Consider the following 54,757-nt stretch of genomic DNA (forward strand, 5'->3'; position numbering starts at 1 on the left):
GGGGGGAAGGGAGAGAGCGGGTCCCCGTTACCAGGAGGGCGGGAGAGAGCGCCCCCCCCACTGAGGCTCCGCCCCTGGGGAGTTTTCCTGATCCCCCTCTCCGAAGATCCTGGTCTGTTGAGGACCTGGAACCCCTCGGAGAGGAAGACCCCCGGGCTGCAGGCATAGTTCTCCCCCTCCCCCCGCCCGTTCAGGAGGCCTAGAGATGGGGGGGCGGGGGTCATGACCACTTGGTGCCTCCTAGTCCGGACACTACGTAGACCCCTAGAGCAGGAAGACCCGAGGGATTATCCAGGCTCTGAGACTGTGAAGGGGGAGGTTGGAACCTCAAGCCAGCCCCTTATTTTTCTGAAGACTCGGAGGGGAAGAGACTGGGCTAGATGGGAAGGGGGAGGGGAGGCAAGGCTCTCCCTGTTGCTTGTATGTGGCGGTAAAGGAGGGTGACAGACCCTTCCTCTTCTCCCCACTGCAGCTTTGGGCAGTTGGTATTCTTGGAGAGCCACCTGGGGTGAGGGTGGGGGGATGGGGGCTGGAATGGGGAAGATGGGTGGATTCCGAAAAAGGTGGAACCTTTTTGTTTGGGAAGACTGGAGCAGCCCACGAAAAGGCCCCGAGAGATCATTCCCTTATCTGGTGACCTAATTCACCTCCCCAAGGCCACTGCCTCTGAGTAGGCCTGCCTTCCTACCCCCTTCTGGGAAACTCCCAGACTCACAAAAACACCCATGCTTTTGATTTCTAGAACTTAGGTGTTCCTGAAAAGAGGAGTCTGAACCCCCTTAGATTTGAGAGGCAAGAAGTGCCTTGGAGATCATGGAATCCAGTCCCTTAATTTTATAGAGAGGGAAATTGAGGCTCAGGAACCCAGCCCAAGGTCATTCAGGTTACTAGGAGGAATCCCAGATTCCAGCCTAACTCCCAATCAGAGTATTGGGATTCCCAGTGAATTTAGTTCAATTCCTCTTTCTTATTTGAAGAGGTGTTATTAGGCATTGTCTCCCAAGACTACTTTTTAAAAACCCTTAAGAATATGCCTCTTTAAAGAAAAAAGGACATATTTAACGGGAAAAAATTTTCTTAGAATAGTTACATTTAGCTGTCGATCATAAAACATCCAGAAAGCTGTTGCCTCGGAACTTTATCCATGGGAGAAGAAGGTATGTCCTTGGGATTGGCTGTTTGGGCTTAGAATCTGTAGCTTTTATTTAAAATCTTCCGGGTGGTTAGTGTGTTAAGGGATCCCTGAATTCTTGTATGGTTCTGCGTGTGGTTTCCCCTTGGATTTGCTTGAGAACGTCTCCTGCTGTGAAGCACGCAGGGACACACACACCGATGGGCAGGTGCAGTGGGATGGCTGCATTAATACATGCAGCCAGCGGAGACATCAGTGGTTTGTGGAGTCCATCGAGGCCTCTTCAGTTGTCAGTGGGGTGATGCTGGGGTGGGGGGGTGACACCCGTGCAGAATGCCCAGGCCCAAATTTAGTCAGTTTCAATTTCTGTGCTTTCTAGCAGAAGGCCAAGAATGTAGCACATGTAACCAATCTGACCTTCACTTCCTCTTTATTCCCCCAGAAGCTTAGGCCCTGCATGATCCCCTGACAAGTATTGGTTAGTCCTGAGTTTCATTGCCACCAGATGGACTTTCTTACTTGTGCTGTTAGTAAACCTCCCTAGGCAGGTATCTCACAGAACATGCAGAAGTGTCCAGGGATGACACGGGAACAGAAAAACCAGGAGGCCATCTGAGCAATGTGCAAATGATATTCCCCACCAGCATCCAGCTGCCATTCACAGAGATGGGCTTTTCCACAGAAGGCTTTTACTGAGTTTTTAATTAGGAGAAGAGACGCGAATAGCGTGACGCTGGTGGTAGGGGCCACCCGTGGCAATCATCGGTGTTACTCCCAACATGACCCTCCTCAGGATTTGGGGGGATGATTTCAGTCATTTTCAGATGCCTGTGAATGTGTCCTTCCCTCCTATTGGAGGCCTTGGGGCTACCTGTAATGTTCTGAGTGTGCTCCCTTGTACCTTTACGTATCAGAGAGAATGGATGTGGGTGCACCATCTGTGCATCATTGTGGAGTGAGTCATTAATTGTTATGTGCTGGGCGCTGTGCTGAGTGGTGAGGATACAAAACGAAGCAAAAGACAGGCCCTATCGGCAAGGAGCTCGCAATCCAATGGGAGATGACAAACATATATACAACTTGAGCTATATACAATATAAATAGGAAGTCCTTAACTGGGTAGGTTTTGTGGAGGAGGTGGGACTCTAGTGGGGACTTAAAGGAAGCCAGGAGGTGGAGTTGAGGAGGGAGAATTCTTGGGGCATAGGAGGCAGAATACACAAGAGCTGAGAGGTGGGGGGGGCGGGTCTTATTCATGGAACAGTCTGGAGCTGGGGTAACTGGAAAAGGACATGTCAGGGAGTGAGGTAAGGGAAGCCTGCAAAGCAGGAAGGGCCCAGATTGTCAAACAGCATTTTGTATTTGATTCTGGAGGCCATGGGGGCAGTTGGAGTTTCTTGAACGGGGAGGGTTGTGACGTGGTTGGGCCTGAATTTTAGGAAAATCACTTTGGTGGCCGAATGGAGGATAGACTGGGGTGGGGCGGTAGACCTCCAGAGCTGTTGCTGTAGTCCAGGCCTGGGGTGATGGGGGTCTTCACCAGGATGGCAGTGTCAGGACATAGAGGAGGAGTATGTTGGAGAGATGCTGCAGAGGTGACATCGTGAGCTTGACAACAGATAGGAGCTGAGGGGTGGGAGGTAGTGGGGGGCCACAATGCATGTGTGGGTCAAGGAGGGGAAAATAATGAGGTAATGAGTTCAGTTTTGGACATGCTGAATTTAAGATGTGTACTGGCATCCAGTACAAGATGTCTGAAAGCCAGTTAGAGATGGGAGACTAGAGGTCAGTAGAGAGATTAGAGAAAGAATGGTAGATTTGAGAATCATGAGGATAGAAGTGGTCATTAAATCCATGGGAGTTGATCAGATCACCAGGTGAAAAGTATAGAGGGAGAAGAGAAGAGGGCCCAGGCCAGAGCCATGAGGGACCCCTATGATTAGAGGGCAGGATCTGGAGGAGCATCCACCCAAGGAGACAGAGAAGGAGCCGTCAGAGAGGGGGGAGGAGCGGGAGAGAGATTGGTCCTCAAAACCTAGAGAAAAGAGAGGGTGACCAGCAGTGTCAGAGGCTGCAGAGAGGGCAAGGAGAAGGAGGGGACCAAGATCATTAGTAACTTTGGAAAGAGCCGTTTTGATGGGATGATGAAATCAGAAGCTGGATGGTGAGAGTAAAAAGAGAGTGAGAGGACACACAGACTTGACTCCTGCCAGCCAGAGGAGGGCAGTTCCATGATAGCTACTGAAGTGACGTTTCAAACATGCTTCACGGTAAGGAACAAATCTGCAGTCTAATCCCATTCAGAAAATAGGGAGCTCCCATTACCTGCAGAGTCCTGGGGATATAAAGACCAACCTCATCCTTGTCATCCAGGATTTTATAGTCTAATGGGGGGGGGTGTGGATGTGATTTATCTCATATCATACCCTGTACTTGTGATGAGATAATAAAGGAGAGATAGAGACAAAACAGGAGGAAGAATGAGGTTTCCCCTGTGCCCTCAGGCCTGGAAAGGCATTCATCAGGGATGAATGAGATGATTTTTTTTTTGGAGGGGGGGAGTTCAGCTGGGCTGTGGCCATTGTGTTGTGGTAGTTAGTATTCTCTAACACTTAAAATGACTTCATTTTATCTGTGTTTTGTATTTCACCTCCTTGAAGATAAGGGACTGTTTTTGTCATATCTCACCAGTGCCTGGTTCATAGTCAGTGCTTAACAGACTTGTATTCAGTTAGACATGGCGGGTCTGTATGCATAGGTAGGACTTTCCCCTTGGTAGAGAGATCATTACCAGGATTATTGAAGTGATCCCTCTGAATCGATTCCTTTGTGTGATAAGGGTGGATCTTTGTAGAAGTCCTTTTTGATCACTTGACGTAGTTCATGCTTCCTAATTGGATCGCCTGTCATGGTGCCCATGTTCCTACCACGTCGGAGTGCCAGCTGGGCTGGATACTGATACGGTGGTAATCTGAGCTCAGTGAGAGCTGTGGATGCTCCTGTTTAGATCCCAAGTGTGTGTCTTTGTCTTGTCTGTTAGTAGGAAGGGGGTATTTAAGATCTAATGCTATTCACTGAGTTACCCCCCTTGGTTTTCTGATCCTGTGTGGTTGACCTTCGTGTCTATGTTTAAGTTTTTCATAGTCATCTTGTCCAGTATTGATTGTCGTGGTGAGAGACTCTACTTAGAGAATCTTAATTTCTTCTCATGAGTATTGGTCATGATAGGTGTTCATTTTTGTTGGGTGTTTGGAGATGTTTCAGTCCTGTCCGACTCTCTGTGACCCCGTTTGGGGTTTTCTTGGCAAAGATACTGGAGTGGTTGGCCATCTTCTTCTCCAGCTCATTTTACTTGCCCAGGGTCACACAGCTCAGGTCTTCCTGACTCCAGGTCCAGTGCTCTGTCCACTGGGCCACCTAGCTGTTAATAATATTTGCCTGATACTTCTGTTTTAGAATGAGATATAATGGGTATTTGTCACCGTAGCAAATTTGGGGCCTTGTGGAATGTTAAGTGGCTGTCTGCTGTTCTAAGGACATTAGGAAAAGAATGTGTAGGAGGGACAGGCAGAAGAAGAGCAAGTCTTACAACTTAGACCTCTTAGGTTGTGGAAGAAATGGCAGGCCTCCAGAGGAAGCCAGAGGGTCTAGGATTGGGTCAGATCAGCTTAGAGCCCTACCAGTGCTCTGCTTCTGAACTGTTGTTTGGCCAGGGAGGAGGAATGACGTATGGGGCCTAACAAGTACTTGCTGGACACCTCCTTGCTGGAACCACTTTCCCTCGGCCTGTTGGCAGAGAGCTGAGAAGGATGGCAGGAGGGCAGGAGGGTGCTCAGGAGAGATTCTGGCCAATTGCTTGTGCCTTCTATCTGTGGATCTCTTTAGTGGTGACACTTGAGATTTAGGAAGATGCTGATCCCACTGCAGTCATGAACGAAAGAGGGCCAAAGGCGGATTTCTGATGAAACCCTAGTTTTGCAGGGCCTGGCACGTAGAAAGCGCCTTACAGATTGATTAACTCATCATCCAATTACTTGTAATGGAGAGACAGTGAAAAGAAGACTTTACTATCTTTATTTTAATCTTTTCAGAAAAATTCCATTGTGAACTCTCTGGGGGAAGGAGCAAGACGTAGACTTCAGAGTCTGGCTGGAAGACTGTGCCTGGGTCTATCTGTGTGTCGGTGTGTCTCTTCCTGAGGCAGCCCCTTTCACTCGGGAGGATGACTCTCTTTGTTAGAAATTTAGACCTTGCAGCAACAAGCCTCCTGTCTGCCATCCTCCCATTTCCTGCCCGCTGGGGCCAAACTCAATATGCTTTACATCCTCAGAAAGGATTATGGAAGGTTTTTGTTTTATGCACAAATGAGAGCAGAGGGCATTCGGAACAGCTTTGAAAGTGCCAGGCTGCCTTATCTATTATACTTTGATGCACATTGTGGGGATTGGCGGCTTCATGCTTGCTGTCCTGTTCTACTTTGTTCATGGAGAAAACATGTACAGGTCACGTGGAAGGGACCTTAGAGTTGTACTTCATTTCTTTCCTTTTACAGATGAGGAAACTGAGGCCCAGAGAAGTTCCTTCCCCAAAGCCAAATAGGAAAAAAGGGGCAGAGCTGAGATATGAGCTCACATCTTCCAGTTCTGATTCCAGCTCTTGACCCTTTGCCACCCTTTCATGGTGTCCGTGAGAGTGTCAAGAGCACATTGGTATTTGCCACAGTGACATGCTGAACAAAGCTCATGGCTCACCAAAGCTTTCTCAGACAGACTGCTGTCCAGCCAGGTTTTCTCCATCTTGTGCTTGCTGATGCCTTTAAAAGTCTTAAATTGGTTGGTGAGTGCCTCGTATACCTACAGAAGTCTTCTGTGAGGCTGCTTCCTTTTCTTCCCAATGAATGGATTGGCCTCAGAATTTTATCCCTTCCGGGCAACTTAAGTCCTGGGAGCCTTTCTCTAGACTCTTGGAAATCTGCCCTCCTCAGATCTAAGGGGCCTCCTAGACTCTTCCAGCTTTCTTCTTTCTCGAATCCACCCCCTGGTGTTTTTCTGCCTTTCCTACCCTATCCTGAGGTCCGGATACAGATTTCTGAAGCTGTCTTCATCAGCTCTTCCTCCTTTTGGGCAAGCCAAAACAATGATAAGCTGGTTTTCGTTGGGCAGAGTGAGTGCTCTGGTGGACGTTCTCAAAATTCAAGTGTCTCCCCATACGACTGTCATGCTTCCATGAGCCCCTCACATTTCTTCCTTCTGCCTGTGTGGTCAGTAGTACGCTCCACAGGCAGTAGGGTTTCTGCCTCTGATGCTCCCCCCGAGTCTCATTCCTGAATTTCCTTACACATGTCCAAATATCTTTGACCATCTCTTTTTACTTTGGAATAAGAAATAAATTTCATAAACAGAAGAAAAGTACTCATCGGTACTTACCTTTCTGAAGGCAGAGTATTTGTTCAGGTGATCACCGGTGGAGTCTGACTTTTGTGGGTTCACAGGCAGCCCCGGGGAGCCAGCTACCTTTTCCAGAAGTGGAAGGCCTTCCAGGGAGATACTCAGAGTTTTTATCAGCAGGTGTAAGAAGCACCTCCGGACTCTCTTTGGGCAGACTAGTTAGGGCTCCTTCCTGCTGGCATCACCTAATCCCCTTACCCCAAGGCAGCATTAGCAGAGGAGGCAGAGTACAGCCACACGTGGAGGCTTTGGGACCTGCCCCTGGTGGGCTGGCTCGGGGTGTCCGAAGGGCCACCATCGGCTCCACAGGGGAGGGATGGCCGAGTGAACTGTGTCGTCAACGTCTTGGGCCTTTTTCTTGGGCATCTGTTGTTGGATATTTTGTGGAGCGCAGTCGTAGTGGGATGTAAGCTCCGTTTTTCCAAGAAGAATCAAGGCATATTGATTGAGCTGCCCACGCTTTTGGTCAGATTTCCTAAGACAACCAACCACTCAATCAAAGATTACATTATGGGAGCTGTATCTTCCTGTTGTAAGGCCAGTGTATGGAAAAATGTCACCTGTAATTAACATGTCTCCAGAGAATCCCTTAAATCCCCCCCCCAAAGTATAATCTAGGTAGGATCTGTAAACAATTGTGAATGGGGTGGGAATTGGGTCTCTTTGAAGAAGGCAGCCTGTGTGGGAGGGCAGGTGGAGCTGAGCTCTTGATGTGAGGGGGAGGGGGGCAGAGTCCTGGTACTCAAACTCAGAACTTGGAAAGGCTTCCCATACAGTGTGGTCACACCACCGGGATGGTCCCTTCTTGTTGCTAGGAAGGCTGGCCAGGGCTGACCCTCCCAACAGCCCTGGCATCTTGAGTGGAGACTCTGGATGTAAGCAGGATGCAGAGGCCCTGCGAGCATCGCGACACTGGACATGTGCCGCCCACGCCAGGCCCTTGCTCATTGAGGAGAATGGTGGGCTTTGAAAGAGTTTTGTTAATACTATCACTTCCAAGTAGGTCCGTTTTCTTTCCCAGGAAGCCAGCCTGGTAACAAAGAGTAAAAGGACGGGGGAAAGGCAATTCAGCAAAATAACCCGATGATTCTGGTCTCTGCGGTGTCCCTCACCTGCTTAGTGAGTTAGCACCGGGCACCGTACTAGGTACTGGGGATACAAAGAAAGGCAAAAGACCCTGCAGACCACTATGGACAGACAAGCTATGGAGAAAGGATACATTGTGGGCAGTCTCAGAGGGAGGGCCCCAGGGTTAAGGAGAGGCCTGAGAAGGCCTTCCTGCAGAAGGGGGACTTTGGGGGAAGGCAGAGTGAGGGGGACTGAAGTTCTGAACGTGGAGGACAGCCAGTGAACCCTCTTGAAGTTGAGGGGAGAGGTGGAGCGTTTTGTTCAAGGAACGGCAAAGGAGGCCAGCATTTGGAGAGGAGTGAACGCGTGGGAAGACTGGGAAGGTAGGAAGGGGCCAGGTGACGAAGGGCTCCAAATGCCAAGCAGAGGATTTGATGTTTGATCCTGGGTGTAATAGGGTAACCATTGGAGTGTATTGAATGGGTGGGGGGACGATGCTCACACCCATGTATTAGGAAGGTCACTTGGGTGGCTGAGTGGAGGGTGGACAATAGTGGGGAGAGACTTGAGGCAGGCAGGCAACCCCCCCCCCCCAGAAATCCAAGTATAAGGTGCTGAGGTCTGTACAGGGGGATGGAACAACATCAGAAAAGAGAAGGGGTGGGGGGCAGCTAGGTGGTCCAGTGGATAGAGCACTGGCCCTGGAGTCAGGAGGACCTGAGTTCAAATTCGGCCTCAGACCCATAACACTCACCAGCTGTGTGACTCTGGGCAAGTCACTTATCCCCAGTTGCCTCCACAAAAAAGGAAAAAGAGAAGAGATACTGGAAGGTGGGGTGACTGGGAGGGTGGTGGTGCCCTGGACAGGAAAAGGGGAGGGTTTGGAGGAAAAGATAATGAGTTTTGGACAAGTCTAAGAGGACCTCTACAGGACATCCAGTGTCAGGTGTCGACTTGGCGACCAGCAGTGCGGGTTTCACTGTCGGTGGTAACTTCTCAGCCATCCCAGCTGTCCCCAAAATGGGATGGGATGTCTTGGGGGGGAGGGAGGCTGAGTGATGTTGTGGAAGGCATGTGGCAGAGAGGAGTTGGGGCTTTTCAAAACTGCCCATTGGCACAGGATCAGGTTGACAAGAGTGTGTGGCAAAGTTGGCATCAGCAGCGACCAGCATCTAATGCCCACTTGGTGATGTCATAAGATGAGCAGAAGCAAGGGCACATTGACCACGGCAGTGACGACACCTGAATGTGTCTGGCATTGGGGCCATTACCTAGGAGAGAACTCGCGTCGGAACAAAGCGTCTGCCCCGACATGGCCTTCAGCTCCGTGGCAGCGGGCCAGAGGCTAAATGACCTTCAGATGGTTGAGAGGGTGGATTTTGGCAAGACAGTCTGGCTTCACGGTATCCTTGGATCCTCCCCACTAGCACATTGAGCTGTTCACTAACAGGGTAGGCTGCACACCATTGCGTTTGAATTTTGAAGTGGCAGGAGTGACCGCACTGTGCTGGGTGTTGTGCCCAGGTAGGATCCTGAGGCATTTCTGGGCGGTGCCCTTCTCTTCTCTAGGGTGTGTAACTTTTTTCTGAATTCCTTGTTTTTTCTCTTTCCTTTCTGCTCTCATTTTTCTCTCTCTCTCTCTCACTCCCTTCCTCATCCCCTTAGGTTTGCTAATGGCAGTAGTAGGCATTATTTTTAGCACTTTGGTGACAGTTAAGGTCAGGTGAGTTACTAACCTCTGCTCTAAGGGTGTGGGGGGGGAGCGGTGAGTGTGCGTTTGTGTGTGGGGGTGAACTTAAAATGTTCTTCAGAAGTTTGGAAACAAAAGTCAGGCTGTGCTGAGTTGGCTCTCTCGGGGCTGGGGTGGGGAGGCTCTCATCTTGAAACATTTGAAATGTTTGCAAAGATTTTTCCTGCAATCGTAAGTTGATCTTGGCTACAGGAGACAGGAGGTGAGTGAGCAGAAGGGCCAGGAGGATTCTCACGCCTCCCCCCTCCTTCCAGGTTAAGTACTAAATGCTGAAGTACGGCTCTGGCCAGTCACAGGTGACTGTTTGAACGTTGCCTGCTGTCCACCAGTTACTCTCACACACTTTTCTCTCTTATCGTTGAATTTTGTGAAGGCTCTTACAGCAGAAACCACAGTGAGTCTCAGGCTCCCTGCGTTCCTGGGAGAGCTTGGATGAGAGATTGTGGGATCTGATGAGAAAGCAGTCGCACATCCTACCCTTGTGGATTTTGAGTCCGAAGGGTCCAGGTGTCCTGCACTCTCCTAGGCCAGGTCTTCCGGCTTCCAGGCTGTGGTTCTGTGTATGATGCCTGTGCTTGGAGTAGGCTCCCTGCCTCTTGGCTTGAAGCCCTCACAGTTCCCATGCTGCCTTCTGCCCTCATTTGCACAGAAAAACCTACCCGGACAGCCCTCATCTCTGCTGCTCCAACCTGGTTGTCTCCACCATGCTGAGTAAATTGCTGTGACAAGCAAGATGGTGCCTGGATTACCGGAGAGCAGCTGGTGATTGCATATGACCGCAGGTGATTGGCCAGTTCACTGACAGAGTGAGAGGCATCCTTTCATTGCTTGACAGATGCATCTAGAAGCGGATGCCTGCTGGTGTCAGAGGAGAGGAGAGAGAAGAGATGCTATTGGCCTTGAACACCAGGGCGTTACAGCTGAATTAGAGTGATCAGGGAAAGTCCTGCAGGTGTAGTTGCTAGTTTAATTTGCCGTCTATCCCATGGAATGTGTTAACTACTGCCGTGTCACTGAAGCTCTCCTTGGCGGGCTGGTGCCTTCAGAAGCACCGTGTCGCACAGACGCTTATTGCCGAGGGTGTCTGGCAGTCGCCATTCCCTGCTGGCGTTAGCACGTCAAGTCATTTTAACTCTTTCGTTTTGGGGTTTGTGCCATACACATTGGGGGATTTCGTACGACGTTCCCACATCTTAGACACCTGCAGAGGTATGCGTAACCTGGAGAATCAAGTCACTTTTCTGACTTGTAGAAGAAATATTAGGAGGGAGTTTGCCTGTGTGCCAATTACCGTGTTAACTTTATTTCACTGTTGGTTTCTTTAAGAGAGAAGGGCTTTCCCAGGCAAACTGATTTATTCACAAGAGAATTTCTAAAGTAGAGCTTGTTAACCTCCCAGATTCACTTGATCCTGTAGACCACTTGCCCCACACAGTTTTGTTACCTGGCGATGGGAATCTTTGTCATGACTGCTGAGGAGTGCCTGGGCTTCCTTGGCTGCCATATTTCCCACAGAATGCGTCTCTGCTTCCATGTTCTTGTGATGTGGAATTTGAGCCAATTGTTGCACGACAGGAGCCCAGTGGGTGAGCACAGCGCTGGATTTGGAAGTGGTGAAATGCCTCTTGTTGGCATCAGGAGAGATGCCAACTTGTAACTGCTTGTCCCTTCAGACTTCTGCTTCCTAGGAGGCTTATTCTGTGAAACTTGAAGTCTGTTGAGTTTATTGGAGATAATATTTGGATCAATTGGATGGCTATCTTGTGGGCTTTGACCCATGAAATCGTGGCATAGTTGCTAAGTTGAGGGTATAGTGCCCACATCTTAGACCAGATTGGGCTCGTGGGCTCCTGCCACCATCTGCGTCCCAATGCCCTCTGACTGTTCCCGGGCCTATCATGGCAGTGTCCATCGGAGCTGGTTCTCCTAACCTTGGTGGTGGTGGTCCTTCCTTCCTATTGAGTGCTTCAGCTATCATGAAAAAGTCATTGACAGTTACCTTCCTGTAGCTAAAGCCTATTAGACAACAATTCAGAGGAGTTGCCGTGTTCAGGCTTAGACAGAAAACAGGACGGCTGATGGCAGTCCCCAGGTCGTCAGGAATCTCTTGGTGTAAGCCAAGCTGGCCTGCCTGCCCATTCGGGAATACGAGGGTGGACTCTGAATTCAGTAACCCAGTTGAGAACAGTAGTTAATCTGTTTGCTCAAGCTTTTAGCTGCACTTTTAACAGTGTGACAGGAAGAGGACGGAGGCTTCCCTTGATGTGGTGCCAGGCTTGTTGCTTGGCAACCAGAAGCCCATTTGGGTCATGTCTGGCACTACGGTAGAATTTGGACAAGGTTGTACCAGTAGAGCAGACTGGCTTTGGACAAGCATCTAAGAACTCTCGAATGGATTCTTTTCCCCTGTATTTTTTGGGTGAAAACATTACCTGCCTTCCCAGGAGCTTGGTCTTTCCCAGGCACGTGGTTCCTCCCCACCCACCCACCCAAACTCTTCCCGCTTGGATACAGGTCAAGCAGCTTAATTGTTTCCTTCCTGGTCCCAGGAGTCCAACAGATGAGTCCTTCCTTACTGTTCCCCTTCACCCCAGTGACTCTGTGATTGATTCAGGTAGTGAAAAGGGGGAGGGGCACCTCGGGCGTTGCTTCCTCCCCCTTTTTCACTGTGTTCTCGATAAAAAACTCAAACCACTTAATGAGAGACAGCGGTTTAGTGGAAGACAGGAGACTCCCATTCTGCTCTTGCAGCCTTGGACAGGTCAGTTCTTTGGGTGGGCCCCTTCTTCACAGCCAAGGAAGTTGGATGGTCTCCCCAACTTTGTCGGGAAATACTGCCCCAAAGTCGTAGCTTGAGTTCAGGGTAATCAGCACTGTGGGCACTGGGACCGGAAGGCCGCTTGGCAAGAGGAACGGCCAGCCCAGGTCAGTGACTTGGCTTTACAGGATTAAATAGACCAGTGAGTATCGAGTACACAAATGTTATGTCGAAACGTGGCCCACAACTGGAAGGTGCTAGACCGAAGCTGCTATTTGGTGACTTTACACATCCATTTATCCTGGCTGCCTTTGTGGTTCTTAGGTGGTTTTCGCCAAAGACGACAGAGAGGACAGGGAGCTTAGACAAAGTAAGTTCGTCTTGATAGGTTCCTGTCTCTGAATCAGAATGACTATAGTTCTGGTAGGAGGTAGATGGAGGAGCCCGGGGATGAGGGAGCTGTCCACGTGATGCCCGACCCCCACCTCCCAGGAATCCTCTTGCCTGTGCTCTCTGGACTAATTCTCCTAGTGTAGTCCTGTACCTAGGACTACCTAGGCTACCTGGCTGGTAGCCTGCTGTGTATAAGGAGGAACCGAAGAGGCCAGGACAAATGGTCCCTTTAAGAAATGATTCTTTCCAGTGGTGACTTTGAATTCAGCTCCTGTTCTGAATTGTATTTATCTGTTTACAAGCTTCTCATTTTTTAATCTTTTTGTAGTTTGGTTGATCCTCTGTGGGGGCAGAGGAAAAGCAGGACTCAAGTAAAGAAAAAACTTTAGGAGAAGAGGCTGCTGCTGTTGACCAAAATAACCTTTGGAAGATACAGATGTGGACTGGGCTTAGGGTGGGCAGGAGAGCTCGTGGTCTGTATTGGCGAGCCAGCTTGGAGACTTCTGTTCTCCGGCTCCAGCTTCTTCCCTTGCTTTGTCCCGGTAGGCTCTGGGCTCCCCCTCTTCCAGCCCCAGAGTCCAGACCTCCAAGGTCCTCCAGCAGAAATCTTTACAAGGAAAGGAGCTGAGGCCAGAATAGGGAAGTGTCGTTACCCACGGTCACATAAGGAGCAGGGATTCCCATCCAGGCAGGCTGGCCCCAAACCCGGTGCTCTGGCTCCCTGGCCACACATGCTGCCTCCTGCTGCTCACCAAGAGTTCCCTCTTGTTGACTTTCATAGGGATCCTGAGGGGGCTTTTTATCTCTGTTTGCTTTTGAATACATTGGTCTCTCTGAAATGGGGTGTGCTTTCATTTTTCTCGGTCGTCCCTTTAGGGGAGCGGCTGTGGCCAGTCTTCGTTCTGTCCCCAAGATTTGTGATGGAATATGCTGACTTTGCAAAGTCTTGAATGGGGGTATGCTTTTGGTGTTTGAACCCTTGGAATTCGTGGAGATCGGCAGCGTCCTGAGTCCTGAGCATCCTTGTTCTGGAAGTAGAGGGGCCCAGGTTGACCGCGTTGACTCTCTGACTCCTGGGAGATGATAACATGGGGATCCATCAAGGTCGGGGACGTCGTCACGTGTGGACGCCTGCTCGTCCCAAAGGGGACGGCGAGCTGCCTTGATCCTTCTGCTCTCTGTGGCCTTTGTTGGGGCACGGGGCTCCAGAGGCGTGTGTGTCAGGCTGTTAGCGTAGCGTAAAGCTGATGTGTGCCCCGGTGATGGTTCCTCTGAAGAGATACACCAGTTGAGAGCGCTGTTGCTGAGTTGTGAATGCAGGGGGCATGGATGGGGAAAGCCTGGCCTGGGCTCAGCTGGTTCTTAAGCTTCACCAGCTTGAGCCACGGTGGCGACTTTGTCTCCTCTTCCCGTTCATGCTGCATCAAAGAGATCTCGAAGACGGACTCACTTCGTGGCTTTCCCGTTGCTTTCCCGGCCTTCCCTGCACCACTACTCATGGAACAGTCCTAGTAATGACGGCGTCACTGGCAGACAGTCGTGTTGTGTTTTAAAGTTGGTAAAGCGCCTTGTGTTGGATCTCATCTGGTCCACGGGCTACAGGTGTGTCAGTCACGTGTTCATTTTCCAGATGAGGAAGCTGAAGGTTGAAAGACACTTTGGCTTGTCCAGGGTCGTATTGGTGAGGTGGTGTTGGAACCCAAATCTTCCTGATCTCCTTTGTGGAAACACTTAGTCCCTCCGTTCTTTGGCCACCTTGGTTCATCGTCCCCCTTGTTAGGCAGTTGTGGTGAGGGCTGCCTTCTCCCTTAACAGCCCTCCACAAGTTAACGCTTTGAGTTAGAAAGTTTGCCCATGCAGTCGATTGAGGGGAGCTCATGATTGAGGAGGAGGTTTTCATCAGCAGTGGGAGGATTCTTGGAACTTCCTCGAAAGGGAAACGTTTGCCTCCTTTTTTTTTGCATTTAGCAAGCTGTGTAGGGGAAGGTTTAAAGAATGCCCTGTGAGTAGCAGTCAGGAGCTATAGAAATGAAAAAAAAAACCAAAACAAGTTATAGAAATGTCTCTGAAACTGATCAAGAATTGGTCCATAGGAATGTGAGGGAACTTTACAGTATTTAAATGTTATAATATGTTAATGGGCCTTGGGTACCATTGGATTGCTCCCTAGGGTCTTTAATCAATACTCTAAGAGCTGTATCTTGGGGGAGAAAAATCAGCATCAGTCCAAGACTGGTCAAAATGACCTTGTTGTCTCTCATCTCCAACAGAGGCGGCCTCAGCAACATGCTCTTCCTCTGCTCCTTACCTGACTCTGTCCGGTCTGTCTCAGACGAGCCCCGGCAAGTGCTTCTGCGCCTATATGGTGCCATTCTACAGATGGTGAGTTGATTCTTTGGGAGTGGGGGAGGAGGAAACTGGCCTAATCTGGTACTGTTGAGATGTAGTCATTTGGAGTCTGATGAGAAGGTACCTGTGTATCTTGCTCTGCCCTTTCCAATTCTATTCCTGTTCTGATTTGGTGTTTCCCTGGTGTGGGCCTCCCGCCAAGCCAGACCCTACTGTCCACTAGGGCTGGAGGGGTGAGCTAGGTATGAGTCAAAGCTGTGTTTTCTAATACCCAGGAGAATGTTCTCTTCAGAGCCTTCACAGCCTGTAAGGGACTCTTGTGGAGGAGGATTTTTGCCTGACATGGTTGGGAAATCTTAAAGCATTCCTACCCTTAAACCTTTTAAGAGGACACAAGGCTCCATCTCCCCTCGGAGGTTTGAGGCAGGAGCTTTGCATGAGGTCCAGATTCATAATCTAGCATTTCTAAGATTACCTAAAACTAGGCTCATTTGTAGATTTTTGCCTAAAAATCTAGTTTAATTTAGAGTTTGAAAGGCCACTGTTGGCTGAATTGCCTTCATTATAGTGTTTTTAACTTGCAAACGTGAAATCCTAAATATTTGTTCTCCAGAATATTTAAGCTATGTAATTAACATTTTAATGACCATAAAAAGAAATGTTTGTCAATATGAACTTTGTATATAAGCAGACTTGATGGTTACATTGACTTGCTTTTGGAAAGGTCCGTTTGCAGAACTAACAAAATTGACATTTTGCTCAAAGAGGGAAAGACTGAATACCGGGCAGTTTTCTCCTCACAATTTGTTACTGTCATATGTGGTCCCTGTCCCTACCTGGGTACAAAGTCCTTCTTGTTGAAGGACGTGTGAATTGGGTCCCACTGGTTTTTAAGAGGCTCTCTCTGTGTCTTGTTTGCCCTGGGTTCTTTCTGGGTGCCTCAGGGAGCAGCCCTACTGGACACTCCTGCCCTCACACCTTTGCCAGAGAATGAAAAATGCTCCCTATCATCCAGATGATCTTTCAGTGGGGGGAGAAACTTCTGTGTGAACAGGCCTCTTCATGATGCAGCTTTCCCTTTATTGTGTCAGGACATGAAAATGACCAAGATGTGAAAACGCTGTAAACAGTGACCTGTTTGGGGACCTTTTCGGTGCCCATCAGGGCCTTTGGTTCCTATGGCTCTTGTGAGCTTGGCTGGGGCTGTGGTCTGTTAGCTTTGCTCCCGACCCCTGAAAACCCACATTAGAAACAAAGAAAGAATGACCGAGTGAACTATTGAGAGTACCCACCTGGGCCAGTGGCGGGATGGAGATGGTCCTAGAGGGCCGGCAGTGTCGCCAGCAGGCTATTTCAGCTCTTGAAGCACCTTCAATTAATAGGGTTCAGGCCTCCAAGCAAACGTGAAGGAAGCAACAGCAGGTTCTACAGCACTTTGGGGTTCTTGTGCCTTTTTGAAAACATTAATGATTTCACTGGCAGCTGAGCCTTGAACACTGGGCCTAACATTCCAGGCCCAAACCAAGCATTGCAGTCCTGGCTTTGTTTCCCAGAGCTAGGCTCTTCTGAAATGCAACTTAATTTGAATTCTGTTATAGCCCACACTGAATTCATTCTTGAATGAGTAAGGGCCACACCCCAGGGTTGGGGGGGCCACCTCACACCTCATAGTACAGCAGGATGAAGCATTTCTGCTCTGATTGAAACAACCATAGCCACCTACTGAAAATGGGAAATTCTTTGGAGATGCTTAAGTAAAGAGAGCTGTTATCAAATCTGGCCATTAAATATCTCCACACGCTTTGGCTATAGAATACCTACCTAATTGGTCACTTCCTTAGCCAGTATAAGATTTCATGAGTTTTTATTCCCAGAGGACACAGGCCCCGGTGAGGTACCACTCACAACCAGGAGGGGGGAATCTTTGTGTGGCTGCTAATTCCCTTCCTGGAATGGCTTTTCAGAAGGGAATGGATTCTGTTCCAATGTAGCTTTTGTCAGCTACATTTGCCATGAGCCTTGCTGTGTAAACACAGAGCCCTCCAAAGGCGTGTCCTCACCCCACATTCCCAGGGCTGCTGACACCGTAGGGTGAGGCAGCTCATTCTTCCCTTTGTCCCGCGGGTCATTTCTGCAGGTGAACGTGCTGACCTGGGCCAGACTCCCCAGTGGTGATGGTGAAGTATGTGTACGAGTGGGGGAGGGGGCTGAGAACGGGGTCTCCTGGGTGTTTTGAGATGTCTAATCTCCTTTATTTCCATAGTGGCAATGAAATGACACTAAGGTTTAAGTAGCAGAGTCCAGGTAAAACTTTGAGATTGCCCTGAGGGGGGGTGCACTTTCTGTGCCCAAACATCTGTCTCTTCAGCAGCTATTTCTACGTAAGAGCAACCTAAATCACCTTCTTCACTGTTGTTCTGGAGACTTCTTTGGGGCTGATCTGTGTGAGCGTTTAGGTGGCATGTGCACATGGGGGTGGGGGGCAGGTGGGCTAGAGCCAACTTGTTCCTTTTTTTTAAAAAGTAGCATAAAGATCAACAAGACATTCATGCACTGTTTTTTATGTTTTATTTTATTTCAAAAAGCTAAACGTTTACACCATCTCTAGAAAATTTGTTACCTACATTCTGGGATCTAATCACCAAACTGCATAGAAATGCAACCATTTCAGATTTACTCCTGACAATTCTTAATGGGGTTGATGCAGGAGGAAGGCCCCCATTTTAACAAAGCAGACCAACTGGGAAGAGGGAGCCGGACAAATCAAGCTGTCTCAAGTAAAGCAGGCAGCTTGTGTTCCGACTAATAGAAATGCTGAGGGCAAGGACGAGGTGCCATTCGGGAAGGGCAGCGCCTAGTTGGTCAAAGAGAACTTGAAAGAAGACTGTCGGTTCTGGGCCCTTGAGCATACAGCTTCAATCTCTCCTTTCTGCTGTTGGGAAGCAGGAGGAGGAGCCAATTTGGCAGGTTTACAAACCATCCATCACCAGTTTTGGAAGACACAAATGGTCAGTCTGTATTGCTCATTCGATGGAACCTCTGTCAATGGGTTACATTTGCCTCAGAGGAACACTATGTACCTTCCTCAGACAGAATTCTGATTCTCTGTTTAAACTGATTCCTGTGCATGAATGGGAAAATTTGGCCTTGCCCATTATGGGCAATCCCCCTGGCATGAATGTCTGTATCCATACACATCAAGGGGCCTCTTGATTGTGGGTTTCAGTTGGGTTTTGGTTTTTGTTTTTGTTTTTGAACAGTAGAATGCTAATACTAGTGCTTGTTTGAATACTAACCATAATGAAGTTAAAAGGTTCAAGGCCCAAGGCAGATATGCTTTAATAATTCAAAAAAAGATACTTGGGAGACATTTTTTTTTTCCTTTTACCTTTCCGGCTGGTTTCCCAGGAAACCACTCTCCTTCCCTTCCTCCCTCCTTTCTAAGTGAATATAAATATTTGCTTGTAGTAGCCTGTGAACCATTAACTGTAAAGCATTATGTCCTCTGAAGCAAAGTGACTTCTATTATTTTCTTCTCTTGGGAAACCAGAGCCACTCATTTTGGGATCTCACAAGTTTAATAACTGGATCAGTCTCATGCCATTTTGTGAGCACTCCTGTTAACAGACTGTTGTTCTCGATAATACCTTTCAGAAGTTCTTTGATTTTGTTAATTCCCTGGAGTCTTCAAAAAACTGGTTTCCTTTGCGTGATGAACACTTTATAACAAGTTGCCACAAACTAGAAATAACTTTGAATTCAATTTGTTTTCGTTGCTAATAGGATCACTGATTCAGTTACATTTACTTTTGTTCAGTTGCTTAAAAAAACCAAACCAAACCAACAGGCCGGCACAGTGCCGCTGGGCCTGTGTGAGAGTCAGGCCTCGGCTGGTTTGATCACCTCAGCCCAGACCAGCTCTCCTCTAGAGAGAAGACTTCCTGTGCCCATTAAGTTTTCGTGGCCCTGAGCTGACCCCAGAGCCAAGATGGCAACCAGATCACTGCCCCAGAGTCCTCCCATACCTGCTTTGGTGCCTCCTTCGGGCGGCTCCATTGTCCAATCTCAACAGTCTTAAGTCTCTTTGTGTGGCTGGTCCTAAATGTTTGGGGGTTTGTCGCATGATGCCAACACAGATGCCTGGTGCCTGGCTGAGCACCTCGGATGGGGACGTGGCTGTGCTGGGTGGCGCGAAGGGGTCTGGAGGGTAATGTACCACTTTAGCTGTATGTGCATGTGTTCTCTGCTGCAGGCTTGCCCATGCGATCGTGCCTAGAGCACTCTGGTTTCCAGGTGACAGACACGATTCACGGTATAGTATATGAGACCTCTGAAGTGGGAGCATTCTCTACAGCTCTAATTTCTTTCTTTTAGTTCTTGGTTTCAAGAAATGCTTTTTAAAAAGAAAGTTGTAATGCTTTTTTAAGTAGCACCAACTACCTAAGTCGGGGCTGGGTTTGTAGAGCTCGACAGCAGCTGCCGGTCCAGAGGGGGGCCACCTGGTCCTCGGGTGAGGCGAACCAGACACCTGGTTTCTGTTTCCTCAGTAAAGAATGATGCTTAATCTCCTAGTCCCTGATGGGGACCCTCGCTTCTCAGGATCCTGGTGAGGTGTGGGAGGTTTGAGGCTTCCTTCCTCCACACCACTTTGAACACGTAGTAAATAAACCCTGTCTGCCCGTGTAAATCCATATTGGAGACTTAGCTCTGTGGAGCTCCAACCCCCAGGATTTAGCATCAACCCTACCCCCGCCCCCCATCCCCAGATCTTAGGACATGACATTTTAAATGTCATTAAATGAATTTGAAATTAGTTTTCTTTATTGGTGACATTCTGGGGCATCCTAGATAGGAGGGTTGGAAATCACTAATCCAGTGTCTTTCCTCTGTCACTGTTCCTTGTACCAATTGCTCTCGTACTTTGACAAAAGAAAATTTTCCCTCTGGCCCTTGAAAATTCCCTGGGACATTCCAAGTTTGGAAGAACCGGACTCCCCTGTTTCTGGGAGGATCCAGGTTTCCGTGACAGGCCATGTGCTGAGGTTCACCCTGCCTCGAGGCCCAGGGATCTAGCCTTTTCTTCTCGGCTCCCCTTGCTTGGGTTAAAAAGGAAAATCCAGGCTAAGGAGAGAGACGTTATTTTCCCTACTACAAATCCATTTGGTCCTGGAGCTCAGGCTGACCCTTGTACACACGTGGCCTTAACCCTCCTGCTGTGTTTCCTCTTCCGTGAAATGAGGAAGTTACCTGTGATCCTGTCCCCTCGGAATCCGGCCGTGGACGGTGTAGGTGTTGTCTGTCTCCCATGAGCTGCGGCCGAAAGGCCGGCCCCGGCTTCTGAGCTCCTCTTCTGTTTAGCTGGGCGTGAATAGAAAATCGATGGAAGCTTCTGCAGCCACTGTCAGGCTTTTAACGTTTTATTTCCGCAGCCACTGTAGTATTTGTTGATGAGCTCTTTTTTGGCTCTGCAGCTGCTCCCCCACAAATGCTCAGATGGATTCCTTCACGAATGAGATTGCCATTTTTTCTGGCCCATAAACACCTGAGATCTCATTGGGTGCTGTTATTAAAGACAGTTCTAACGACATACCAAGGCCTGTCGGTCAAACATTTACCCAACTTGGAAAGCCATTTGTGTCCCTTGGGTAGAATTTCAAGCATCCTCCCAGTGGAAGAAAAGAGCTGGTGGAATTCGCTGGCTTGGGGTGCATCTCTCTGTCTTCACCGGAGGAGATGTCCTCCTGTCTTTTCTCAGATCATGATCAGACTCCTGCTCCGTCTCTTTCATTGTCCCTGACGTGATTGGAGAAGCTTTGTCTTCTGTACTAAGGAAACAGACCAGAGCCGGGTTGCCTCCTGGTGGTGCTGCTGCTCTTTCAGACCATCTCCCATTGGTCCCATTCGGTGGAGGGGGGGGGAGGAGGGAGACAAGGGAGGACGGCAGATTCCTTTGTAAAGGAGCTAACTGTAAAAAGGGATGATGGCCTTAACAAAGAGAAATGGCGTGGCCCCTCAGGTCTTGAGAAAACGAAGCAATTTGTAACTTTGGATGGAATGACTTTCTTTCAGGAGCACCATTAGGTAAGGCAAAGGGGCTTCTTCTATTGGCAGACTAACCTTTTAACTGTGTCACCCCCAAGAAGATACAGCTCTTGTTGTAACAGTGAGGTAATGACCGTAGCTCTGTTTAGAATTTGTATGCAGGTCAAATCCCGTTACAACACCTTACAGGCAGATAGGCGCGAAGCTTTTGGTTTAGCTTTTCTCAAATAGTTTCATTAGCCCTGGGAGGTTGGAGGGGGAGGCGGTGTGGGCCAGAAGGGAGGGTCGGGGAGGGGGAGGTAGCCTGCATCCAGCAGGGTGCGCGCCTGGGTTGACCCCACGGCCTAGCCCGTGTGCCCTTAGAGAGAGGTTTAGGGTTACTGGCCTCTAGAGCATTCAGAGCACTCAGCCAGCTCCTTGGCAGTGACTTGGGAGCATTTCCCCAGCACCTTCCCCTGCCTCCCATCTCCTCCTGGGGTGCCCAGCACCAGGCTTTAATGGCTTGCCCTCAAAAAACGTAATCTAATTGGATGGGAGAGATTTCTTTATGGGACCTTTGGAGTCTAATTTGAAGGCACTAGATGATAGCTAACATTTATATTTCTTTAAGGTTTGCAAAACGCTTTACACACATTCTAACTTGACCCTCACAACAGCCCTGTGAGGTAGGTGCTATTTTTATCCTCATTTTACAGGTGAGAAAACTGTTAACAAGAGAGGTTATTTGACTTGGCCAGGGTAACACTTATTAATAAGTGTCTGAAATGGGATTCAAACTCAGGTCTTCCCGACTCCAAGTCCAACACTGTCCACTGCACCAAGCAGCCTCCCAACAAAGGAGTGAGTGCTTTAGAGAAGGACAGAACTAGAGTGTTTATCACACGGAATTCACAGAGCAGGATTTCTTTAGCATGAGGTCACGGCCTAGCAATAGGTTTTTTCCCCGACTTTGAGTTGTAATGGCTTTCCTTGTAACGGGATTTGACCTATAGCACCTTTGCTCAGAGGCAGTAAGAATTGCACCAGGTGGCCTCACTTGTCCTTCGGTCTAGCAAGCCAGCTGGGCTTCAGTGCTTAGGTGGGGCTGAGTGAGCGTGTGCAGTCGGGCCTGGAGGACACCTTCCTAATGAGAAGCTTTCATTTTGTCTCCTTGCCTCTTGGGTAAAGTGAGCAGGCGCCCTCAGCGCCATATGCTCCCCAAGTCGGTCCCAGGCCGTGTTGTTTCCCTGCTGCCAGAGTAGCTGGAGAGGCTTACCTGGCCCTCCCTGTTTCCCAGCCACATTGCCACCTTGGGCGCAGGTGTTTTGATAAAGCTGTGGAACTGGAAGGTGAGCTGTTCATGACGTTCCACAACCTCTAGTCCCTTTTTTGGAAATTTAGAAAAAAGAGGCGTCCCTTACGGGCTTCTTTGTGTTTGTCCTCTAGCAGTGTAGAAGAAGCTGGATTTGGGGAGGCACTCTCGGAAGGTCAAGCTGCTGCCATGACAATGATCTTGTTGGCTTCCTTCTGCCCCATCCCCCTATTAAAGATGGCAGAGCCCAGGGGATGGCAGGGAGTCTGGTGGTGCATTTTAAAAAGCTTCTCGAGAGCTTTGAATGAAATCTTTGTTTAGTAACCTGTTGGTGAGCATAGAATTTATTTTACAGTTTCCTTGAGGAAAGCAATAGACAGTTATCTCCTGTCTAGCAGGGGACCTAAGCAGTTGGGAGATTTCACTTAAATTCTCACAAGCCCGTTTGTGATGCAGGAAGGAGGGGATGACTACTTACTTGGGGAACTGCTTTGAAAAGTCAGTGACCAGTTAGATGAGCCAGAAGCGTTCCTGTCCGTGCACAGCCCAGTCAGGGCAGAGGCCGGGCCGGCTTCCGGCTGTCCTGGGAGGAGGGGAGTCTCACTCAGCCTCTTAGAACTTCCTCTGAGGAGATGGAAGCATTCCAGTCACTTGTCTCTAGCAGTGAAATTGCTCCTGGGTGCTCGGGTGGCTGTCGGAAGGTGAACTTGCTATTTGGACTTGGGGCTCAGTCTTTTTTCTCATAAAGATACTTGGAGCCCTCGTAAGGTGTTGGTGCATATTTATGTTGGATTTTGGTGGCGTAGTCTAGGCTGACGCTGGTCAGATCTGACCGTAAAAAGGCTAGCTCTCCTAGTTCTGTGATTCGGTTTTGTCTAGTAGTGATGGCTCAAGCTAGAGTCTGCACTCGCCTTCACCACCTCACTGCGAGTGTTTGCTTGTTCTCCTTCATAGAGGTCCTGTAATAAGGAAGGAGCTGGACCAGCCCAGAACGAGGACGCGTGCCAGGTGAGTAATCCTGGCAGACATGGGGTGGGCAGCCCTCCTCCGAGAAGGGCCCTTCTGCTGGGGGCCGGCTAGACAGCCCCGCCTCTCCACCTCTCTCTGACTCTGACTCTGGCTCTGCGTCAGATTCGAGCGTGGCAGATGCAGGGCCGCAGCTCTTTGGTGGGAGGGAGGAGCCAGGCTCCTAAATGGAGTCACGGGGGAAGGTGTGAGCACAGCTAACAGCCGGATGAGAAGACTGGAGCCTTGGGCTGAGTGCAACAACATAAAATGCAGCATGGGGTGAATTTAAAACCTTGAATCAGGTGCAAAAAAAAAAAAAATCAGCCTTGTGTAGTACAAAATGTAGGGCAGGGGTAGGATGGAAAGCATGTTGCATGTCCATCGGAGTCAGCTGTAGAGAGCTCGGGGGCGATGGACGAGGGAGGTGAGAGGGGACCAGCCTCCAGGACCAAGGAGACCCACTGGGCTCTGCCCGCGTCTGCAGTGGTGGGTTCAGGTCTGGGCAAGGCAGTGTGACAAGCCAGAGGGTCTGGAGGTGGGCAGCCAGCTTGGGGAAGAGCCCAGAGGCCGCATCAGCTGCGGTGGATTGCCAGGCTGTGGGGGAGAGTCATTCGGCTTGTTTTCTGAAGCCCCTCGAGGCCGTGGGCATCCATCGACAGCCAAGGCTGCTGCTCCTGCTCCACGGCTCGCTCACGTCCAGCCCCTCATAAATTCCCTTTGAATGCTGCCTTCTGGCCTGAAAGAAAAACAAATTGGGGGTGGGGTATGGAAGTAGAAGGGAATTTAGAGGCCTCTGTCTAATCCAACCCACTAGGAGACCCCTCAGGCAGAGGCTATTTGCTGGAGATCTTAGCAAGTTGGACTAGTTAGAGGGGGGCTAGGAGTGGAGGGAAAGTAGGCTTTCAGATGACCTGAGGCCTTGAGGCCCACAAGGCTTTGGGGCTTAGTGCAGGCCTAACCCCTGGGCCACCCTCCATCCAAAGGAAAAGTGTGGGAGGTCAGAAGTACATGATCCACAGATGATCCTAACCTCCCCTCCCCTGGAGCAGGTCAGGGTCAGCAGGAAGCGCCGTGGGTCAATTCCAGAACAGGGAGAGTGACCGTTCTTTCCTCTTTGTGTCTGTGTAGGGTGCCGAGGCCATGGTGCTGGAAAGCGTTATGTTCGCCATTCTTGCCGAGCGGTCCCTTGGCCCAAAGCTGTATGGAATCTTTCCACAAGGCCGCCTGGAGCAGTTCATCCCCGTAAGAATCCTTCCTTTTCCGTGGGCGCTTTTGCGATAGGGGCAGAGTCTCCAAAGGTGGTTTTATTTTATGCATTGCTCGATTCAGAAAAGCTGATAAGGCAGCTTTGTGAAAGATGGCTGTTCAGAAGGAGTTACACACGTGCACCTGGTTCCCTAAATCCAGCCAGGATTCCATTTCTTAATTGGGTATTTAAAAAGTTTTGAACATCAGACTTGAGCTGGAGCAGCAGTCAGTGGGCTTTTTTTTTATTTAATTTGGGGAGGCAGTTGGAGTTAAGTGAGTGTTATGTGTCTGAGGCCGGATTTGAACTCAGGTCCTCCAGACTCCAAGGAGTCAGGCGCTCCATCCACTGCGCCACCTAACTGCCCCTTCAGCATTTTCTTTTGCAAGTAAATCTTTGAACCCTAACTGTCCTGCAAAGACAACCCAGAACAGAGAGGACCTGCGTGCCCACCCAGAGCCATGCTGGATCCTCACACTCTCCCGGACAGAACTTTGAGCCCCATCTCGTTAGCTCTTGGAACCTCAGTCAGCTAAGAAGGAGCTGGGAGAGTGAGCGGGTTGCCTCTGGGGGCCTCTGCGCCTGGGATCCAGCAGCCCATGCCCTTGAAAAGTCACCCGCTCTGGGGCACGGGGGCAGCCTCTCAGACCTGTGGCTCCTGAACCTTGTAGGGGTTGAAAGAAGAGGCCAAGGTCTGTCTGTCGCTGGTGTGGCCAAAGGGAAACCTCCTTCAGAGTCAGTCGGCAGGGTCTAGTACGTCCAGGAGTCTCAGGGAAGGAGGGCAGTTGTTTCCATAGCTTCAGAATGTCAGGTGGCTTCCCCCCATAGACTCACTCCACGAGATGCTGCCTGCCCCAACCCCCCCCTTTTTTTTTGCTTTTTTTGGTGAGGCAATTGGGGTTAAGTGACTTTCCCAGGGTCACACAGCTAGTAAGTGTCAAGTGACTGGATTTGAACTCGGGTCCTTCTGACTCCAAGGCCAGAGCTCTCGGCTTGCCTGCCCCTTTTTGAGGGCTCTGGTGTCAGCAACATGTTCCAGGGGACAGACTGTGTGCCCTGGCCTTTCTCCTTCTGAGTGGACACGGGCGAGGGGCTCACTCCCTACTCCCGTCTCCCGGGTTTCCCGTCATGAGCACCTGGTTCCTGCTGGTTGGTCAGCATTTAGTCTGTCCTTGGGTCGTTTCATTAGGGTTAGGTGGGAGACGGGTCAAACTGCTCCCCTCTGTCCCTGCGAGATGAAGGGTCACAGGCCACTGTCTGTCTCTTCTATTCGGGCATGCCAGAACGAACAAATGATTTTGTGGGGGGAACGTCACTGGGGCTCTTTGGCTCCCGCCTTTTCAAGGTCGTGGAATATCATGATGACCCCCGAGAAGGGGAGGGCCTTGGCTTGTTTCGTTTCTCGGCATGGAATGCTGAGGCCCGTCTGCAAGTTAGCCTGGGTCTTGGGTGTTGTGTCTCAGTTTCCTCATCTGTAAAATGGGGATCAATACCTCCCAGGGGCGGGGGTTGTGAGGATCCCATGAGAGAATGTTTGACACGTAGGAGGGCCCTTAGTGCTTATTTCATTCCTTCCTTCTTGAGGGGAGAGCTGGACTAAAAGCAGTTATTGTGATGGTGACTGAGCCTAGAGTGAGCATTGGTAGCTAGAACAGGTGCTTGGAATCTTGGACTGCGTGAATAAAAGAGATATCTCGTCTGGGGACAGAGACCTTGCCAGACTGTCCTGGTGGGACCAGCCCTGGAGGACCGCATTTGGACCAACGGAAGGTGACCCCAGAGAGGCTGTTTGAGAGAGTTGTTTTCAGAGCTGCTCTGGGTGGCCTCAGAGGATGGCGAGTTGCACAGATTGTGACACGGGGTAGGGATAATGGCCGTCAAGAAGCAGAGGTGCCCCTGAGCAGGGGCCTGGGCCGTCCCCAGGGAGAGCATCTTCTGCTTTGCTCGGGGCAGGAGGGAGATATGACTGTATTTTATTTTTCTCTTTCTAGAGCCGCCGTTTGGACACTGAGGAGTTAAGTTTGCCAGATATCTCTGCAGAAATAGCTGAGAAAATGGCCACGTTCCATGGTATGAAGATGCCATTCAATAAAGAACCCAAATGGCTTTTTGGAACCATGGACAAGTAAGTGGTGAGACCGGCCTGGCCGGTGTTGCGTCGTCCATGAGCGATGCCCGCTTGTCTGCCTCTTCCTGAAGTGGTCGGTGGTGGTGGTGTAGTTTGCTAAGTTGCACCTCCAGAGCCTGGCCCTGCCCCCTGGACTTCAGCCCCTTCCGCGTCTCAGTTCTGAGACGTGACATTAAGCAGGTTGCTGGCCGACAGTGTAGGCCCCCCAGGCCCCAGTCATCCCTGGCTCAGCTTGGATGGGATAGTGGAGGGGTCTCCTGAGAATGTAGGATTGCATTTGTGAGCTTGCCTCAGGTTCATCAGACTGTCTGTAGAACAAACACAAAAAGCTAAAATCAATTGTCTAAGCATCCTTTTTCTTTTTTTCACAAAGATATTTAAATCAAGTTCTGAGAATTAAATTTACCAGAGAATCCAGAGTTAAAAAACTAAACAAACTCCTCAGTTATAATCTGCCTTTGGAAATGGAAAATCTAAGGTGAGTTTTCCTTCTATTTTTTTGATCCTATGAATTAGTCTATCTAAAAGATTAAGTTTTCTCACTGGCACCTTAGCCATCTTATAATTGACTCAAAAATGTAGAACCTGTGAGATCCCATTGCTTGCTTTGGAAAAGGCCCTGGGCTCCATCAGGAGAACACAAGGCCGCCTCAGTAGTGCCTTCAGGGTCGAGAACCCTGTTGCATGGCCTCTGATCTGAACGTTTGGAGAGGCATAAAAGGCATGTCCACAGCACTGAGATGGAGGAGACCCAGTGCAGAGTGCAGGGGAAGGAAGTGCGGCCTGGTCCTCTGGCTCCACGACTCTGCCGAGTCTCCCGAAGGAGACCTGCTACTGTCCGTGCAGCAAAGGCTAAGGGGAGGAACAGGACCTCTTGACCGGGTTTCGCCACACATCTGGGTGGACACTCTTTACAACTTGTCTGGCCGTACCATCAGGCAGTGAGCCGAGCCCCTGGCTGAACAAGGAATATGAGGTGGGCTGGATTGCGTGGCAGGAAGATGAGGAGATGGTCCCTCGTCAAGAGGGAAAAACGACGTGCTCTGTTGGTGTGGCACCGTCGCCATGTCAGAGACGAGGAGGAGTGTACCCACTCCATGGCCAGCTTTTGGGAGGGCCTACGTGGATTCTCTGTGTCATTGAATGAAGCTCAGTATATGAACAAGATCCCCGACACTCACCACCGCCATGCTGGTCATCTGGAACTCCCATGCTGGAACACTGTCCTGGTCTTTTAGGGAGTAAAGGGGAGCACCCAGAGAGGCGTCTTCCAAAGGCCTCAGGGCTGCCACATGCAGCCTGGGCACAGCTGACAGAGTCCCTTCTCCAGACGTCATGAAACACCTTTTCTCTAAGCTGTCCCACAAGCCTTGGATGCTTTCTAGAGGAAGTCAGTTTTAGGAGCCAGCCAAATGACGGAAGAGAAATCGGTGGGCTGGGGAAGCTGCTGGAGACATTGAGCTGCACCCCAGGGCTGGGCCTCCCCGCTTGGCCCAGGGCCGGACAGTGCTTGCTGGTGAGGGAGGTGGAGGTGCCCAGACGAGGGCTCATCTGTGGTCTGCGCAGGTGGTGTCCAGCCCCTTCCCACCTTGGCCTCGAGCTTCTGAAGCATGTGCGTGTGCGCGTGTGATACTGAAAAGTACGTCCTTTTCTAGGTCTTTGCTGGAGTCGACGTCGTCGCCGGTGGTGTTTTGCCATAATGACTGCCAAGAAGGTAGGAGGTGATGCCAGGGGTGGGGGTGGGGCAGACCTCTCCTTGTCCTGCGGTCGCCTTGCGGGTGGGTGGGCTTGATTGTCAAAGGTCAGTCACCACTGGCTTGGTCCTGGGTGCAACCTCCTGCACCTGCTTCTCCACAGATGACTCGCTTCAGGGAATCACTCTCCCTGACTTGACAGAAAACCACTCCTGCGCGTTTAAAACTAAAGGAACTCACGAATCCCACCCAAATAGACAGTGAAGGCAACTGGGGGGCGCCACAGGGCACGGAGCACTGGACCTGGAGTCAGAAACACTTGGGTTCAAATCCAGCCTCAGCACTCACTGGCTGTGTGACCTTGGGCAAGTCACTTCACTTGTCTGCCTCAGTTTCCTCAACTGTAGAATGAGGTTGCCTAGAAGAGTTGTTGTGAAGATCAAACAAGACTCTATTTGTAGAGTGCTTAGCACAGCGCCTGGCACATGGTAGGGGCTTAATACATGTTTGAGCCCTTCCTCCAATATGCTGCAGAATCTATTGGCTTCGTGGTGCCATTGATCCTTATCATTAGCAGGAGTGCCCCATGTCTCCCGGCCATCAATGCCAAACCATGGTCAGTACAGCCTTTAGTCCAACGGCCTTCAGTTACATAAGCTACCGGTTGGGAACCACACATTGGTTACTAGGTGGGACAGTGATGTCAGACCAGAACTGGGCATTGCGGTCTGGCATTGGGCTCTCATCCCTTCCTGTCCAAGCATGTCAGGAGGCTCCAGAGTGGTGACATCTGTGGGCTGCTATCAGGATGTTGCATTAGGGTTAGCATAGTAAGAGGAGCCCAGTGGAAGGGCCTCCAGTGGCTGGCCCTGGGTTTCAAGAGAGCGCACTAGACTAGCAAGCCACCCAGTGACCGCCTACTGGGGTGCACTTTGACCCAGGGGTCATACTCCTCAGTAAAAAGGCTGTGGGGCCAATTCTCTTGTAGGGAACATCCTCTTTTTGGAAGGTGGGGAGAACTGGGAAAAGCAGAAGCTGATGCTCATCGACTTTGAATACAGCAGTTACAATTACAGGTAACGTGTCCCATGGGCCTGTCGGCTGCTGCGTGGTCTGCTTGCTGTTTGACTATTTTGAAAATCCTATTGAATGGAAAAATCAGGAAGCCAGAGCAGCTTCTCCAGGGTGGGCACATAGGGCAGGGGAGTCGTGATGTTATGCCAGGCGGAGGGAAAAGCTGTTGGCGTGGACCATCCTTCGTTTTTATGATGTTAAAAGTAGTTTTAAAGATAGCGGGAGAGAGAAGCAAGATCGAAAACTATAATGTTTGAGCTGAAGAGTGCTCATTTCTGGGGAGAGGGAGGGATTCGTTTTTCAACAAAAACAGTACTAAGAAAATTGGATAGTTTCTTGGGGAGGGGGAAAGAACTAGACTTATCATCTTATGCCATGGACTGTAATAAATTTTAATCAAGTCAGGGATGTGGATATCAAAAAGGCACATCATTTTTTAAAATGAGAGGAGAATAGAAGGTTATCTCTTTCACGAATGTAGGTAGAATTTTTAACCAGTCATGACTTCAAGGAAATGGAGACGAAATTGGTGAATTTAGTTATGTAAAACAGAAAAGAAATGCACAGCAAAAAGCAATGAACCCAAAATAATAAGGAAAGATAATGAATGGGGAAGATCTAACAGATAAGTGGTCAGAGGATATGAACAGCATTTCTTAAAATAAATATAAATTGTCAATAACTATTTGAAAAAGTGTTGCATGTTACTTTGTAAAATAAAAGAGCTCTTCATCATCTTCTTCCCATTCAGTTGGTAAGAATAGTAATAAAAAAAAGGACAAAGTTGAACGCTTAGTACGTACAGTGCACCAATTCCCGGTTCTGACCAACCTTTTTAGAAAGCAATCTGGAATCATATAATGGGAGCTAGAAAAAAACATTCACAATCTTTGATCAGATGATCCCACTGCTATCCCTAAGGATGTTTTGGTTTTTTCCCTAATAGTATTTTATTTTTTTCCAATTACATGTAAAGACAGTTTTCAGCATTGGTTTTTAATGAGATTTTGACTTCTGTACATACCTCTGTTCCTAAGAAGCAAATAAGGGGGAAGCCATTGACTAAGTGTTAATAGAGAAATGAAACAGAATGTTCTGGCTCTCGTAAGAAATGCTGCCTCTGCACTGTCGTGCAGCCGTGTTAAGTCCGCATGCAGCCAAATGGTGCCAGAGAGAGGGTGCGTTTGCCAGGCTTAGGTGGTGCGTTGCTGGTGCAGAATTTACCTCCACTATTGATTGTCAGAGATACTGGTGTGCTTTGCCATTTCCTTCTGCAGTTCATTTTACAGATGAGGAAACTGAGGCAAACAGGGTAAAATGACTTGCCACAGTAAGTTTTTGAGGCCGGATCTGAACTTGGGTCTTCCTGACTCCAGTCCTGACACCCTGTCCACTATATCACCAAATATAAAAGGTTGGAGGATTTTTGTGGTCCATGTTCCCAACTAGTCCTTATCCCATGTCATGGGGAGCCAGAGGATTGGTGTCCCATCTCACTGGACATTTACTATCTGGGTGACCTTGGGCCAGGTGCTTCTTATCCCTGGGCCTCAGTTTCCTTATCTGTAAAATGAGAGGGTTGCACTCTAGGCCTGGGGTCTTGTGACCCAAATGAACACTTTGCGGACCAGCCAGATGGCAGGTTATCTGCCATATCCTGAGCGTGGCGATGTGTTTTCTTATTGCAGAGGCTTTGACATCGGGAATCACTTCTGCGAGTGGATGTATGACTACACTTATGAAAAGTACCCCTTTTTCAGAGCCAACATCCTGAAGTACCCTACCAAGAAACAACAGGTATGTCCACATCTCAGGTGGTTTTGCCCGTAGGCATTGGTCACCTCCTCTGTAAGCAGCCAGACACGTGTCCTGAAGAATCCTGCACAAGGTAGCTCTGGGAGGGGGCCGAGTACAGGAGGGGGCACGTCTTAGGCATTGGCCCACTTTGGGACGCAGCCAGGGGCTTTTGGAGAGAGCATGCGCTGTAGGGAGCCTGACTTTCTGTGGTTATGACAGAACTCAGATGCCCAGAGAAGAAAAGCAGAGGGAGTGGGTTTCCTTTGTAATCCTATGATTCTGATTTTACGCACTTCAAAGCCGTGATAGCGGGAAGGAGCCCTGAGGCCCTCTGGGCACATCATGCGTGGCCGGGCCCCAGGAGGGACTTTCTCCTCATCCCGTACATTCTGTGCTGCTGGGCCTGGGTGTGGTGACTAGATGGGTCAGAGGCGCAGGGATGCACAGGACCTTTGTGTCCAGCGGGCACTCAGTGGATGTCTGAGATTCCAAAAGGAGACCTAGGGAAGACAAGAGGTTCGAGTGAACTGCAGGCTGAGTGGGAGCCCAAAATGAGAGAGAGGGAGAAAGCCCCACACAGCACGAGCTCAGTACCAGTGAAGGGGCGGCGAGCACCTTCTCTGTACCAGGCTCGGATGAGGAAAGGGCCCCTCTCCTCACCAGGACCAGCCCTTTGGGTGTGCTCTGGACCCAGTCTGTCCTGTCTTCTGCAGATTGCCCCCGTGGTCCTCCTCTCACCCTCTCATCTTCGCCAACCCCCTATGAACACAGCTGTAGTTCCCCCATCCTGAAAAACCTGAAGGGGCAGCTGCCTCTTCCCTTTGGCATGTAGTAGGCCCTCTAAGCAGTGCTTATTGCTTGATTGATTCAGCCCTCCTGTCCTGGACAGCCTGAAGCATACTCAGACTTGTGGAGAGGAGCCTTAGAAGGTGTAATCTGAATAGGGGGGAGGGCGGCAGTCTGGGCTCATGCTCAGAGCTCCACATGAGGGAAAGTGACCTTGGGGTCAGCCCCAGCCTTGCCAGGCATTGCCCTGCCGAGTGACTGCAGGGCAGAGGACCCACTTGGGGTGCCACCGCCCCCAGAGCTAGTGCAGAAAGAATCCTGTTTTTGGCAGAGGCTGTCTTTCTATTTGGCCAGTTGGTGGGAGAGGGGAAGGGCATTGAAGCTGGGAATGAAGTGCCTGGTGCCAGGGTCCAGCTCCATGCTGCCCTCTAGTGGGCTGTCCACCATCTTCTCTCCCCTGAAGCCAAGGAACCCTCTATGATCATTCTCCTGTTGAGTGTTTGGACAAGACATTTCCGCGGGTAAAAGGTGACATCGAGCAGAAAGGCTGCCTGGAGAAAAGGCGAGCCCTGGGGGGAGAAGGAGTGCAATGGAGACATGGAGAGGGACGCTGGAGGGAGGAGGGCACAGTGTTGAGGAAAGAGAAGAGGCGTGGTGAAGGCTACCCAGAAATTGCTGCAGAGCGTGTGTGGAACATGGCGAAGCGTTGCAAGTTTGCCCGCCTGCAGGCCAAACTCGTGCCTAGATTCAGGGGTGCAACTTCTTGCTGCATGTTGTAGAGAGCCCTGGCCCCTGGAAGAGGGGGAGTGGGCTGGTCCAGCTTCACGTTTTCAAGTGGGAAATGGCTTTGGAATCCCATCATACCCATCAGAATACCTGGAGCCTTGGGTTGTGTTTCTGGGTTTGCAGCCTTGCCTCAGTGGCCCTGGGGCAGGACTGCCTGAGGCCAGACGAACTGACCATTTCTGAAGTCTGGCTGTAACTTAGGGTGCTGGAAGACATCTTCTCCCTTCACAAAGACTTCATGGCCAGTTTACTTTAAATAGCTCTTTGTTGTTGCTGTTCAGTCGTGTCTGACTCTTTGTGACCCATAGACCGTAGCACGCCAGGCCCTTCCATCCTGCGCCATCTCCCAAAGTCTGTCCAAGCTCACGTTCGTTGCTTCCATGCCAGCATCCATCCATCTTTTCCAGTGAGTCTCATCTTCTCGTAATGTGGCCAGAGTATTTAAGCTTCAGTATTTGTCCTTCCAGTGAATAGTCTGAGTTCGTTTCTTTAAGTATTGAGTGGTTTGATCTCTTGCTGTCCAACGGTCTCTCAGAAGTCTTCTGGAGCGCCACAGTTCAAAGGTGTTGATTCTGCCATGCTCGGCTTTCTTTACCCTCCAGCTGTCACAGCCATACGCTGCTACTGGAAAAACTCTAGCTCCGACCATGCGGACCGTTGTCAGCGAGATGACGTCTCTGCTCTTTAGCCTGCTGTGCAGGTTTGCCAGAGCGTTCCTTCCAAGGAGCAAGCGTCTTTTAATTTCCTGGTTGCAGTCTTTGCAGCGATCTGAGCCCAAGAATATAAAATCTGACATTGTTCCCATTTCTTCTTTCTCTATTTGCCGGGCAGTGAAGGGACTTAACAGCAATATCATGTCCAAAGTGTTTTTAACATATGCACGAATGTGTGGGGGTCAGCCTCCCAGATCCCTTGGAGCTTGGGATGGGTAACCTGCTGTGTGATCCTCTTAGAGCCGTGGTTGTAGCTAAGCCCTGATAGAGAGGCTTCTTGTCAGCCCTGAGACATCCCTTTGGTTAGCCTGGAGCATTCTCAGCCATCCTGAGACTGCTTCAGGAGGCCAGCTCTTTGCGCTCAGTCACCTAGGTCTCTGGGTTTGCAGGCAGCACCATTCCCTCTCTTCGTTTACGGGGTGCTTTGGCTTTTCCCACAGTGGGGGGGCTGCTGCAGTTTGTAGAAATCGATGGTTGTCTTCATTTTGTGTTCTCTTCATTTTCGTGTGACTTTTCTTCAAATTTTCAAGTCTTCCTTAGTTTCTCTGAATGTCGTTTATTTGAGGAAATTTCTCAGAATACCTGGTACAGTTTCTCTGTTCTGTCTCCATTGCTTCTGGTGCTTTGAACTGACTGATTAATTGTTGCATTATGTTTTAAGTATCCATGCTCTGCTTTGACACCTACTGTGTGCCAGGAACTGTCCTAAGCCCTGGGGGTACAGAAAGGCAAAACCAGCCCCTGCCCTCGAGGAGCTCACGTTCTACGGGAGAGGCAGCGTGTGCAGACAGCCGTTAGGAGTTGTTTTTAAGAATTCCTTCAACCCCCGATTTCTTGGCTCATTCTCGTCTGATGATGATTAAAAGTTAACAACAACCTCAGATCGTGCGGCAGGTGACAGCAGGGCCTGGGGCCTCTGGCTCTGCCGAGTCACATGCACATCTTGTCCTGTTTGTGATTGAACCCTTTCTTTTTTTTAGCTTCATTTTATTTCTAACTACTTGGCTGCCTTCCACGATGGATTTGAAAACCTCAGCGACAAGGAGAAGTCCAGGATGGAGGAAGAAACATTGGTGGAAATCAACAGGTGACCTTTCTCATTGCACAGGGACGCTCGTGCTCGTTGTCATCTGGTGTGTTAGGTGTCTCTGAGCGGAGCGCAGGGGGCCTCGGGTTTGCACGGGTGGACGTGATTGGTCACATTTCCTGGTCCACTGTCAGGCACTGGTCAGAGCTTGTTTAATGACAGAGCCCTGCTGCTGGCAGACTTGAACTAATTGCTTGGCAGGCTCTTTGGGCTCAGGTAAGACTGTCTTTGTAGACGGTGGGGTATGGAAATCTATCCTATCCTACAGGAAAATAAGGGGGGGAAGGGGAACAAGGAACAAGAGAGCAGGGGGTTGATAGAGGGGAGGGCAGATTGGAGGAGGGGATAATCAGAAGCAAACACTTCTGAGGAGGGACAGGGTCAAAAGAGAGAATAGAATAAATGGGGGTGGGATAGGATGAAGGAACTATACTCATTTTTTCACAACAGGACTGCTATGAAAGTGTTTTGCATGACTATACACCTATAACCTGTATCGAGATGTTTGCTTTTTCAATGAGAGTGGGTGGGGAGGGAGGAAGGGAGAAAATTTGTAACCCAAAGTTTTAAAAACACGTTAAAAAGAAGAAAAAAAAGAATGCACAGTAGTCACAAATTTGCATTAGTAGAGGGAATTTTCCTACTGAGAAGTTTCCTAAAGCAATAAAATATTTTTGTAGACCATTAAAAAAGAGAGAGAGAGACTGTCTGTAGAAAAATTAAAAATCTTGCTTTGAATCTTTACTCTGGACATCTTCTGGGCCATGAGTCTGTGTTAGAATGTTCCCTGGAATGAGGCCTTCAAGACAAAAAAGGCTTGGGAAAAGGCTGCTCGGTAAGGAGTGGCCTTGTAGGGACAGTCAACAGAGAGGGTCAGGTGGCTTTCTTGGACCAAAGGGGAGTACTCAGAAAGCTACCAGGGGCTTCTGACTTTGTCTGTGACCCTGCCTGCGCCCCAGTTAGAAGTTCATTGACCTGTCTCCAGCGATGCCTTGTCTTGGCCTCTCTCCCCAGATGGAGGTGCCATTGATTTCCTGGGTTGGAATAGGGTCTAGGAACAAGGGCAGAAATCGGAGAGAGGGACGCTGAGGGGCCATAGCACCAAGGTGTGGGGGGAGGCAGCGGCGGACCTGAGAAAGCTCAGTTGTGGGCTGGAGGAATTATCAGAAGAGATGGGCTGGGAAAACGTTATGAGCAACTCGTTTTTATTATAAACTCAGTCCTCCACCAAAGTACTTGAGTAACCATATGAAGTAAGAGCGGAGGAGACGCTCTTGTCCTGTGACCTCTTCCTGGCCTGCTGCCCCTCCCACCACGGTGACTCTGTCTTCTTGGCCGCCCGGAGCCTTTGCCGGAGGCCCAGGTTTGGACGGGTCCTTTTCTGGAGGGGCCGGCTCTGTGAAGTTTAGAGTCTAAACCAGCCTGGCGCACAGGAAGCACGTCTTGTGTGGAAGACAGCTCCGCGTCCTCCTCTTCCTCTCTGCGTCCGTCTTGAGAGAGAGGATGAGGAACCTTCTTAGCAGGAGTGGAGGGGGCGGGGGGGCCCCCCCAGGAGCACCCTGACCACCGCCATCGCCCTTCTCCCCAAGGGACTGTGGCAAGTTCATCTGGAGTCCTGAAGTCACTTTCATAATAATAGGCTTTTAATTTTTGAAAATTCAGCTACACCCACTGGGCAAAAACAAAATAAAAAAACATGCCACACCTGTGAGGGAAAGAGCAGTAACAACTTAGTGCAAGCAGATGCCCTGGGTGGGAGTGAGAAAGAGAGGTGAGTCTGTCCCCTGCCCTCCTGACCTGTTCCCCAGCGGGTGGGACAGAGTTGGAGACAGTGACAGCGGCTCCTCCAGCCCTCAGAACCCACTTGGCCAGCCAGCTTCCTTTGCCTTCTGTCTTTGATAGAGGATTTTGGCTAGAGCACTTTCACCTGGCACACTGACCCCAGACCCTTATGCCCATAGAAAGACAGGGCTCCCCAGGACTGAGAGAAAGTGAGCCTGTCTGGGCATTGCTTTAGTGGGGGTGAGGAGAGACAGCCAGATTTGTTTTCTTTTCTGTTTGGTAAAGGATGTGTGTCCCTGTATCCCGGAGCCTTCGCCACCCCTCCCAAGTTTTTCCTCTAGACCTGCAGGGTGGGGGGCATGCCACCCAGCAGCACCGGCTGCTTTAGTCGGCTGGGGTCCTGGTGTCTGTCAGAATCAGGCATGACAGCCACGGTTCTGAAAACACAGACACGAATCTGGTGGGGATTTGCCGTTCCGGGGGGGGGGGGGGGTTCGTATATGGGAAACCCTAACCACACCTTTGCACGCGGGTTGTGACCGACACCCTCTTGTTCTAGAACGTGTTTCTCACCATACTTTCTTGCTTCTGATTTACCATTATAGGTTTGCCTTGGCGTCCCATTTCTTCTGGGGACTTTGGTCAATCATACAAGCCAAAATTTCATCTATTGAGTTTGGGTACATGGTATGTGTCATATAATTTTCTCCTCTGTTCTCGCCAGCCCCTCACCCCCCAGAGAAGTTATGGAGGGAGTGGTTGAGCTTTGAAAGGCAGTGACTGGCGGGTTGTCCGATTGCCTCCCTCCCTCATGGCGAGGTGGCTCAGGGGAGACTGACCCTGCCTCAGGAGCCTGGTGGTCTGCGCAGGCTGCGTCCCTCGGCCATCCGAGGTGCCGGAAGGGCTGCTGCGGCAGGACTCGGATGGCGCCCATTTGGGTGGCCCCACTCTGCCTTCGCTTGGAGACCTTCGGCGGGGCGGGACACGCTGCCGTCTTCCACGGAGGCCCATTCGTCTTTGGGAGGTCTTGTTAGAAAGTTCTCTACAACTGCCCCCCATCCTTCCTTAGTGATCACAGTGATGGCAGCGGACGCGTGCTCTGGCCCTTTCTCACTTCTTGCTCTTTGGATGAGAGAGGGGAGAGGCGCCCCGCGGCCCCCACCCCACCCCCGTGTCAGGGCCCCAGTGCCTGAGGCTGCCTGTGCTCCTTCCCTTAGGACTACGCTCTAGCCAGGTTCGATGCCTATTTCGACCAGAAGAGGAAACTCGGCGTGTGAGCCTTGGAGCCTTGCAGCAGGGGGTCCCTGCACTGTTTGTGTGAAGAGAGCGGCTGGGTGGGATTTCTCCTCTGTGCTTGACTCCTGCACCTGCAGCCCGGTAGGCTCGGCCCGCCTCCCCTGGGAACACCCACGCGTGTGGGACTAGAGACTTATTAAAAGTCGGGCAACGTTTATTTCCTATCTCGTTGACGATTTCGCTGGGAGTCTTTGACGTGAGATGGGGACGCAAACCAGATGGCGAGAGCCGAGTGCCTCCTCATCCTTTGCTCCTCCTCCCGGCAAGCGGGGGCTGAGCCCCCACACCCCAACAGCGAGCAGCATCCTGGGGGGCTGGTTCTTACTGTTTCATGGGTATGTATTTTTTTAAACGTGCTGGTAAAGGTTGTGGCCAGGATGCTGGGCATTGGCCACGCATTGTAGACACTACTAGCTTGCAGAAGGAACCAGGAGCTGCTCGCAGCATCACCGCTTGCAGGGCACGCCGTGTGTGCCCGCAGCTCTAGGACACTACCGTTCCAACCCTTGGGTCCAAATCGCCAGTGCTCAAGAAAGCGCGTCGACTTAGACTCACACTGTAGCTTCCTTGTGACTGGTGTACATGCTTTGTTATCCAGAGGCATCTTACTGTAACTGGAAAGAACCCTTCCCCCAATTGCTGGCTGCCAGTGAAGGGGGCCGGAGGGTGCAGGGCTGGGGGGAGTCGGGGGGGAGGGACAGCTTACACGGGCTTCCACCAGCCATGGGGCGTGGGACAGCTCTCCTGCAATGCCCCAGGCCTCCCCCAGCCTAGACCCTCCTGTGTGGCGGGCGAGGGAGTGAGAATACTTGGTCTTCCTCCTCCTCCCACCATTTGTGGGGTGGGAAGGGAATCCTTGTAAAGGTTAAGAAGCCCCAGCTGCTTCCACGCCCCCACTTTCCCCTCATGGCACCCCACTAGTGCCATGATTGGGGTAACCAGTTGACTGTGCTGAGAAATGGGGGAGGAGAAGAATCGCTGTGAAATGTCCATAGGTATTAAATGACCCTTTGGGGTAAACCTTGAGCTCTTTTTTTACTCTGAACTTCTATTTGAGTTTTGTGTGCAAACATTTCAACCACCACAGATTGTACTATACTAAAAATAAAAGTTTTAAAATCAGACCTAGCTTGGTGTTTTTGTTCTTGGGTTTTCACTGTGCTGGCTAGTGTAGTTAACCTGGGTTGTTTTGTTTTTGTATTTATGGGGGAATGGCTCTCGGAGAAGGGGAGGGAGAAGACTGGAAAAATATGGGTGATGTGGAAAACGAAAGAGATGAATCCCTCTTTTTAAAGAAATGTCATTGCTTGCTGAGACCTCTGCCTCTTCTCTGGAGGGCACTCCTTAACCGGCCAGTTTTGGCATCCCTTCTGGGCTGCCGGCTCAAGTCTTATCGCCTCTGTGGTCCCCATGATGAGTCTGCCCTGGGCCAGACCTGGCTGTCCTGTTCCCAGATTCTGGGTGTGGGAGGTGGTCCCTTGGCAGAGTTCTCTGGGTAAGAGCAAGTCCCCAAGAGATAAGTGGTCAAAAGATAGAAGCAGGCGGGTTTCAAAAGAAGAAATGCAAACGATAAACTACCCTATGAAAAAATGCTTTAGCTCATTGTTAATAAAAAGAATTACAACTTGAATTTCCCTTGCGCCCATCAGCTTGGCCAAGGTGTAAGTAGTCAAGGTTAAAGAGGCTGTGGGAGGACAAATGGTCACACTGATGCATTTTGGAATTAGAAGTCACTGGGTTTTGTACACAGCAGTCCAGGAGTAGGCATATACTGCAGAGGTGAAAGGGAAAGGTCCCATATCTAAGAAACGTATAGCAGAACTCGGGTGGGGCTGGGGTGACCAAAAATGCATGCCCATTGCCGGATGGGTGGACAAATTGTGGCACATGAATGGATGGAATGGAATATTACAACCCTAAGTGCCTCCAGAAGTGAGGAAGATGAAGAATTACAAAGGGCCCATCACAGGGACTGATGAAATCTGAGTGGAACCAGGAGAATGATTCAGGAGGAAAATGAAGACAAAGACGCCCACCCATCCACACTGATCAATAAAGTGAGCCATCCCCCTTCCTGGGTGGAGGTGTGGATCAGAGCTGTAGGAGAGTGAGCGTGGCTGGGGGTTTGGCTTCGTTTGCTGTTGGGACGCAATCTACATGACCTATGGTCCCCGGCTGGTTCAATGAGAAAAACACTGACCTTCGATTCAGAGGGTGTTCTGCTTTTAGGGACGATTTCCTCAACCATAAAATAAAGGATTCGCAGAATTGGACAATTTTAAAGTTTGAAAGCGACCTTTGTGGGCAGCTAATCCAGGCCGTTCCTAGAAATGAGCCCCCTTAACAACATGGGCAGCTAGGTGGAACGGTGACTTGGGGAGTCCCTAGGAAGACCTACATTCAAGTCCTTTACCAGTTCTCAGACCCTGGGTCATTTCACCACTCTGCCTCAGTTTCCTCATCTCTAAAACGCTTTGGCAGCCTTAAGGTGCTATGTAAGCGGTAGCCATTGCTCTTTTTACTGTGATTATTATTGTCGTCTTTGTCAAGGGACCGGTCACCCAGACTTAGCAAAGGAGAGCCCATGACAGCCCAAAGCAGCATATCCTAATTTGAGGCCACTGACTAGGAAGTTTTGGGTTATTTTTTTTTTCATAGCCACGTAATGCTCTGAAAACAGTTATGTCCCTCCCATGCCTCTTCACGTTAAACACACTCAGTTCCTCCAACTAACCCTCCCAGGCACGGCGTCAAGGACCCTACCCAGCCTGGGTACCTGCCTTTGGACCATCTCCAGCTTCCTATCATCTCATTCTTGGAAGCTCCTTCCCTCTTAATGGAACTCAAGATCTCATTCACTTCCTTGGCTGATGCGTATCGAGCTCCTGGATTCCTCCCAAACTGCTGCCCACCTACCCACTCTTCTCTCATCTCAAATTCATGAAGTTGATCTTGCAAGGTGACTGCTCTCCAGTGAATTTAATCTTCGATTTGGCTGAATTGGATTCCAACTGGCAAGATCTTTTTAGATCCTGACTCATCCAGGCTGTGAATTACCACCCCTCACCCCTGGCTTGGTGTCACCAATGCACCCAAGGGTTTGCACAGGGTGATCTCAAGAGGCTGCTAGCATCCCTGGGCAGGGAGCTCGGCTGGAGCTTCTCGACCGGGGAGTGACAATGAAGTTCTCTAAAACACTCAGACGAGAGGCTCCTCAGGCCGCGGCCCAGCCGAGAGCTCCTCTCCTTTGCTCACAAGTCCTCTGGTGTGCTCTTCCCTCCTGGGCCAGCCTAGCAGGCTTGAGGCTGCCGGAGCCAGGAGCAAGGCCAAGGCCAAGTCTGCACTGCAACCCAGAGGCCAGGCCACAAAAGGGGCTTTGTCCCCCCCACCCCCACCCCCACCCCGAGCCGTCAGGAAGGATCCTTGGTAGCTTGGGTACTGGCTCAGGCCACCTTGAGAGGAGGCGGCCCAGGGGCAGGAGCTGGAGAGCTGCTGTCCTGACTGGCCTCCAGCCCCCAGTTCCCCACCCCTTGGGGTATCCAATAACTGTACTTCCTGCTTCCTTTCCTAACCCTTCAAGGCACATTATACAAGAATCGCTCCACTTGTTTTTACAAAGTAAGAAACTGAGGCTTGGAGGAGTGAAGGGACTTGTTCAGGGTCTTGTAGCTAATAAGGTGTCAGAGTTAGAATGTAGGTCTCAGGATTCCAAGCTCAATTCTCCTTCCCCTATGCCACAGCACCTAGCAAGGCAACAGGCTTAGAACCTCTAGAACTCAGAAGCACTTAGTTCTAATGCACGCCAGCAAACATACATTTAACCCCCTCCCTGCTGGCAAGGCTCCCGATTCCAATTCCACTCCCAAGACGGGGTGAGCCTGGGCCAAAATCACTCCTGTTTCCTCAACTGGAAATCGGCAATAATGCCTTTAGTAAGAGAGCCCCTTGCAGATATTAGAAGTTCGAGGTCGATGCTGCTCATTTTCTCCTGGCTGAGGCGTGCAGGTGCAGGGGCCGGGTATAAGAGGGGGATGAAGACACACTCAGCTGGGACCTACCCAAAGACAGCCTTGGTGCATTAGAGAGAGGCAGACAGGGCTGAGGAGGGTCGAAGGGAATGGAGTTACTGCCGGTTGCCTTAACACAAATTCAACAGGCAAAGCTGGGAAGGGAGGGCCTCCCTTCCAGGGGCAGGGGGGCCAGTAGGTGGAGAGTGTGGAAGGGGCTGGACTGTGGAGTCCTTGAGAAGAGAACTGTCTTCTGACTCTTCTAGCACACAGTAGGGACCTAATCAATGTTCAGGACAGCGTTCTGCACCCCAGCCCTATGGGGAGGGGTGCAAAGATTACTCAGAGAGGTTGCGTCTTGTCACCGGTCACAGCCAGGGAATGTCATGTGGGGCTTCGACACCCAAACACTCCAAGAGAGGTCTGCAGCCCCTCCTGGCCCACACCCCCAACCAACTGAGCAAGACGAACCGGGCTGGGGCTCCTTCAAATCTCTTTTATTGCTGTCTGGTAACACCCAGGGGTGGGGGTGGGCATCGGGTGAGGCTCTACAGGGTGCTCTCCTCCACCTCGAAGGTAAATGGGCTCAGCTTGTAGCCGGTGCCGGCGTAAAACTTGTTCTGGAACTCCACCCTGTGGGCCAAGCGGGGCCATCAGAGGGGCGGCAGGGAGACAGCTCCCGCCGTCCAGGCCTCTGTCGGCAGCCCCTCCCCCCACTCACCAGTGCAGACGCAGGGCATGCAGGAAGGCGGACAGCCCCTCCATCACCAGCAGGATGGCCACAGTGAGCACAGCAAAGGCGGCAAAGACGGGCACCAGCACCACGCTGGCCACGCCTATCTCCCGGCCCATGTGCAGACCTATTCGCATCACCATGCCCCACAACACCTCCGAGAGCTCTGCAGGGGGCACAGGGGCACGATGGGCATTTCTGTGCTCAGCCCCCCAGAACAAATGTCCTGTCCATTCTGCAGATGAGGAAAATGAGGCCCAGAGCACCCCCTAGCCACATACCAGCCATTCACCCTCTCAGTCATTCATCCATCCATCCTTGTTCTAACTCACTCCTCAAGTCTTCTGTTCTCCGGGCTTTGGTTTTCCCATTTATAAGATGAGAGAGGTTGGCCCAGGGGATCTCCAAAATCCCCCACCAAGGGGATCCGCCCCGGCCGAGGACCGGGAGTCTAGTCTATACTATACACGGAGGCCCATCTTGCCTCCCGGCCTTGGCCTCTGGACTGGCCTTTCACGCACAGGCCTTATCTCCCCACCAGCCAACCTGAAAAGCCTGGAAACTCCCCGAGGCCACGGAGCGTGTCTCCTTGTGGGAGCCAGCCAACCAGCCTGGGGCAGAGCCGGGGGCTGGGACCTTGGGGGCAGCTGCCGAATCCCTGGACACTGGGGGAGAGGATGCCTGAGCCCCTCCCTTAGGCAGTGTGACCCAGCCCCTAGCACTCACGGGCATGGGCCAGGCTCAGGGCCCAGAGACGAAGGTAGGAGGCGGTGTTGGAGATGCAGCCCAGACAGTACTCAATGGTGTGGATGGCCTGATGCATGAAGACGTCCGAGAATTCAAACTACAAGGGGAAGGAACGGCTCAAGGAGCAGGAAGGAAGAGGGTCAGGGAAAATTACAGGCGCTTCCATTTCAGTATCACACCCGGATCTGCCAAGCCTGTGAGCATTCACCGAGGCTCAGAAAAATGCTGTGACTTGCCAAGGGTTACACAGCAGTGAAATGTCTGCGATGGGGGTCTCCCCAGCTCTGAGCCTGAGCTCCGTGAACTCCAGAAATCGGAGGCTGGCTGGAATGATAGTGGGGCCCATTCCCATAGGGTGCTAGGCTGGGGCACCACGGCTTTTCTTCCCTGCGGGTGTTATCTGCCCTTTTTTTACAAAGGAGGGTGCGGAGATTCAGAGAGGGGGGTTCACACAGCTCCTACTCGTTAGACTGGGGATCCCGAGGGTGTGGGGAGGGGTGGCTGAGGCTGGACTCACCTTGGGCTCCTCCGCGTAGCCCGCTTTCTCCTCATCTTCCTCAACCCCACTTCCGTTCAGTGAGGCTCCATCCTCCGTCTCCCCGAGAAGGTGGCTTTTGTCTGGTGAGCCCTGGTCTCGGAGAGGCGGATGAGGCTGCGTCAGGTGGGCAGGGGGGGCCGGGTCCCGACGCCCACGCCCTCTGTCCATCTCTCCCCTGCCACAGTGCCCGCTCCCAGTGCCATACCTGCAGTTGGCGACCAATCCGTCTCTTCCGACGGTGCTGGGAGCACAGATATAGGGGTGTCCCCAGGAGAAGGACGGGCACAGAGGCCAAAGCCAGGATCACCAGAAACATCTGGACGGGCTCCTGCGGACGAGAGAGCGAAGTGGTTACAATGCGCTGGAGTCAGGCCCCCAGCCATACGGGCACCCTTCCAAAGTCACGGGCGAGGTCCCTTCAGCCATGGTCGTCCTCCCTGACTCCCTGCCTGGCCCTGGGGCTGAGCGGGCTGTCCTCTCCAGCCCAGAGAATACAGCATCCTTATGCAAGGTGAGCCTCAGCCCTCCCCATCTCTCTTGTAGGAGGCAGGTTCCCCAATACTTAGGGATCTATTAAGGGAAGGACCGTACTTTGCCGCCTCACCCCACCTGATGACGTCCCAGGGACGCCCCTGCAGGAGCAGCCTCCCTTCTCTGGCTCCGACCCAGACCCTCAGGGAAGGGGCCGTCCAGCCGGGGACAGGGGCTCTCTCCCGAGGCAGTGCCTTGTCCTAATTCTTAGGCAGTTTTTTTCTCACACCAATTGGAGAAAGGAGTCTACGGTGTCAGTACCACACCCAGGCGTCCCCATCTATGTGTACATGGACACGCTGGCCCTTTGCTGGATGGACCAGGGGGTTTTGCTGACTTTTTTTCTTGTTACTGGAGCTTTCTCACTGAGGAGAGGAGGGAAGGAGGCGAGTTGGAAATGAAGATGATGTAAGACAAAAGGTGGGAGGAGGGGGGCAGGGCACCGTGTTTAGCCTGGAGAAGGGAAGATTCAGCAACCTGAGAGCTGCCGTAACCTCCTTGAAAGGCTTGGGGAGGAAGGAGGCAGCAGCCTGGGCACGATGGGGGGAGAGCGTAAAGAGGCCCCTCGAAGCCGATGTCAAGGGGACCTCCCTCGAGGGGAAGGGGTGCCCCGGGCAGGGTGGGCAGAGGCTGGAGGCCCCCTTGTTGAGGATGCCCCTACAGGCTGCCTCGGAGGTCCCTGCCAACCCTTCATGATCTGTGATTCTTGGCCAATAAAACCGGTGCGTGGGATCACAGGAATCAGAGCTGGAGGAAGCCCCAAAGGTAAAGTGACTGGTGGCAGAAGGAGAACTCGAACCCAGCTCTCTTGACTCCCAGCCAGCAGTTCCTCCCCTTGCTTTCTGCTGCCAGAGCATTGCTCAGCTCTCTCCACCACCGCTGCTGTAGAGCAGAAGCTCCCTGCGGGCAGGGGTTGTTCCGCTTCTGTCTCTGTAGCCCCGGCACCGGCCCAGGGCCTGGCACAGCGGCCGGGGGTGGGGGGCTCCCTCCGAGCTCACCTGGTGAGGGTACAGGAGCCCGTTGGTGGGACTCCGGGAGAAGAGGAACATGTTGATGAAGTGGATGAGGATGCTGGGTGCCGGGGTCGAGCTGGTGGCCGAGAAGCACAGCCACTTGTAGGCGATCATGAACACCAGGTAGCCAAAGAGGCCCAGCAGGAAGAGCATCTCCGGCAGAAACTCGAGCAAGAGCCGGTGGGGCTGCCGGAAGTGTCTGTGGGGCGGGGCGGTGGGAGGCAAGAGGCTGCTGAAGGGGCTGCCGCCCACTGCTGCCCCTACCCTGCCCCAGCCCCCAGGCTGCTGCCCCGCCCCCAGGCTGCCCCCCAGCCCCCCACGCTGCCCCCCAGCCCCCCAGCCTGCCCCCCCAGCCTGCCCCCCACCCCCAGGCTGCCCCCCAGCCCCCAGGCTGCTCCTGCCCCAGCCCTCACAGATGGTTGAAAACACCCAGGATGACCCCAAAGGTCATGTGCAGGATGCCCAGAATCACCGACATCTTCATCTTGAAGGAGTTGAGAAAGCTCAGGTGGTTGATGGCCAAACTCCAGATCTAGTCAGGATGGGAAGGGCCAGTCAGAGGCTCCAGGTCCTGAAGGAGGGATGTGCTGGGGGGAGGGGAGCTCCTAGGACACCCTGGCCTCTGCCCGGGCCTCCGCCCTCACCTTGTTTCTATTTTCTGCAGCATCTGACACTGCAGCCCACACCCCTCCCAATACGATCAACTCTCCGCTTCCCTGACGCCTTCCTTCAACAAGCACTGATTAAACCCCTACTGTATGCCAACCCCTGTGCTGGCCATTGGGGAAATACAGCCCCTGCTCTCATGCGGGTGACAGCCTAGGAAATAATTATAAACACGGCATTACATGATTAGTCATGAAACAGGGGCAAATCTGAGGAGGCTTTGGCATCCAAATGGAATCCCCCACCTCGGAGCCTTTACCCAGGCTGTTCCCACTGCCTGGCATGCCTTCCCTCCCTTCCTAGCTCCACCTCTTAGAGAACTCCTGTTTCCTTCAAGACTAACGTGTTCATAATTATCTCCTAGGCTATGACCTCCATGCGAGCAGGCACTGCATTTCCCCCAGTGGCCAGCACAGGAGTTGGCATACAGTAGGGGTTTAATCAGTGCTGGTCCCCCTGAATCTTCTCTTCTCCAACTAAACACCCCAATTGCCTTCAGCAGTTCCTCTGATGGCACAGATCCTCTGTCATCCCAAACCCCCGCCCTCAAGCTGACTCCAGTGGCCTCAGGGCATCTCCCTCTTGGGCACAGGCTGTCACAGGGGCTTCTGGAGGAACAGGTCTGACCCCAGCACTCACAAATGTCAGTGGCTCCCCACTGCCCCTCAATCTGGGCCTGCCTTCCTGTCCCAGCCTTCTCTCCTGGAAGGCTCTTGATCCTGCCAAGGAGAGGGGCTTTGGGTGGTTGGGAGGCACTCGGCACAGACCGGACGTGCCTTTGTCAGGGACATTGTCGAGATCCAGTTTGGTCAAGACCGGACTGGTGCAGACCCCTCTCGAGCTCTTTCTGTCCATAGGACTGCAGCACCCCACAGACCTGCCCCAGCCTGGCTCCCACACACGTGCTCCCCAAACAATGACCATTCCTGTCGTCTGACGCCGGCTTAACTGCCACGGCGACCACGAAGCCTGCCCTGACCATCCTGGCTGGGAGTGAGGGTCCCTGCTCAACTCCTACAGGGTTTGATATCGTGCTTCTTTCCCCTCTCCGGGCCCAGTTTCTCCATCTTAAAAATGAGGCGGTAAGGCCCCTCCCAGCTCCGACCCTATGTTCTCGCTCTGATATTCCATGTTTTAAGCCTCCCCAGCCCCACAGTGATGTTCTAAGCTCTAACGTCCCTCCTAGCTCTGAAATTCTCCATTCTGAGGTCCCTCTTGCCTCCGCCAGTCTTATGTTCTAAAAGCCTGTCCAGCTCCGACAGTCTAGGACTCACCGGGTCGATACCAAAGGGGTAGGGTCCCCGGAAGACATCGGTGACATTGGGATCCAGGCTGAGGATGGGGTGGTCGGCCAGAAATGCTGAGCTGTAAGACCCAAGATTGTCAGGAGGCGTCAGGGGGCAAGAGGGGAGGACGGGAGCTGGTGGGCTAGAGGAGAGAGCTTCACCTCCAGTTGGACTGGCTCGCCATGGCCCTGACGCTCCAGCCCGAGGGGAAGATGGTGGTGGCTCGACTGAAGCATTCGTTGTAGATGAAGCCAGTGTAGATGGAGAAGGCCCCCATGAGCAGAAGCAGGTAGCGGCCTCCGAAGAAAGTCCTCCAGATCTGGGGAGGGGTGGGAGGTGGGGGTCCGTGGGGGTCTAGTGTCCAGGGAGGCCGGCCCCCAGCCGTCCTGCCCCCGTCCATCCTCCCCTGCTCCTCCCCAGCCCTCCAGGATTTAGAGCTGGAAGGGGCGTCAGCGGGACGGCAGCATCGCAGATCCAGCCGGGAGAGGTCCAAGGCCGTGTAGTCTAGCCCTTGGTTTTATAGCTAGGAAGCCAAGGCCCAAGCTAGGAAGTGATAGAGCTAAGCTTCCAATTCCCAGAGCAGGCCTGCTCCCTGCAAGCTCCAACTGCACCCCCCCAGAGTCCCCAGGCCTCCCCTGCCCTCTGCCCCTCACCTCATTCTGCGAGGCCTTCACACTGGGCCGGTTCTCTCCAAGCACCATGGCCAGCGCGAAGAGGAACATGAGAAGCCCGTGCCCCACATCCCCAAACATGATGGCGAAGAGGAACGGGAACGTGATGATGGTGTAGGGGGCTGCAGGAGAAGGAGGACCCCGGCACACATCAGCCCGAGGCCGGGCCCCTCCCTCCCAGATCCACAGAAGGAAGGGAAACGGCCTCGCTCACCTCCAGCACCCGACAGACAGGGAGACCGAGGCTCGGACGCAGAGCTCGGGTCCCAACCCCACATCCTCTGCATACTCCCTAGGGCACCCCCATTTCTCAGCACATATCTCTGCCCTAACTGCACATAGCCGGTCCTGATGGGGAGGGAGGTCAGTGCTCGCTGGGCTGTGCCAGACCGGTGCTCCCCGGGTCTCCACCCCCGGAGTTCCCCACTGTGAGAATAAGGGGGACTCTGGGAAGCTGAAGAAGACTTTGGAGGCCATCCAGCCCAACCCCCACATTTTACAGAGGGGGAAACTGAGGCCCAGGGAAAGCAAGCAGCTTCCTCAAGGTCATACAGCTGGTGAAGCTGGTTAGGAGCGAGTAAAGGGTCACTGTCCTTGAAGATATAAACACCAGCACTGGCCACTCCAGCAGGGGTGGGGAATCCAGGCTAGAGACACGAGGAACCTTAAGGACGCTGAGACAGTGCCTGGCTGGTCTACACTGCTCAGTTCTAGTGGGTCTATCACTCATCTAGATGACGTGCCTTGGAACAGCCACACCACTGTCCTGACTTGAACCCAGGCTGAGGTTCTGGGTCCAGCAGCAGCCCTCCGGGGCGTGGCTGTCCTGCCCATCGTGGTCAGAAAGTCATCCTGACACCCACCCCTGGTTCTGGTGCTCACAACTAGATCCAGTCACCTAAAAAGGACGAGCCCCACAAACGTATTCCCCGTTGTGGCAAACAACACGCCCTGTTCTTTGTCTCACACTTCTCCTAGCTCCAGCCCCAAAGGGTGTCCCTTATCTGTGAATTTGGGGAATGAGTGTGAACCCCACTAATCTTTACCATTGAAACTTTGTAAAGTTTATAGGAAGCTCATATTGTTTCCCTTTTCAAAAGAAAGACAGAAACGGAGAAAGAGACAGAGAGAGACAGAGAGATAGGGGAGGTGGAGTGGAGAGAGAAAGAGACAGAGAGAGAAAAAGACAGTGCGGCACTTTGGTCTAAAAAATGAATCCATGCAGGGGCAGGGAGGCCTGACTGAACAGCTGTTTGTGCAAACACCGTCTGGGAGTTGGTGGGTTGCAGGCTCAATGTAAGTGACCAGAGGGACCGGGCAACTCTATAAGCTAATTAGATCCTGGAACAAAAAGTCCTGCTCAAACCCCACCTAGAGAACAGTGGTCAGTCCTGGGCACCACCAATAAGGAAGGACACGTTGCATCTAGGAAGGGAGCCGAGGAGGACAGCCAGGATGAGGAAGGGGCTGGAGAGGACGTCATTAAGAGTCATCTATAGGAACCAGGACGTTTGGCTGGAGAAGCGCAGGCTCTGGGTGGCTATGACTGGCGGCGTCTGCAGCTGCCTGCAGGGCTGTGCTATGGAGCCGGGCTTAGCCTGGCCCCCATGGGCAGAGCTGGCTGCCAGTGACGCGGTGGTAATTTGGCGGTAAGTCACATGACCTTTCTTCTTTATTTTTGGTCATGACCTCCTGTTTCCATTCATTGTTAAATGAGGGAAGGGCATTATGGGAGGGAAGCAGGTTTTGGCAGCTGGCCTGGGCAGGGCTGGTCTGCCCCAGGGCGGCTTCCCGGTCCACAGCTGGAGGACCACTTGTCACCGAGGCTAAGAGGAGATCCCTCAGTGGGGAAGCCAGATCTTCTCCAAGTCTAAGTCCTAGGATCCTATCCCGTCCTACCTCGGCAAACCCAAATCCAAACCCGATGAGTGACGGCAAACCGAGGTGAAGGGTGCTAGGATCACAGATCCAGAGAAGGGAGGGTCTTCTGAGGCCACAGAGTCCATCCAACCCCCTCATTTTACAGATAAGGAAACTGAGGCCGAGAGAGTAAAGGAATTGCCCACCCAGGGTCACAAAGATAATAAATGTCGAGCCCAGGTGTTCCTGACCACGACCACGATACCATTCCTATGCTATCCTGCCTCGGGGCAAGCCGGGCCCAGGACTGGAAGGAAAATCCAGCCTCCCCCAAACCGTCCCTGTGCCACCATCGGTGACCTCCCTGGCCTGGCCCTGACAGATTCCGGACCTGTGAGTGCTCACCTGGGTTTACCTCCTGGTAACGCCCCACGCCATAAGCGTCCACAATGCCTTGGAAGCTGGCGGTAAAGCGGTTGGTGCGGACGAGTGTTGGGGGCGAGTCTCTGGAGGGGATTCGGTGTACTACGGTTCCCACACCTGCCCCACTTCGGAGCTGGCGGGAGAGGAGAGAGAACATGGCAACAGATAATTTGATGAGATGTGGGCACTGTGCTAGGCACCACGGATTTGAAGATAAAAATGACCTTGCCCTCAAGGAGCTTACATTCTGTTGGGGGATATAACCCATAGACAAAATACAAAGCATACACAAACAAAAAAATACAAGCTGGCACCACAGTGCTGGGCCTGGAGTAAGGAAGAACTGAGTTCAAATCCAGCCTCAGACACTTCCTAGTTGTGTGACCCTGGGCGAGTCACTTCACCCTGTTTGCTTCAGTTTCCTCATCTGTAAATAGGAAATGGTAAACCACTCCAGTATCTTTGCCAAGAAAACCCCAAATGTGATCACGAGTAAGGACAAGACTGAAAAGGACTGAACAGCATTAAACAAATTTTGGTAAAAGGGAGATTTTGATCTTCAAAAGCCATGCCCGGAAGGCAGAGGAGCTTTTAACAGATCTGTTAATTACCCAAAATCAAAGAGGCTACAGCTTCTAGAAAGAATAATCTCCAACCCAGTTTTCGCTGGAGACTGTGTTGAACCCTGACAAAACTAGGGTCGCCAGGGAGGAGAGTAGAAGCAGGAGTGGAGATGGGTGAGCACGGGTGCAGGTGATAAAGCCCTGGGCTTAGCCCATTACTGCACCCTTCCCGGGTACCAGCTCCCAGAGAGCGGCTTCCTTCCTGGGAGGGAAGGGCAGGTCGGCCGGCTTCACTGTACAACTCCAAGGAGCTAGAGGCCTTGCCGGAGAGCCCCATTAGAGCAGAGGGGCCATCAGGGGGTGGGAGAGCCCACGGAGGATCTGCAGCTGGATCCCTGGGAGCTCCGGAAGGGAGCTCCTTCCTTCCTTTCCAAGGGGATTGAAAGGGCAGTTCTGCACATTTGGTTTCATAAAGATGTGTTCCCGCTGCTAGCTCCCCAGTGGAGACCGGGGCGGGGGGGTGAAATTTTTGCAAGAAATGGATTTGTTGGATGGGATTGATGTGCTCAACTCACAACCCCAGATCCCTTATGGCTAAACACAGCTCCTGCCACACTGCGCAAGGAAACATCACCTGCGAGGAACAGCGAGTGAGTGAGGGAAGGGCAATGGAGCTGAGGCCGGGAGAGATCCCCCGGTCCGGGCAGGCTGCAGAAGGCTACCTGGGAAGCGAGGCAGAGGCGGGGTCCTGAAGTAAGAAGGTACGGAGTGTTTGTGTGTGGATGATGCACGTGCAAAGCTCAAAGGCAGGAAAGGGTGAGATGTGTGCGAGGGATAGTGAGGATGCCAGTCTGGCTGAAGCATAGGAGCGTGAGAAAATCATGTCAGGTGCAGCAGTGCCAGGAAATAAGGGGCCTTGAACATCAGGCACAAGCATTTGGACTTTCCACGGCTGGCAGTGAGGTACCATGGATAGAATGCTGGGTCTGAAGTCGGGAAGACCTAGGTCCAAATTTTGCCTCAGACACTTATTAGCTTGTGTGACTATGGACAAGTCACTGAAATTCTCTGAGCCTCAATTTCCAACACCCACGGGTTTGAATGAGATAACATCTATAAAGTTCTTTTCAAACCTTAAATTAACATATAATTGCCATTATTAGTATTAAACATACAGTAATTATTATTAATTTATAGTAATAAACAGTATTATTACCGTTGGCAATAAGGAGCCAAGGAAGACCCTTAAGCAAGGAGTGCCATGTTAAGAGCCATACAGTTATAGTATAGTAAGCACTGTGTGGAGGGCAGGCTTTGACCCTCAGTAGCCTTATGGTCTCTTGAAACTTATTTCCCCCTTCTCTGAGTCTCAGTTTCCTCCTCTGTAAAATGCGATAATAATCCCTGCACTCCTCCCCACATTGGATTGTTGTAAACTCTTCGTCGACCTTAACTTCTTCAAGAAAGAACTGTTCTCTACAGGCACCTTCATTTAATCTTCACAGCACGGACTGCTATAGGCAGAACAGAGCAAGGTCTATGCTACCCATCGGAAGGATGAAGAACCCAAGGCCCCACAATGTTATGTGACCTCAGGACCGGTTGAAGTTGGTAGGAGAATGGGGCCGTGGGTAAGCCTCGGTCTCCCGGGTCCCTGGAGCCCGCCCTGCCCAGGCCGGGGACTCACCGAGCTCTCGTTCAGCGTCTGCTGCAAGGTGATGAGGTCTCGTGTGGGGCACCAGACCTCAGCAATGAGGCACTTGTCGGTGACGCTGAGGCTGCACTGGTTGAGCATTAGGTAGACGGCCTTCATCTTGCGGATCTGCACTTGCCACAGGGGCAGCAGGCCTTGTACACGATGGAGCACCTGCCCCAGGAACTGCTCTGTCTCCTGGAGCACCTGGGGAAGGGGGCCGAGCCAAGAGATGGTCACCTGTGAGTCCGGGGCAGCTCGACCCTCCCAAAGTCGCCAAGCCGCTGCCTTTTCTGGGCTTCAGTTTCCTTCTCTGTAAAGGAGGAGCTTGGCGTACATGCTCCCTGTGGCTCTTCTTTCAGCCCCAAATCCCATTCCCGTAACCTCCCCTGGGAGAATGGAAGCTCCTTGAGGGCAGGAACCGCTTCATTTCTGTCTTGATCCCCAGGGCCTAGCACACAGTAGGTGCTTCATAAATGATGGTTGGTTGATTCATAGAAGAGGGAGTGGATGGGACCAGGAGCAATGGGGGTGGGGGAGGGGGTTGATGATGTCGCGTGAAGGCAGATGGGGGCCTGACCACAACTCCCAGTGGAACCAGACGCCCCCTCCCTGGCAGGCTTCAGGCAGAGGCTGGCCGGGCAGGGTCAAGGACGCTGCAGAGGCAAGCCCTGCCCAGACACGTGCCGGGACTCCCCCCTTCAGCTGGGACTCACCAAGCTCAGGTCCTGTTTCTGCTGCTGCAGGTGCTGCAAGCTGGCCAGACGCTCCTCCTCACGCTCGGGATACGGGAACACGTTGCAATGAAAACTGAAGGGACAGTGGGGTGGGGGTGGGTGATGTGGGGGGGGGCCTCTGGGGGGAACGAGGACAGCAGGAGAGCAGAGCAGAGCTGGGCGAGGGGCTCACTCACCAGTCGGTGATCTTGCGGATTTTCTGTCCAATCTGCTCTCCCCAGTAGGATATGAGGAAGATCACCCAGGGCACGCGCTCTCCCTGCAGGAGGAGTCGACACCGCCCGGCAGGGACCTTCAGAGCCAGCCCTTCCTGCCCGCCCCTGCCCCAGCCTAGCCCTGGGGCTCAGATGGCACCGCCCCTCATTCACCGTCCTTGGCACACAAAGCGGAGGCCGACAAGGGCGAAGGAGTCGTCCTGACTTGCCTCCCTGGGGCCTGTGTCAGGGCAGCAGAAAGGGGAGGCAGCCCCTTACCGTCAGGGGGTCCTCGAGTGGTTCCTCCATGTCCACGAAGCTGGCGATAAAGTAGCCACGGCATGCCCGCCACAACAGACGCTCGAGCGCCCCGGCTCGCCAGGGCTGGATGGCCCCTGCCACAAAACTAACAGATGACCCCTTGAGGCGGGAGAGGGCCAGGGCCCCATGGGAGACCCTGCTCACCCCGGGGGACAGCTAGCCAAGCAGAGGCACAGATTTATGCTGTGCTACAATGCCTTGGCCCACAGCGGGAACCCTCATGGGAGGGCTTCCAGAAGCTCCTGTCCTCTTACATGGAACACTGCAGAGGCCGTCAGCGGGCAGAGGAGACAAGATGGCAGGTGAGAGCCCCGACCTACTCTTTGTTCTGGCCCTGCCATTGACATGCCAGGGGCCAGGGGCATTGGCTCTTTGCTTTTCAGTTTCCTCTGCTATGGGAGGGTGGGGGTGAGGGTTTGGACTAGATGATCTCTAAGGCCCCTCCCAGCTCTGACATTCCCTGTACTAAGGGTCCTTCCAGCTCCCATATCCCAGGTTCCCTTCAGGTCCACACCTGCCCTCTCAAGTACCTAATCCTGAGATCTGCTCGCGGCCCAGCCTGGGGGTCAAGTAAAGGAGTCTCTTCCAAGGGCCGGTTGGGTGGGACATCTGGAAGCTATGGGACCCCGAGAACACTAGATTCAGGGATCCGGCCTGCAGATATGGGGACCCCTACCCCACCCAGCCCTGGGAACCCCACTCCAATGAGGTGGGTCCGCCCCCCCACTGCTTCCCACCACGGAGCCCCGGGAGGCAGGGGGAGCGCTAACATGCTGGTCGCGGGTGTAGGGCCCCTGTCGTAGGACTGCAATGTGCTGCTGGAGCAGGTGCATCCGCGTGCGCATGGCCTGGTGGTTACCCCGGACTTCCCGAAGCTCCTGTGCCACCTGCTGGGTCCCCTCCTGGATGCGCAGCAGGTCCTTAGGGGGCGGGGCCTCTGGGTTCCCCTGGGGCTCCGGGAGGGTCAGGCCGGCTCTTCTCACCTCCTCCTGCAGGAAGGCTGGGAACACAGTAGCTCTGGCCAGCTCATCCTAGCCCTGAGCCTCACTGCCCTTCCAGCTGAGGACCCTAGGTCACTTCCCTGGGCTCCCTCGCTAAATTCCCAGAGGCTCTGAGGCCGACAACTCGACTCCACAAGCACCCACTG

At 52.0% G+C, this 54,757-nt stretch overlaps 2 protein-coding genes across 3 annotated transcripts in view; one reads left to right on the plus strand and one right to left on the minus strand.

Annotated features, from left to right (window-relative positions):
• Nucleotides 1-13,636: 13,636 nt before the first annotated feature.
• CHKA (choline kinase alpha) lies at nt 13,637-38,751 on the plus strand. Its single transcript, XM_027856010.1, has 13 exons — nt 13,637-13,700; nt 13,931-14,150; nt 14,819-14,930; nt 23,185-23,238; nt 24,367-24,480; nt 26,476-26,609; nt 26,986-27,090; nt 28,268-28,326; nt 29,295-29,382; nt 31,069-31,177; nt 34,443-34,549; nt 36,937-37,018; nt 37,549-38,751. The coding sequence occupies exons 1-13, from the start codon at nt 13,637-13,639 to the stop codon at nt 37,606-37,608; spliced, it is 1,308 nt and encodes a 435-aa protein (XP_027711811.1). The 3' UTR covers nt 37,609-38,751.
• A 3,363-nt stretch (nt 38,752-42,114) lies between these two features.
• The window catches only part of TCIRG1 (T cell immune regulator 1, ATPase H+ transporting V0 subunit a3), a 21,523-nt gene continuing 8,880 nt past the window's right edge, over nt 42,115-54,757 (minus strand). For both annotated transcript variants that reach the window (XM_027855957.1, XM_027855958.1), the window contains exons 4-20: nt 54,381-54,610; nt 54,141-54,226; nt 53,569-53,695; nt 53,272-53,354; nt 53,075-53,168; nt 52,353-52,565; nt 50,085-50,235; nt 47,802-47,941; nt 47,310-47,467; nt 47,137-47,227; nt 45,610-45,728; nt 45,182-45,395; nt 43,858-43,980; nt 43,632-43,742; nt 43,094-43,211; nt 42,356-42,533; nt 42,115-42,267 (exon numbers count right to left, since the gene is read on the minus strand). In XM_027855957.1, the coding sequence (XP_027711758.1) occupies nt 42,183-42,267; nt 42,356-42,533; nt 43,094-43,211; nt 43,632-43,742; nt 43,858-43,980; nt 45,182-45,395; nt 45,610-45,728; nt 47,137-47,227; nt 47,310-47,467; nt 47,802-47,941; nt 50,085-50,235; nt 52,353-52,565; nt 53,075-53,168; nt 53,272-53,354; nt 53,569-53,695; nt 54,141-54,226; nt 54,381-54,610 (2,321 nt within the window). In that variant the 3' untranslated portion in view covers nt 42,115-42,182. The remainder of the gene's footprint in view (nt 42,268-42,355; nt 42,534-43,093; nt 43,212-43,631; nt 43,743-43,857; nt 43,981-45,181; nt 45,396-45,609; nt 45,729-47,136; nt 47,228-47,309; nt 47,468-47,801; nt 47,942-50,084; nt 50,236-52,352; nt 52,566-53,074; nt 53,169-53,271; nt 53,355-53,568; nt 53,696-54,140; nt 54,227-54,380; nt 54,611-54,757) is intronic.

The sequence above is a fragment of the Vombatus ursinus genome, unplaced genomic scaffold (assembly GCF_900497805.2).
Source record: "Vombatus ursinus unplaced genomic scaffold, bare-nosed wombat genome assembly UNPS02011369.1, whole genome shotgun sequence".
Classification (NCBI taxonomy): Eukaryota; Metazoa; Chordata; class Mammalia; order Diprotodontia; family Vombatidae; genus Vombatus; species Vombatus ursinus.

Coding starts and splice junctions, on each gene's coding strand:
- CHKA (XM_027856010.1), top strand. CDS start 13,637: ATGGGGATCCATCAAGGTCGGGGACGTCGTCACGTGTGGACGCCTGCT. Junction 14,931..23,184: donor ATGGTGCCATTCTACAGATG/GTGAGTTGATTC, acceptor TCTCCTTCATAG/AGGTCCTGTAATAAGGAAGG. Junction 31,178..34,442: donor ACCCTACCAAGAAACAACAG/GTATGTCCACAT, acceptor TCTTTTTTTTAG/CTTCATTTTATTTCTAACTA.